General features: G+C 44.9%; 1 protein-coding gene across 1 annotated transcript; it reads left to right on the top strand.

The window, feature by feature from the left end:
- Positions 1-19,352: 19,352 nt before the first annotated feature.
- Positions 19,353-44,767, top strand: Vxn (vexin). Its single transcript, NM_001109260.1, is given in 6 exon segments — positions 19,353-19,776; positions 25,051-25,106; positions 30,025-30,187; positions 36,137-36,198; positions 39,414-39,505; positions 42,319-44,767. Coding segments are annotated over 6 exon segments (624 nt in total). The 5' UTR covers positions 19,353-19,709; the 3' UTR covers positions 42,503-44,767.
- The last annotated feature ends 9,075 nt before the right edge of the window (positions 44,768-53,842 follow it).

Raw genomic sequence — 53,842 nt, 5'->3', positions numbered from 1 at the left:
AACAAGGCCAGTGTCTGTAAATCATGTCAGAGGGAACAAGTGCGTTTTTCTCATTTCAGAAAATCTTTTTTCTATTGATTTTCTTTTAAAAACCATTTCTAGAGTTACAGGTTCATTTACTTGGTTTCCTTAGCAAGGGAGGGAGAATTAAAGGAATGACATCCAAGAGTTTGTATAATGTCATCATATATGACAACATTTTCACACACCTCTGATTTACTTATGAGGTAAATACTAATTCACTCTAAGTTAGGCCATGTCACCGTGATTTATCGTCACATGCCACAATAAACAGGTTTTGCTCTCTTGTCCCTTCTCCAGGAAGGGCCATGTTGAGCTGGGCATTGTTGGTATAGGTCAGGACACAGCTGCGGGGTGTTTTGACGTGTTCAACGAAGTAATTCTTCTCTCGTAAAACTCAGACAAGTACAGTATCAAAACAGAAAGCGTGTGCACAAAAACTGCTTTTCTGGCCCCTTTAACCCTGAGAGAAGATTAATGGTTGTTTAGATTAGAAGCTGTACCCTAATGAGGCATGTTACCCCTGGGGAAAGGGGTCTGAGTAGGATAACTGTTCACCTCCAGGTCAACACTGCACAGGCTGATTCCTCATGCGGGCAACCCCAAGCCAGACAGCTGCCATTAAGTGCCTAGTCCTCTGGGAACCATTGGCACACAAGGCCATTCCCATCAAAATGGCCAGGGGAGGTAGGTCCGCTAAGCACAGCCACAGTGAAAGGATGTGAATTAGTTCTTGAGGACCCCACTGAATTGATGGCAGCTGCTTTGGGAGGGCCTGGTTTCTTCTGCTATTATTCCTCTGCTTTTCAACTCCACTCATTCTCAGATTAAATGCAACGTCCTTTCAAAAAGCACCAAGGGCCTGAGGCATCCCATGTGGTGTCCCTCATGAGGCTACACCCAGAACAACTAACTCCAAGCCTCTGTTCTTTATGGCTTTAAATATTGGATTTTTCACTGGGTGGTTTTAATCACTTTTCCAATCTGTAGATTGTTTTTTATACCTTGGAAACTAATGAAAATACTCAAGAGAAAAGAAAAACGGCCTAGAATCCCATTACCCAAATGTGGCTTTAGTCATGTGATCTCTTTCCCTGGCTTTCCCCATATAGAAGTTATACTCTTCATCCTTTTTCTCAGGAGATATGACGTTTTAAATTTCCCTGTGCTTCTGCATCATCTGCATGATTGCTTCTTTAAATGACACACAATAGTTCACAGGGTAGAATTTTAATAATTCATCCAGAAGATGGGAAATTGGGATGACTTCAAATTTTCACTGTCACCAGAGCAGCAGCAGAGCATGAACGATAGGTGTGTGTGTGTGTGTGTGTGTGTGTGTGTGTGTGTGTGTGCGCGCGCGTGTGTGTGTCTGTGTGTGTGTCTGTATGTGTGTCTGTGTGTCTTTGTGTGTGTATGTGTGTGTGTGTATGTATGTGTGTGTGTCTGTGTGTGTATCTGTATGTGTGTCTGTCCGTGTATGTGTGTGTGTGTGTGTGTGTGTGTAGTTCCCAAGTTTTCAATTACTTTCTTGAGTTCCCCCACATCCAATTTTTACATTTTAAGCATGAACTTTTGAAATGTATACAGTAGCTCACCTTAGCGTTACTTTCTCATCCCTTTCCCTGTCTCTCTCTTCAGAACAGCACAATTAACGCAGCCGGGCTCATTCACACGGATGGACCCAAACAACCTGGGATTTTTCTTTTGTCAGGACAGTCTAACCTTGGAATCCATGGAGTTTCTAGAACACACCTTGGATACCTAACAGCTTAAGTCCTTTGTATAAAATTATATAAACATTACTTATAACTCCACATAATTGAAATCACCTGGAGATGACTTACATTGTCTGAAAAGTTATTTCAGTGTTGTTTATGGAATGTCAAGAATGAGGAAAGTCTGTATATGTCCAGTACAGATGTGGGGGGGAGGGAAGGATGAGGGAGGGACAGTGTGTCTGAGGCCCTCTTGGGCCAATTTAATTTGCCTTTCTGCTGCAGAACACCAATGACTACTCTAAAGCTCAAAAAGAAAAACAAAACCCTCTATATTTTGTTTCACACCAGGCATTTAAGGAGTCCTCTGCAAAGTAAGGCTTCCATGGACTTCTGACCATGTCTTTTCTCCAGCAGGCCTGTCATACTCACACTTTTCTCACCCCGTCGGCTGATTTGCAGGCAGCCATCTTGGAACAAGCCACAGTATAGAAGAGGTCTCCCTTACCACCCCTTCTGCCTTGAGCTGGCATTCAGTGAGCTGGAAGCAGCGCCAAGCCGAGATGGCAGAAGCAGAGTTCTGGAGAGGCAGGAACTAGGGCTACATCTGGTGACGGTCTTCATGCGGGTAGAGGCCTGCTGGGGCACAAGACACTACATAGCAAGAACAGAATTGCATGTGGGTGTCAGGTGTGATCTTCCCCTGAGTGTTTTGATGCTCACTTGAATCTATAGGACAAATAGAGATGGGGAGATGGCTATATAGCCTGACAGAGTGGTCTGCATAGGGCAGATGACCTCAAGCCAATTTATACAATGTACTTGAGTGAAGGGGAAGGGAATCTGTAAATCACAAAATCTTTCGTGCCTTATTTACTTACTTACTACGTATTCATCACGTGGTCTTCTTGCCCTCTTTGAGAGTGTGGTTCCCTAGCCAGTAGACCTGTTTTATCAAAGCTGTGGGCCATAGTTTTCCTGGCTGAGAACGATATCCAAAAGTTCTATTCTGTAAATAATACAGGCTTGTTAGTGCAAGGGTTGCTGCCCTGTGACATCTGAGTAGGGCAGAGAAGCATCCCAAGATGCATCCCAAGGGTCCGAGTTGCTTCTCTCATCAGAACCTTCTGGAAGCTGTATGTGCACATTCTCCCTCGATGGCTTGGACAGCAACTATGGGGCAACTAGTGTGAGCTTTATACCATGTACTAAACATAAGGGAAAATGTTTGTAAGACAAACCATTATTCTATTTAATTATTTAGAAGCAGAAGCTCATGGATCCCAAACTGGCCTCAAACGTGCTGGGCTACCAAGCATGGTGTGCACTGTCACTCCTGGATTTATGTGGTAATGGGGACTGAACCTAGGGCTTCATACATTCTAGACTAAGCTACATCCCAAGGCCTAAACTTTTGTGTTTCTCCCCAGTTATTCTAGCAAGCTTATAGGGAGCCATTGTCACAGATTGGATTCACGTCGTGATGGTGAACATTTTGTCACATGTTGACTGTCCTTTTGGATGAAGGGTCTCTTGAAATATTCACCTTTTGAATTCCTAACAAGCTGTGCACACAGGGCCAGTGACCAAAGGCAGCCTTGGGAATTAGTTATAAAACTTTTAGAGACTAATACCTCTTCCTGGCTTGATAAATGAAGATGGTAATTTAAAAAAGAAAAGAAAAGAAAGGAAAATTAGAGGATCCCAAGGGTAAAATGCCAAATTTTACCCCCAAATCAGCCTTGTCAGACCAGGCTCCCAGATACTAGCTCAGTAATGTTAACTGTAAGCCTAATGCTGGTCATTCTTGCATTCTTACACATTAGGCACAAGTCATACATTGTATGTATTAATATTGTTTGCTGATTAAAACAATAAAGAATAATTAATAAGGAGGTGCTTACAATTATCTCCATCTTATGAATGATAAGATTAGGCCTCTCAGAGAAGTCACATTATTTGACCAAGGTCACACTGCCTGCAAATATAAACAAAGAAGGAGATTGCTATACCACAGGTTACCAAGACAAAAGAGGTGACAGAACCCTGTCACCCATGAAGAAGAATAAACTTTTTCTTCCACAGAATGCCTAGGCCTAGTGCTAGACACTAAACAGACAAACTTTCTCTCCAGCACCTTGGGCCTCTCTGTCCCCTACTCCCACCATCTCATTTGGCCTTCAACAGCAAGGAAGGTTTAGAGCAGACTCTTAGAGACATTACGAAGGATGCTGTCCCTCCCTGTCACATCCTTCTTCCCTCACAGCTCATAACAGTCCACCTCCTTTCATTCTCCCTGGTTTTCCACTCTGTCCTGCTGTGTCTACCAGGATCTCCTGTGGACTTTGTACTTGTATTTTCCCCGGTTCTCAATGCCGAGGCCAGGCCTCTAAGTGTTTTGAGATCTTTGGGTAAGGATGAAGTTTAATTGAAGTCATGAGAGTGTGGTCTTCTTAAAATAATAGGAAGAGGCCAGTGCTCTTCGTCTCTGCACACGAACACACAGTAAGAAGCATGACACCTTCCATTCAAAAATACTTCTCTCACCAGAATAATATGGTCTTCATATAATACATATTCATCTAAATCTTTCAGTAGACGGTGGGGGCTTAGCTCAACGTCGGAGCATCTGAGTAGCCTATGTGAGTCCCTGGGTTCGGTCATCCACACTGCCAACAGCAAAAGAAGGGAGAAGATGGAAAGAAGGAGCAAGGGATGAAAAAACGGAAGAAGGAAGAAAGGAGAAAAATCAAATCTCATTGACTAGCTTTCACCCCGGACAAATCAAGGAACACTGATTTAAAATGCCCTCTGAGCATCCTCTGTGTGTCTGTGTGTCTGTCTGTCTGTGTCTATCACTTACTGTCTGCTCTATTTCTCCCAGTATGTTACCTAGGGGTAAAGGGCGTGGTCTTTATCAAAGATCTCCATCCTCTTCCATCATAGCCAGCAACCACAGCAGTGAATTGGCAATATGTATTTCAAGAAGAGAATAGAATAGAATGAAAAAGACTATTTTCTCAGACTATTTTTGGTTGGGCAAAGTCTCGCATCCTGAGTGAGAAAGGCTTCATGCCCAGATCCCCAGCTGCTGTAGACGGGCACTAGAAGCAACACCTCTGTCCTGTAACACTGTGTTAGAATGAACGGCAGGAAGTGTCGTAGAATTCACATCCTTAGAACCAAGCCTCCATCGCCCACTTCAGATGCTAGGAGGTCAGCCAGAAAGAGTCAGAGAACAGCCAGACAGATGTGCAGACAGATGTGCAGACAGATGTGCAGAGAGATGTGCCCAGAGCCTGCAAGCTAAGCCAGGGTAAGAAGTGTCTAAAGAGTGAAGTTACTGACATAAACAGTCCTGATGAGCGTCCATCTCAGCAGGCCTCCTGTTACAAAACTGACCTTCCTCCTCCTCCTCCTCCTCCTCCTCCTCCTCCTTCTCCTCCCCTCCTTCCCCTTTTCTCCTCCTCTTCCTCCTCCTCCTTCCCCTTTTCTCCTCCTCTTCCTCCTCCTCTTTCCCCTTTTCTCCTCCTCTTCCTCCTCTTTCCCTTTTTCTCCTCCTCTTCCTCCTCCTCTTTCCCCTTTTCTCCTCCTCTTCCTCCTCCTCCTTCCCCTTTTCTCCTCCTCTTCCTCCTCCTCTTTCCCCTTTTCTCCTCCTCTTCCTCCTCTTTCCCTTTTTCTCCTCCTCTTCCTCCTCCTCCTCCTCTTCTTTCTTCTCTTCCTCCTCCTCCTCTTTCTTCAGAGCACAGTTTGAGTGTTTGTTTATTTATTTAAGCATTTCGATGGTGCTTTATTCATACAAATTGCTCTCTAACTCATTTCATTATGAAAGTTCACGAGTGCATTGAAGTATATAGCATATTTATAGGTTTGGATATATTTGCATTGATGGTACTTATACAGAGGAAAAGTCATGGGTAGTTCCTTAGACCCAGTAGCTAACGTAACAGAGATTTTTTTTCCCTCATTGAACCTGACCAATAAAGCATGCTTACTTTCCTTGACAAAAACAGAACATCCTGGCATTCTAACCACAGGTAAAATGGGGGAAATACAGTAGGCCAAGTAATCCATATGTGAATATTAATTGATAGAAGTGCAAAAGAAATTAAATTTAATGCTGAGTAGACTCTATATGATATTTGACATGTTAATTATTCCATTATAAGAAGCTTTCTGGGGGCTGGAGAGATAGCTCAGCCATTAAAAGCACTGACTGTTCTTCCAGAGGTCCTGAGTTCAATTCCCAGCAACCACATGGTGGCTCACAACCATCTGTGATGGTATCCAATGCCTTCTTCCCATGTTTTAAGTCATCAACAGTGTACTCACAAAAATAAATAAATGAATCTTTTAGAAGAAGGAGGAGGAGGAGGAGGAGAAGAAGGCGGCGGCAGAGGCAGCAACAGCCATCTGTTTGGATATTTTCAGTATTTCCTTTGCTCAAACCCCTTGTTCACCACTAGTCATGCAGACACTTGAAAATATCAGCCATGAATGAACAAGTGTCTGAATAGGAATCTCGCATTCCCTTTGGCTCTACACAGTCCCAAGGCCAGGTCAGGTGGCTGTCTTTCTATTCTTTCCAAGGGCAGATAGTGTGCTGACCTTGTAGTGTCATTAAGCAAAGGGCTTTAACATGAAAATTTCTTCTGGTGTCTGGAGATTGACATTTTACCACTCAGTTCCTAAAGCCATTTACAGCGGACACACCAAAGAAAAGAAAACGTTGTCTTTCTTAGAACACAGAGCAGCCAAGATTATGCAGAGAAACCCTGTGAAAAACCAAGCCAATGAACCAAAGCAACAACAAAAATAAACAGAAACGGTTTGAGAGTTTATGAATTTAAAATGACATAATAGAGCTGTCAGCACAGAGTGGGTGCTATGCCATGTTCACAGTTAAAGGGGGCTCTAGAGTATGTAATGGTAAAGAAACGCGAGACTTACTGGGTCTTCTCGTTTAAATCCCTTAATCCTTTGGGTTTAGATTGAGAGACTCAAGTTTTTCTCTGGGGTCTTAATTTTTATGTGGCTTCTTATTGCATCTTTTATCTCTTCTAAAACTCTAAATCCCTTCAACATAGCTTCCCTCCTTCCACGGCTGAACTAGCAGCAGGCTGATCTTTTTATTGGTGGGTAATGGATTTTGTCTGATTGCTGACATGGGAACAATGAGAGGGTAAACAATTCCATTTGTGACCATGAAATCCCCCATCTGTTGAGCGCATTCAAGACTGAAGAGTTCTGGGCAGAGACAGATGAGTGAACCTGCCACATCAATGTTAATGACATCCATCATACAACGGAACATGTGGCTTCATAAATCAAGGGCTGATGGTAATAATGATTGCTCATGTCATGAACAAGCATTCCGATTAAACGCCCAAGCATTTACCTTGACATTGGGACTGGTGACCTGACATGTTTCTGATCTCACTAAGAATCTCAAGGAAACAGAAAAAGACTATTTTTCTGATAACACATTCAAACTTTTGTAGCAGTTGCACATACGGGCGGAGCGGTTGTCTGGCTGCACCTGGCTTCACCCCGCAGGATGCCACAAGCAAAGGTTCCTGACTTAAAAGTGGCTTCAAAATAAAATGTTGGTGAGAGGGAAGGTAGCAATATAAATGAAAACTAAAACTGACCACCGTTAAAACTGAGCAACAGGTCCTAAGGGATCATAATAACATAGTCTCCTCTTTGCATACATTTTGAATTAGTATACGGAAAATAAAATATGTACAAAATGGAGATTACTGAAAAAGTTCTAGCATCTATTGTTTGGTATTTTTATAGTTTTTTTTTTAAAAAGAGAAAAACTTGCTCACATAACAGTTTAAACATTTAATAAGGCAAAGAAGTCGCCACTGACTAACGGGAATTTTGCAATGCATTTCACAGGCAAAAAATCAGTTCCACTGGCTGCTGTCTTCCCTGGACCCACTCACCATAGAGGCCACATATATGGCCTTTTCCAGGAAGACAAATCAATGAGCCACAGTAGCCAGCATGAGGGCCACAATGAGAAAAACACCAAGCACAATGACTAATCTTGGTTTCTGACTTGATAACCCCTGAGAAGAAAGAAACTCTATCATGGCCATGTCTGTGAGGCATGATCTTGATTGCTACTGATGTACAAGGGTCCAGCCCACTCTAAGTGGTATCATTTCTGGCTAGCCCTGGGCTATATAGAAGAAAGGCTACTACAGAAACCAGAGGAGCAGAAAAGGATTGGGGGAAGGAGCTCAGGAAAGGGAACTAGTAGGCTGCAGGTGCTATGAAGGTGGAAACGGGAAAAATTGGGGAGGGGCTTTAACTGAGCATCGAGGAAGGACAGCAAATACAGAGGGGGAGGGAAAAGGAGGGGGTAGATAACACTAAGGATATTTAAAAGACAGCCATAAAGAATATTAGTTTTTGTTTCTATGACATTACATGTAATATATAAGTGTATGTGTACTCCACATATGTGTATGTATAGTCTAAATGAAGTTGTAGCACTAAGGTTAATAATGCCCTCCCAACAGCCACAGTCTGAAGTACCAGACATGAGAAATTTTCTTCCAAGTTCAGGGAAGTCCAAGAGACTCCCACCAAAATGCAGGTTATTGGCATTGCCTTGGTTAACTATGGAATTTGAAGGTAACTCCTTATTGTCAAAGACACCAAATACTTCAGGGAGATAGGACTCAGAGGAATTTAGCTGGAACTGACTTGTAAGCCTTCTCCGTTGGGACGAGCTCTCACATTACTGAGAGGTGCTACACAAGCTTCCAAGGGAGAAAAGTGACTAATGGTCTTACCCAGCTATAACCCCTGTGGTGCCTATCCCTATGGATGCATACGATATCTAACAATGACCAGTACAGTAACATACCCCCAAACATGTGATAGTGGCATTTATATCTTGGGGATGATCAACAGCTTTTAATTAGACTTAAGGCCCACCCACTAGGAGGGATTCATGATGAAACTGCAGACCTACCCATGGCTGGTGAGGTTGTGGACTCTAGAGGAGAACCTACTATTACCATTTTCCTAAATCAGAATGTATTTTAACTGCACTCTAAATACTCGTACACAGAGAAAGGGTAGCGCTCATCTCTCATCAGAGAGAGCTTCTTCTTGCAGCAGATGGAGACCATCTCAGAAATTCACAATTGGTCAAAATTCAGAGAACATCTGAGCATGGGGAAGGATCCCAACCCCTACTGACATATATCTACAACACTTTACCGCTAAGGGTCATTGAAGAAGAAGCAAGAAGATTGTAAAAGCCAGTGGACCAAGGCATCTGCTAAGAGACTACGTTTTCTACATTGAATAGGGAAACTGAGCCCATGAAATCTCAACAACATGGAAACCTAAACAAAACCTGAATAATGACAACATCAGGACAACATCCTAAAATGGAAGTGGGAAATTTCACAAGGCCACACCCCTAAATGAAGAGCTGCAAGCAGTTAATGACCACAAGGGAGGATAAGTTTTCCCAGGAACGAGCCCCACCCCCACCCCACCCCCACCGCAACTGGTTATCCAATACTAAGTGGTTCAGCCCTTGCACCTATTGCTAGAAGCAACACTAAACAAACTGAGCAAGTTGTGTTTATATATTTATATGTGTGGACACATGTAACAATGGTAATTAAAGGAAACAGAAATAGAGACAGTATGTGAAAGTATTATGATACTTGATAATCGTGTATCAGAGATGATCGAAGTATATTATAATGCATGCAGGAAGTATTGTGGTGAAATCCATTATTGTGTACAACTGATAAATGACAATAGGAGCAGAAAACAACTACAAAGGAGACACAGGTGAGCAAGCCAGAGGAACAAGCCAGTAAGCCCAATTCCTCTGTCTGAGGTTGCTGCCTCATGGTTCCTGCTTAAAGCTCTTGCCTCCGCTTTCCTTAATAATGGACTACAACCTGTAAGCCAAATAAAACTAACCCTTTCCTCCCCAAGTTGCTTTTGGTCAGTGTTTTATCAGAGCAACAAACTGAAGTAGAATACTTAGCCTGCCTTGAGGACTGATGCTGGCACCAAGAGTGCCAAGTACAAAATCCAGGAACTACTAGAGATCAGCACTGTCCAATATGGTGGCCAACTGCTACATGAGCTATTGAAATGTGTTGTCCATAGGAAATACATACCAGATTCCAAAGGCAGCATGAAAAATATACAGTGAATCAAAATTAAGTTTTTGTTAAAATGTAAAATAATTCAGCTACCTCATTAATGATTTTTTATAATGGTTACATGGTTAAGTGGTATCTATTCAATTAAATATAATTTTTTAACCACTCTTCCTTCTCTGAACTTGTGGCTTTTTTATTTCTTTTTTCCTTCTTTTCTCAATGCTAGGCAGTTAACTTAGTACCTTGCACATATTAACCTAGCCTTCAAACACTGAACTACACCTCACCTCAAGAACTCGTAGCTTTCTAGTTCATTCTCAGCTAGCTTGTCACACTACTGAGTTCACCGATTATTTGGTTTGAATAACTTTTGACTAGGCTAGGCATCAACCTAATGCCTGTGCATCTAGGCAGGAGTTCTACCACTGAACTACTTCCCGGCCCTCTTTGTACAGGTTAAAAAACGTTACGTGCAATATTTTTAGCTTTGAAGTCGATGTTCCACATATATTTCTATTTTCATCTTTCCCCCTCTTCGATTAAAATGTATACATTTGGGTTTTTTAATATACGGAGAACATTCATTCTTAATTCACCAAACTTCCTGTCCTAGAGGCAACCATTTTTAACCTCACAATTAGAAATTCATCCCTAGATATCATCCAAAGATCTCCAGCTTGACTTCTAAGAATGTACCGTACTGGCAGGCCTGAATGTGTGTTAGCACTAGAAATAACTACGGTAATATATCAGCTCCCATTAAATATATTATGATTCGGTCAAAGCAAAGCCCCTGAAGAGGATCAGTAGAAGCTGGGTGTGGCTGTGCACCTCTGCTATCCTTCCCAGCTGCCTGGGTCATTGGAGGTTGAGAGTCAAAGACCAAGCTGGTAGAATAGTAAGACCTTTCACTTAAAGTTGTAAAAAGATCAGAACAAGGTAGACTTCCTTGGACTGTATCCACGTAAGAGCCTTTATGCAAGTCTAGAAAATCCAACACTAACTGGTTTAAATAGAAAAGAGATGCATACTGGATAACATAAAAATCATTAGAGTTACGCACATGTATCCACATGCAAACACCCCCATGATAAACCGCATACAAATGTTGAAGTTCAGTCTACCTGTTTCTTTAACTATTTATGTGTGCGTACTACAACATTTTAAGTTGAGTGTGTTTAGCATTGGATTTCCCCTGTCTGAGCAGATGCTCTTCCCAGATGTTTGCTGTTTCCCTCATTTGCTTCAGCTGTTTGTCAAGATCATTTTCTTTACTTGCTTTATTTTTGGCTTTGATGTGTGTGTGTGTGTGTGTGTGTGTGTGTGTGTGTGTGTGTGTGTGTGTGTGTGTCTGTGTGTGTATGTCTCTCTGTCTGCATGTATGGACATCTGTCTGTGTGTGTGTGTATGTGTGTGTGTTTGTGTATCTGTCTGTCTGTGTATCTATGTGTGTCTGTATGTATGCATGTATGTCTCTGTCTGTGTGTCTGTATGTGTATGTGTGTGTATGTCTCTCTGTCTGCATGTATGGACATCTGCCTCTGTGTGTGTGTGTGTGTGTGTGTGTGTGTGTGTGTGTGTGTGTGTGTGTGCGCGCGCGCGCGCACGTACACGTCTGTGTTCAGGTGTGTGTGCAGATGGGTATGCCCATGTCCAAGCATGGGCATATGGAAATCAGTGAAGGATAGACAGTATCTTCCTCTATTGCTCCCAGCTGTACTGGCTAACCAGTGAGTTCCCATGATCTACCCGTCTAGAGACACGTGGTGTCGTGCCTGAGTGGTATGGATTCAGACTCAGTTTCTCGTGCTTGCACTCCGACCCACTGAGCCATCTCTCCAACCCAAGAAGATCACTGTTTGGATACAGTTTTCTCCTCGCTTCTGTTTAAAATTTCAATTTTCCATTCACATCCTCTCGTCCCTGTTTTTCTCTCTCTTTTTCCATCCATCACTATCTAATACGCCTCACATGCTGCTTATCTCATCGTTTGTCTCACTCGATAGCACCCACAAACTTACATCCTCTTACCCCCAAGACCTGGTTCATAGCACATGCTCAATGAATATTTGTTGAAAAACATAAATGAAAGGAACATGAATGAAAGGAACATGAATGAAGTTTGAAATATTACGCCAGGTAAAAGAAGCTAGACACAAATAGTGCCATTCTTGGGAGTCTAGTTATCTCCAGAAGTCAACCCTTAGTAACAGAATACAGACTCGTGCTTGCCAGATGCCATGGTAAGAATGAGCGGTAATAGTTTGAGTACAGGATTTCCTTTTCAGGGGCTGTATTAGTTACAGTTTCATTATTCTAACAAAATACTTGATTAAGCAACTTAAGTAAGGAAGAAGCTATTTTGGCTCGTGGTTTACAAGGACACGATCCTTCAAAGTGGGGAAGGCATGCAGCAGGACACGGGGTGCTGGTCACTCTGCCGATGACAGCCAGAAGAACTCTGGAACCCTCTTCCATGGGAAGGTGCTACTCGAATTCAGCACACATCCTCCCTCCTGAGTTACACTCCTCTGGAATCATCTTCACGAATACTCCAGAAGTGTGTCTCCTAGGTGATTCCAAGCCCAGTCAAGTTGACAATGAATACCAACTATCACACATGATATGATGTTTTGGAATTAGGTAGTGGAGACTAGCACAATATTGAGATATACTAATTTCCACCAAATGCATATATCAAAATGGTTGGTTTGTGTTACATGAGTCTTATTTCAATGAATAGGAAAAAATGAAAAACCAAAAACCAAAATTGAAAGTAATCATTCTTACAGAGTGGTGAGGCGTGGTTATCCAAGATCTGTATACCACAGGCCAACCTGAGTGTAAGGTTAAAACTCATTCTCTTCTTCCCAAGCATAGGAATGTTTGACTATTGCTGCAGCTGCCTAGGAGGCTAGAGCAGAAGGATCATCTGAGTCCAGGAACTCAAGAGCAGCCTGCATCTCAAAATAATAGTAACAATAACAGTAATAACTCATTCTCTTTAAAAGTCAAGGAGAATACAGCCCCATAGCAAGTAGAATGCAAGTAACTGGCTTACTGAGTGTAGCAATTTTGAACACAGCCAGATTTTCCACTAGAAGAAATCCATGCTTCAAACTATAAACCTGGTCAGAAGGCTGCGAATGGATAACCTAGGCGCAGAAGAGATGCTAATACTGTCTGTATTACTAATGTTACCAGAATGCCTTCTAAATATTTGTCTTTGCTCTTATAGATTAGCGCTCAGTCGTGATCAAAGACTTTTTGCTGTAGGCAACAGACATCAATAGAGAGATTCACAGATGGTCAAAATGCTAAGAATAAGTGGTTATTGAGTACTCAGCCCTAAATTGGACTTCTATATCAACTGTTCTCCCAGCTCCTCAGGACTCAGGAATCATTGCAGACAGGGGTAGAGAGAATGTGAGGACCTGAGTTGGGGAGGAGAGCTGTGAGATGCTGTCCTCCATCACTGCAGTTCTGCTTCACAAGATCAAGCCAGTCAACTCTCTAGTGAGGGTAGGCAGGAGGCTTATGAGGTTCCACCTCTGTCCAAGGCTGGTGAGGGAAGGGGAGCTCTTAGATATGTGGCTACTGCTCTGTTGCTCGTCACATACCTATGCATATTCAGGCATCAATGATTGGACACAGAAGGTTATAAAGTGTATAAAAGAACAGAACAGGACATGAAAGTGGAAAGGGAAAGGGAGGAGGGGGCGGGGGATTCGGGTTGGATTTAACTAAGATACATTGTATACTTTTATGAAATTGTTCAAAAATAAATTTTAAAATATCCTTTTAAAATAGCCAGTAAATTTAAATTTTAGTAAACAATAAAATAGTTTTTAGTATAAATGTTCTTTGCAATATTTGGAGGGCATACTTATGATTTTTAAAACCCCATCTGTTGTTTTTGTCTAAAGTGAAATCGACCTGAGTATCCTTTGTCTGACCATGCTACTCTCCAGGGCACCTGCTGTATGAACATGTCTTCTTTACTCTCCAAGGAGCATCACTTTGCCTAAATTAAAGACTGAAACTATCCCTCTGTCTCTCAGAGAACTATACAGAGAATGTTGCATCTGCTAGCACTGAATGCATTTCCTAGTCAATGACTACCTACAGAAGCTTCTGAGGTCCCCACAGTATAGTTATAACTCGCCCAAGTCAGGGTCTCTCTCTCTCTCTCTCTCTCTCTCTCTCTCTCTCTCTCTCTCTCTCTCAATGGTGAGTACACTTTTCCAGAATGTTGAGCTCATGTTTAAAGTGTCTGGCCACCAGCATATATCTATGTGATGGAACCTGGTGCACGTGAGACAAGTAGATGGCACGATTCAACACAAGCCAGAAAGTTACACACAGGTCACCTCTCAGCCTGGGAGATGCTATCTATGCTCAACCACAGAATCCACACCTTCCCCATCTAAAGCCACATATCTGTACGGAACTTTGGAATCAGGAAGGAGTCCAGGCATCTGGAGATATACCAAGAGGTACATGCAGCCCCAGACTGCTCAATCGCAGATCCAAATCTTGGAGGAGGGCTCTGTCAACAATGCTGGGCTTCCCTCTGGCTACCAGAGGCTCTCAGACTATGAGAGGAAGAGCATTTCCCTGTAGGGCTCATTCAAGCAGACCAAAGCCTCCACCCAAATGAAGAGTTTCTGCTGAGCAGGCTGAAGGGACCTGAGATATTTGCATGTCTAACAAGTTCCCCAGAGGTGTTGCTGCTTCTGTGAGGGGGTGATCTGAAAACCACTGTGGCATATCCAGGGCTCTCAACCCTACCTAGCGTATGTTAGTAGGCAGAGTGTTTTCAAATGTATCCCTTGGTCATAGATAGTTGGGTTTATTTTTGCATATGTATTTTTATATAGTTGGTTTTAAATAGACAGAAGATCTGAGCTCCTCTCTATTTTAGTGCCCTTGGGTTACAGACTGTTGTAATGCTGGGTGTGGTGGTGCGCACTTTCAGTCAGCATTTGGGAAACAGAAGCAGGTAGGTTTCTTTGAGCTTGGAGCCAACCTGGTCTACATAGTGAATTCTAGGCTAACCAGGCTCTGCCTCAATAAGTTAGATAGATGGATGGATGGATGGATAGATAGATAGATAGATAGATAGATAGATAGATAGATAGATAGATAGATAGATGATAGATAGATAGATAATAGATAGATAGATAGATAGATAGATAGATAGATAGATAGATAGATAGATAGATAGATAGATGATAGATCTTTCCTTAGGTGATTTCTGCCCTAATTCTAAATGTGCCCTGGGACCCGCACTGCCCTACCCAGATCTGGAACCAGGATCTGCCTTATAAGAAGAGCTCCAGGTGGCCCAGACGGCTGCTAGCATCTCAGCTCAGCCTAGGTTTCACCCTAAATGCAGTTTCGTCAGAGAAGGTTTCTCGTAGCACTTTTGGTGGATGTGATAGATCTGTGGAGCTCTTGGGTTCATGAGAGAGAGGCAGAGAATATACCATCCAGGTCCTCTCATTCCCAAACAGGTAGCGAGCATTCGGCAGAACGTGAGGGAAAGAAAAACTTCCCCTGATATGGCTGCCCTTGACTACAGAGATGGAATGGAAAGAAAAAAAAAGACAGTAAGTGAGCCCCCATGTAATGAAGGAAGGAACCCCAGTGGTGATCTCCAAGCCTTTGGAGAAAAGGATGTTACTCGAGTCAGAGCAGGTCTGACTGTGAGTAGATTTACCCTGGGCACCAGTTGATGCTACTAGTCATAGGCGTGGCGTTGGCTTACCGTTTCATATCACATACCTTTTGCTTTTCTAACGTGGCTTAGCCATTCACTCCTCCGAGGGTTGTACAATTCCAAGTCCAGGAAGATCCTAGCTGCCTAATACGATCAAACTTCTGAGCTCTGAGCCCACGGGTCAAACATGGACATCTATAAAAATGCATACACAAATATAAACTGTGTGTAGTAGTTTCCTTTTAATGTAAGTATATACGTGCACATGGATACCTGTGCAAGTCAATAGACAACCTCAGGCACTGTCCTCTGCGTGTCACCTGCTTCCATTAAGACAAGGCCTCCCTCTTGTCCAGAACTAACCAAATAGGCTAGACGGACAGGTCCAGGAATCCTTCCCTGTGTTCCTCCACAGTGCTGACACTGCAAGTCCTCGACACCTCCGGATTTTTATGTGAACACCGGCGAGCAAACTTGGGCCTTGGTGGTTGAACAGCGAGCACTGTAACAGGGCCTGCAGCCTTGTTTCTAATTTTCAAAACTAGAAATAAGCTATGGAAAGGGGGTCGCCTCAGTTCTTAGAATTCGTAGGCCTCCTGCTCGAATCGGGAACTGTCTATGTTGACATTGCTGCATGCAATATAACTAGATTTCTGTTTGTAGGAGCTCATAATATAGACTTCGACATAAGCGTTAAACACCGCTGATCTATACAGAAGCCACTCTTAGGAAATGAGACTGTACAGGAAGCAGGTTTTCAGTAGACCCATCTTCCGTTGTTGATATAGCAATCGCATGTGGCTTTTATTAGTTAAAAATATTTCAAAACGTGAAAATGATTTCTTCAGAACTATGTCTTCTGAATGTGCTTTCCTATACCATCCCACTCAGCTACATGTTTTGGGCTCATTAATTAGCTGTAACACAATAGACCCGAGTTCATTAAGTTTGGCTTTCCTTAGATTAAACCTAATCCGATCTCCATCCCTTAGAATTAGATCTAGTTTAATTCTGCTGCCCCTCCAGGAGTTCTTAATTTTTTAAAGATTAATTTTATTTATGCGTGTATGTATATATATATATATATATATATATATATATATATATATATATACATGCTTATGTGGGTGCAGATGCCCTCACAAATCAAAAGAAAGCATCAGATGCCCTGGAGCTAGAATTATAGGCACCTGGGAAACACCTTTGTGTTGGAAGCTGCACTCTAGCCCTCTGCAAAAGCAGCGAACGCTCCCAATCACTAACCACTGAGCTTTCTCTCCACACACTGCAAACAACCCCAATCGCTAACCACTGAGCTTTCTCTCCCCACTCTGCAAACAACCCCAATCACTAACCACTGAGCTTTCTTTCGACACTCTGCAAACAACCCCAATCACTAACCACTGAGCTTTCTTTCCACACACTGCAAACAACCCCAATCGCTAACCACTGAGCTTTCTTTCCACACACTCCAAACACCCCCCCAATCGCTAACCACTGAGCTTCTGCCCAGACTCACATTCTTATTACTGTTAGAGATGGGGTCCTCAGGTCTTCATCTCTGCATTTTAGTGCCTGTGTTCTAATAGTGCTGCTTATTAAGCTTAATGCTTATTAAAACCTGAGGTTCCTTATTAATAAACTGCCACTAAGTCAGTTTTTACTGATTTTTACAAACATGTGGGTCAGATGCCTGTTTCCTTCTCTAAATTTCATCTCGTACACTCCAGTCAACCATTTAAGTTTGTTAACGTAATTCTGCATCTTTGATTCTATCACAGTAGATGCCCCTCTAAGTTTGGCAGAATCTGAATATGTAACCACTATGAAGGCCGTAAGATATATACTCAATACATACCAATGAGTCTTCTAAACAGTAAACGTTTCCATTGAGAATGACGGACACCTGCTTAATCTTACTTTGAAGGAAAGCTGTCATAAAGACTGGACATCTTACCGACAAGGGAAGAAAGTCAATCACAGGGCCCAGAGGCCCATAGCAAAGTGTGTGGATGCATGCATGCATATAGAGGCCAGAGGACAACTTCGGGAGTCAGTCACTCTTTCACTGCGGGATCTGGAGAATGAGGAAGGTCCCCAGACTTGCACAACAAGCATTTCCCCCTCTGCATCATCCTGCGGGCCCCATCCCAGTTCTTCTTGCTTTGCTAGTCTTTGAGAGAAAGTCTGTTTATGTAGCTCATTCTGGCTTTGAACTCTCTATATTACCTAGACTGTGGTCCTCTTGCCCCAGCCTCTACTGTTGGAATTGGAACTTATAAACCCAGGTCATATCTCTGGTATTGAAGTTCACACCTTTCTTTGTCCCCAGACCAAAACCCCACTTTAGTGGCAGTTTTCAGAAGGAAGCACATAAGATTAGCCATCCACTTCAACTCAATCAAATGTGGCCAGAGAGGCAAATCCAGACAGAGCAAACATGGCTGCCCAGAGGCACCCTCTATCATAGGTGCAATTCTCGGAGAAAGAGATGAAATTCTGAAAACTACCTAGGGAACAAGCATTTGTCCAGTACAGAAATATCAGCAAACACAACTTCATGTCAAAATGTGGTGAATTAGGTTCGCCCAAGGTTAAAGAATGCCAGTTCAAGACTGAAGAACTGAACACAAAAGGCTGAAGAGACGTTTCAGTGGTTAAGAGCGCCAGCTGCTCTTCTAGAAGACCAAGATTGATTCCCAGCACCCATGTAGCAGGTCACAATCACCTGAAAATCCAGTTCAGGGGATTTGTTGTCCTATGCAGGCAAAACACTCATACACATTAAATAATTTTTTTAAAAAAAACTAATAGAACATGGCTGTGCATACCTGTAATCTATACATTGGGAAGGCTATGAATTTGGGGCAAGCCTGGGCTATAGCATCACACACACACACACACACACACAGAGAGAGAGAGAGAGAGAGAGAGAGAGAGAGAGAGAGAGAGGAATTTGAGGAATTAGTTCATTAACTTTCCAGTCAATCCTATTGACTGATTAAATCCTATTTTGACACAAATTAGCCATTTTAATCACCAGAAAAACTAAAGTCTTCATACTTCAGTTTCTTGAGTATTCCATGGTAAAATAATAAATAGTTAGAGGCATTGGTTAGTTTAAGATACTCCCTGGCTTGTAATTAATATTAATAGGGCAGCTGTCACTGTTACTATCATTACCCTCCCTCAGTCTTAAGATGTGAAACTGTGTAACATAGTAAAAAGTAGTGGGAATGGATAAAATGTATATGCTTACATAGGCTTATGAAATGAATAGCAAGCATGACATTTATTTGTATATACATTGGGAAAGATTATATGAGGAAAATATAGCATAACCATAGACTATACAACACAAAAAGATAAGGCAATAAATATATTCCAAATATAGAAGATAATAAAGTATAACTACCCTATAACTGAGTCCTTTGACGGGTTCACTGCCTGTTGAATGACTACGCACACCTGTAGGGTTGTACAAAGAAACACTAAATGTTCACCTCCTGAAATTTAAACCTTGTTGTCAGAGTGGATTGAGAAAAATATGTGGTGGAAAAACTGTCCTTTTATTTAAAAATAGAAACTTTGAAGGGAGCGGAGTTAATATATGACAAATGAAGATTCAACTCCCCTGGAGGGGGAAAAAAAGCCCGTCCTTTCTGGAATGAGACAGGGGCATGACTGATAGCAATACTGACGTTTCCTCTTTCCCTCTTCTGTGAAATCCTCCAGCCAAGCTGTGCGCTAACCGAGTAGGCGAATTCACTTCGTCACTTCACAAAAGACTTCCAAATTCACTGCGGCAGACACTGCAAAATAAAAATGTTAAGTACATCCTAGCTGAGGGGGAGAGACGGAAGGCTCCGTGTTCAATCAAAGGTTTGCAATAATAGGATTCATTTTAAAATAAGACAGATGGGATTAGGAAATGTTGCTGCAGTGAGACTGTCATGAGAGGCACAGGCAGCCTGTCTTTTGTGGACCTGCACAATGATCCCAGAGCCAGACTGGCTTAGGAGACCCTGGGACTAGGGCTCCAGAGAGAGGCCATCGGCTCCGGGACACCCTGCAGGGCAGGAGGCGGAGACCATGCATCAGATCTACAGCTGCAGTGATGAGAATATTGAAGTTTTCACCACCGTGATCCCTTCCAAGGGTGAGTAATGATCATAACAATTGCCCTTGGCGTCCCCTACTGTGGCATCTTATATGGGAGGTGACCTGGTGCTGTCGGACTAAGGTACGCTGGTACGCGGTTCCGGTACCCTCAGGTCCCGAGGTCTGCTGGCTTCTCCGCATCGATAGCATTTGATTTCCCCCCTTTCTAAAGAGGGGCACAAGGATAAACATCAATCATTGGGAAACAATCTATTAAGGCGGGGACGAGGACAGTGTAGCCTTCCTGCTTCACTTAATTTGAAACGGGCAACCCAGCAGGCTCAATGGCAGGGACAATAAGTGATTTTTAAAGAGACAGAGATGGAAACAAAATGTCCAGGGTAGCCTGATAAGCTTTTTCGTTGTCTCCAGTAAAAAAAAAAAAAAAAAAAAAAAAAAAAAAAAAAAAAAAAAAAAGCAGGTTCTGAAGGGCGAATCAGCTGTTCCAAAGCCAACTCCATCCGACTTGGGAGGGGAAAGGCTCCCAGCTGGCAATGAAACTGAACAGGTTTTCTTAACTATAGAGCCCCAGGGTCATCTCACGTGGTACCACCAAAAGGGAATCTTGACTTTATAACCTCTGGTTCCTAGTAGTGTGGAGCCCTGGGAAGGGCTTTGTGAGACTGCATTGAGGGTAGTGCCGGTGACCCAGTATAGAGCACTTTACCTTGACATTATTCTAGCCTTGCAGCCCCTTGTCTTGCTATGGCACAGGCTACTCCTGGCTTCACTGCGATATTTGACTGAAATGGTTTGGATTCTGCTAGTGCAAACATTCAGACAATTCTTCCTCCCTCCAATGTGAGCCACTGACAGGTGTCTTGCTGGGGGTTAGCCTGGTGGGTTGAGACAGCCTGGACTCAGGCAGACAGCTAAACATAAATTGAGCCCTCAACATCTACTCCTGAGGGAGAGGGAGGAAAGGGGGGAATTGGGAGTGTGCCCACGTGTAGGAGTTGAAATGCTCTCTGGAGATTCTGATAACCAACCCTTCTGAAGAAGAATGAATTAGATCTGTGTGCATAGAAACGGCTTTCCCATTTACTTTATCTTTGCCTTTTGTCTTTGTGGGGTTTTTATTTGGGGTTGGGGGTGAACCAGGAGTCCATGCAAGGGAAGCAAGAGCTATACCACTGAGCCACCACACAAGACCCATAGATCATTGTAGAAGGAGGAAGAAAAGGCTGACAATCGGTCTATGCTTGGCACACTTGGAGCTCTAAGATAATTCTGTGGAGTGTTTACGAGTTCATTTTTAGAGCAACGTATAAAAACAAGTCTAGAAGGGCCGGTGTGTTATAAAATCAGTGAGTTCAGTGGTCCTGGAGAAGGGCGGAAGGATTGGAGAAGGTGAGAAGGGGGTCTAACCTCCCTGTGAATCTTCGGAAAGTAAAAATATTAGTATGTCTGTTTTCACTGAGAAGAGCGGCTCATGTCTATAACCCAAGGAAGCTGAAGATTGCCAGGTCCAAGGCCAGCTTGGGAGCAGGAGCAGCACACTGTCCTCAAAAGAGAAGAAAAAGTGTGTCCATTTCTTGTATTAAAAAAAAAAAAAAAAGGGAGGAAAAGTCCTTGACAACGTGGTTATAAGACTTCTATCGTTTCTGTACTGTGTGACCTTGGACCAGATACTTAACCTCTCCAGGCATGAGTTCCCACTTCTGTAAAAGAAAAAACAGGATTTAGCTCCCAGAGTTATCATGGGGAATTCACAGGCTGATTCATTAGCTCCCAGAGTTATCACGGGGAATACACAGGCTGATTTATAGAACAGCTATAACAGTGCTTATATGACCACACACTTAAACACGGCGCATACAAAGTGATTTGAGTCTTCAGCCTGCATGTGTGGCCATGGATATGTTTAGTTAAAGATAAATATTTGATCCTGTTTTCATCCATCATCGTGCCTTAAACTAAGTTTTCATAGATATTTCACTGCTAGGGAGTTACTCTCTAGGAAGGATTGTTTGCAGCATTTGTAGAGGCATCAGTGGGTGGATCACATCTCTTTCCATGCCTTGCTTCACCCTGGGGCCTCTCAAGAGCCTTTGAGCAGAGGGCTCCCTTGGACAGGATGATGCTCTCAATTCTGAATCACTGTGTACAAAAGCAACAAATAACCCTTATTACAGGTCACCCAAAGAACTGCAGAACACGAGCTGGCTTGACTTTGTCTAACAAGGTCTGAGTCCCCTGAGTGGGCCACTTCCCAGAGGCTCTGTATGAGCAATGGGCACCAGTGAATGATCAGTCTCCATAGGACGGGCTCAGCAGTGCAGGCAGTATAGCCTGGAACGCCTAGTGGTTAGAACTGAAAGCCTTAATCCTAGTGTAGCAATACACATCTGTGGTCCCAGCACTTGGTAGCTTAAGGTGGGAGAATCACGAACTCCAGACAAGCCTGGGCTACAAAATAAGACCCTATCTCAAAATGAATGTGGGCCCGTGCCTCAGTAAGTAAAGTGCCTTCCTCACAAACACAGGGAGCCGGGTTTAGATCCTCAAAACCATGTAACAAGCTGGGTGAGTAGCACCTGGCCAAACTCCAGCAGCAGAACAGAGACTGAGAGATCCTTGAAGTTCACTAGCAGCCACACTAGCCAAACTGATGAGCTATCAATCGATGAGTTCAGTGACAGATTTGTCTCAAAATTAATGATGATGATGATAATAATAATAATAAAAGTGAAGATAGAAAGCAATGAAGGAAAACCATTCAATGTCATACACTCACACACACACTAACAAGTACACGTGCCACACAATACACTGTTAAGGACATATACCACACAATGCACACATACACACACACTAACAAGTGCATATATACACCACAACACACACATACATGCACACTAATGGGTACATGTGCCAAAACATATACACCCACACACTAACAAGTACATGTGCCACACAATACACGTTAACAAGTACATACACCACACCACATGCCCACACACACACACACACACACACACACACACACACACACACAGAGAGAGAGAGAGAGAGAGAGAGAGAGAGAGAGAGAGAGAGACAGTGTGGCTGATATTCTTCCAAGAACTGAGTGAATGTTGTGGTCCTGGAAACTCGGAATGCTGTGGGATCTGTGCAGCATGGAAACTCAGAGTGGAGAGGAAGCTGACCAGCCATCACCTTCAGGTTCAACTTGAGCCATTAGCACATCCGTGTCCTTCTTCCCTTTCCAGTGTTCCTGTGCTGGGCTCAGCCTGATAGCCACACTGTTTAACTGACCTTGGAACATTAGCAATAGAAAATATTATGGTAGTTTTAATTTATGGTAAAGATATAAACCATCAGCCAGGTCTAAAGCTGATGTGTGTCCTCTTCAATTCTAGAGACAAAGAGCCCTTTCAGGAAATATATGTTGTAGATACAACTCATAGTGACTTCTGAAGATACAAGCTGTTTCCCTCAGAAGTTGCACCAGAACTTACTCCTGACGAGTACCTCAGAGAAGGGATGGGGAGCCAGGGGCCAGCAGGAGGGAACAAGATGGGCAGCAAGAAGAGTTCCTAGCTGAATCAGAAGCCACAGCCTTCCATAGGTAGCCATTATACCTGGTTCTTCCTCGTGCCTTCATCTGGCAGGAAAGTTCTACAAACACTATTTCCTGGATACCCGCTCTTTGCCAGGTACTGGGCAAGAGCTTTGTGAAGGCTGGTTCATTTACTCCTTGACTTAGTCCTCTAGGGTGGATGCTGCTATCATCCCTGTCTGACACACGAAGAAAGTGAGGCCTGAGAGAGTGAGAAAACTGCCTAGCCTGTCAAGTTAGATTCACACCTGACTCAGGGAAGCTGGAGTCTGACTCCAGACTCCACAGCTACAAGGGCTTTGCAAAGAACAAAGGAGACAGCACTGTGTGTCTGACAGTCACTCTTGTGATATGTGTTAAAAAGCCAAGTCAGGCCAGGCAGGGGTGGTGCACACCTTTAATCCCAGCACTCAGGAGGCAGAGGCAAGCAGATCTTTGTGAGTTCAAGGCCAGCCTGGTCTACAGAGTGAGTTTCCGGGCAGCCATGATTACACAGAAAAACCCCTTCTCAAAAGCCAAAATGAAAGGAAGAAAGAAAGGAAGGAAGGAAGGAAGGAAGGAAGGAAGGAAGGAGGGAGGGAGGGAAGGAGGGAGGGAAGAGAGAGAGAGAGAGAGAGAGAGAGAGAGAGAGAGAGAGAGAGAGAAAGGGAAGGAGGGAGGCAGGGAGGAGGCAGGCAGGCAAGCAGGAAGGCAGGAAGGAAGGTAGAAGAGGACAAAGAAATCAATTCTAATGAGGATGGAGACACAGTAGGATTTTGGTTCCATTAGATCATAGCAATATGGAAGGCAGATGACTGGGGATAGGGTGACATGAAACATACAAGACCAAACATTATGTGTATGTTCTGTTGTGAGGAAACTTGAGTAGTAGACCTTATAGAAACGAAAGGGAGGAATGCTAGTTACCAGAGCTGGGAACTATGACTATTACTATAGTAAGATCCATACCTTGGCCCAGCCAAGCACTGTAAGATAACTATAAGATAATTGATTTATTTAAGGTTTCTTTTTCTCTCTAAGATAGGGTCTCCTCTGTTAGCCCAGGCTAGCTAGAACTCACTATGTAACCAAGGGTGACTTTGAACCCCTGATCTTACTCCTGTCTTACTATATTATATATATATATATATATAAAATTGTAAATGTTACCAATTTACCACACAGGTGTACAGACCAGTGACAAGGACATTCAGAGTGCTGCACACCACTACCACCATCAGTCTGACTTTTTCATTGTCCTAAACTGGATCAATAAATGCCCCACTCTTCCAGCCTCCCAGCCCCTGGGAATGGCCAGTTTTCTGGCCATTTTGTGTCTCTATGTCTCTATGACCTTGACTGCCCTAGACGAGTCATAGAGGTAGAGCACGGAACAGTTCTCCTTTTGTGTCTCATTTAGCCTAGCACAATCTTTTCAAAGTTCATTTACATTCTCCTTACTTTTTAAAGGCTGAGCAGTGGTCCAAAGTGTAGGCATACCATGTTTGTTTATCCATTCATCTGTCGGTGGGCACTTGATTCCTGGCAACCTTTAGCTATTGTGAATGATGATGCTACAGAAATTTTGTTGTAGTCAGCCAAGTGACATCTTAAGTCCCAGGGGAACTCTGCTTCTTCTCCCCCTCCCTTCCCAGTAGCACGGCTGGGACCTTTCGGTTTATACTGCACCCTTACAGGTATTTTCTAAAACCACTTCTTTATCTCTTTCAGTGCCCAGCCCGTCCAGGAGAAGAGTCAAGAGCTCTCAACACCTCTTGGCCAAAAATGTAAGGAAACTCGTTTAGTTAGTGTTGATGCTCTTTGACTGACCCCTCTCTCTCCCCTGACGTCAAGGATGAGCGGGCAGGGGGTGTTTTCAGTGTCTCCTGTGGTGGTTTGTTCGCTTACACAGAATAACTGAAATATCAAGTGTACACCAAAAAGTCCCCAACAGTCCCTCATCTTGCCACGTCCCCAGGCACAGGGAAGACCTCACCCTACATGTGCAGGAGTTCGTGATGTGGATGTACCATCCTGGTCTAGGCATCTGTAACACTATATATATAACATTATATATCTCACCATTATAGCTAGCAGGGACGTACCCATACAGTTCCTTGTCACGTAGGACTCCAAGCAGAATAAACAGATAAAAGAATAAGAAGAGAGCATCCACCCACCGACCTAGCTACCCATGAGTATTTGCATACCTAGTATGTTACACTTGCTGTGATAGAAGTGCAGAGCAGAAAAGCAATTGTGTTGCTGTCTGACTGCTTGCCTGAGAGAGTCCTATGTACCTCAGGCTGTCCACAAGCCACCAAGCAGCCCAAGCTGGCCTGAAAGTTGAAATATCCCTGCCTCGACCTCCAAAATGCTGGGGTCATAGGCATATCTCTTTTCAAAAATGCATTTTTACCTACAGGTTTGTCTGGTAATGATAGAATTCTGAACGATTCAGGGGGAGGCTCCCAGGCTTCTGCTGTCCTTCCCCTGCAGCCTCATCAACATGGACTTTCATTTCTAACGTGTGCTTTGGTATTTTTAATGCGCTGTCTTCATGTTGCTTAGACACCCATAGAGGCTAGTGGTACTTTGCATCTCTCACTCTCCACACACAGTTCTTCCTGTCAGAACCACCAATACATCTGCACCGTGTCTCAGAAGGAAGGCTGTGAGCAGCTGCTATCACTGATCTTAGACAGCACCGTTAAAATTTTTTTTAAGTATTGTGATTTTAAAAAATATCTTTTTGCTGTTTTAAAGAAATGTTTTTTTTAAGTTAAAATAGGTTTATTTGCTGTTTCTGTAAACAACCTCTAGACTTTAAAAAAAGAAGAAGAAGAAGAAAACAGGTACACTGATCGTCCTGGACAGGGTGGAGTGCCCCATCAGTGGAAGAGTGTTAGGCAGCTTGGTGACTCTTCAGTCCCCAAGTCAACATGCACCCATTACAAACATCACAACCACTTTAGTCTCCCAGAATTCTGAGACACTGTGGAACACGGTAGAAGATTCACAGAGATTTTCTCTGCAGGTTTCTTATTCCTCTCCTTTGTTTGCTTCTATGTCAGTTGTGTAGCTATAAATAGGGACGTTTGGGAACACTGTTAGGGAAGAGAAGGCATGCAGGTCGTGAGGCTAAGAGAGACGCACCTCGTTCATAAGGAGAATGAAAACCAAAGTGTTGTTCACAGACAACTCAGAGTTAGGAAACTCTACTGCAAGGGTTTAGGCCTTCACCAACAGCTTCCAGCTCCTCCATTTAGAAAGTTCTAGCCTAGTCATAGAACATGCACGACAGTCTGGGCAGGGTGACTGAACTCCTGCCTTGGTGAAACAGGGGGTTCTGTCACCTTCTCCAGGTTGGTAGCTTGAATGTACCAAAGGAAAACCCATCTTACTTTGCACAGATACTGACATCTACAGTGTTCTTTGGTCCCAAATGTTGATTTGCATTTCCTGTCACTCCTTGGGCTGCCAAGGAGGGAAAACAGACATTTTTTCCTCTATCACTTTTCTCTCTGAGTCACCCTCAGCCCTTGCTTTTTCTTCCAAATCACAAGGCACAGACACTTCTCTGATGTGCTCTCTCTCCCCTCACTCCCTCTCTCCTTCTCTCCCTCTCTAAGGTCTCTTCTTTTCTGATTCCCAGTCTGTTTTATTGACATCCTAATCATCCCAATGCCTGTGGATGTCATAGAATATCTAGAGAGCCCTTGCCGTATTAAAGTGACACTTCAGTAGACTGTGTGATGGCCCAGAACAAGGAGATCCCATCCTTAAATCCTTGTTCTCCCTTTTCTACCCTATTAGCATCTCAGACTCCCATGTCTAGACTCAGACACTAAGTGCAGGCTCACAAACCAATTTGTTCTTCAGCTGTCAGCAGTAAGTTCTACAGACAAGAAAATAAGCCAGGCTCGCAGGAGCCAGCTAGTGTCCTACTTTGAGGTATGTGGCCCTATGTGATAGATAACCTGGAAAGTATCAAGAGGCACCACCATCACCACCACCATCACCACCATCATCACCACTACCACCACCACACACCAACATCCTCCATCCATGCTGCATTGAGCAGCTAATGCTTCTCCTCGTCTCTTCCCTGTGTCCCACCACACACAGTTCATTGAAGGCCTGGAAAGGTGGCACATCTTCTTCCCCAAAGAATATATGCATCTTTATTTCAAAAGAGGGAAGATGCTGGTGTCTTCTCATGGACCCCTTGGGCTTTCCCATCTGCCTTACGTTGTCCTACAACTGAGTATGAGACACCCTACACACACACACACACACACACACACACACACAGTCAACTCACATTCTTATCCTGGAGAAATGCTAAGAACCAGAACCAAAACATCGGGCCTAGCTGCAGTGCCAGGTTAACAGCACGCAGCAGCACAGCTGTTCGTCATGTGTGAGGCTCGGCAAAGAAGACTCGATTTCTCAGAGATCCCTTATGACCCAAAGTATGTATGCCCAGGGGGGCATCACTCAGAACTACTATTAATCTGGTAAATCCCATCTGCTGGGTTCCATTATGAGAGAAACTGCACCTCAAGAAACAAGAAAAAAAGAGGTGGCAGCCTATACAGGGAGCATGCAACGTTGTGTTAATGTGCGTTTAGTCACTGACAGCATATTTTATGGCTTTTGCTCATTTTTTTTCCTTTTCTTCACTTTTGTGAATTTTATTGCTTAGTAAAGAGTTTTATGAGCATAAGAATTATCCCTCATCATATGCAATACTATGTGTTATATTAATCTATATTCTATTTCAGTATTTGTTGTTCAACCTCAGCTTTGACCTGGCTTGTCACTGAACCCAAACCAGTGCCCTGATATTGATTCCAACAATATCATTAAAGATACAGTCTCCTCCACTGACTTCAAACACCACCCAGTTGTTTTTAAAAGCCCGTTTACTTTTCTCCGGCACACACCCCCAACCCGACACTATAGTTCTGTGTGGTCAATTCAAAGGGGGGCTGCCAAAACCTGGACTATAAGGGCTGAGCCCCTCTGCCTCCCTCGCAGATGCCCGGGCACCCGGGAGCTGACACAGAATGGGCCCTTGCAGAGCAGCGGTGCGCAGAAGGAAGTGAGTGGGGGTAAATCGAGCCTTAGGGAGGACCGGGCGTTCCGGAATACTGAAGCTTCTAATGAATGAGCTTCATGGAGCAAAGACAGCCAGAATGAATGACCCTGTGTCCTGGAAATGGATAAAATATGCAGAATCCGCTCCCTGGCTGCCAAGATTCCCCTCATGACTCCCCGTATTAAAACAAAATGGCTGCTGTTATTTGTCTCCTGTTTTTCACTTAAGTCATCTCAATGGTTTAAGTACAGATGCCCCTCAGTACCCTCAGGGATTGGTTCCAAGACGTCCACAGATACCGACATTCACATGCTCGAGTTTGCTGTGCAAAGGGCACACACTAGGCACAGAGTCCTCTCACACACTCTACTTTAAATCATCTCTGGCTCACGAAGTTACCTAAAGATAATGACATGTTATGAAATGCCATCTGCTAGGAGAGAAAGAACAACTTCTGTGTGTTCGGAGCAGATTCCAGTTTTTTTAAGACAGCAGTTTTAAGAATTCCGTACAATACTTTGATCTTATCTTTTCCTTCCCTCCAGCTCCTCGCAAACCCACCCAACTCCAAGTTCCTTCCCTCTCTTTAAAACAAACAGCAGAACATGGAAACGGATTTGAGTTGGCTGACCTATACTCCTGAGCGCGGGCCGCTGGCGTGTGGCTGATATAGTGTCGCTCTACTGGAGAACACTGATTTTTCCTCTCCTTGTGGCTGTCAATTCTGGTATCCCCTAGGCTAGGTGTGGGGCTTCATGCCCACTGCCCTTCCTCGTGCTGGGCCGGCTGGAACTTGTGCAAGCCGCACAGCCTCTATACATTCATATGTTCATCTTCCCTGTTGCATCTGGAGAACAGTTTCCTTGAAGTCACCCACCATCTCTGCTTCTTACAATCTCTCTGCCCTCTTTTCTGATAAGCAAATATAAGCTTTTATTAACTTTTTCATACTACGTGTTTTGATCACACTCACCACCACTCCTCTTCCCAGCTCCTCCCAGACTCACCCCCACCTTTCAGCTTCACATCCTTTTATAAAAAAAACAACCTATTAAGTCAACTTTATGCTGTCTACATGCTTATGGGTGTGAGGCCGTCCACTGAAGCATGGTTGATCTACCAGAGGTGACAGCATTGAAGAAGCTCTCCCTCCAAGAGAAGCCATCCCCATTGGGAATAGCTGTGGGGGAGGGATCATGAGCCCCTCCCCTTCCTGCTGGAATGTTGACTGGCTTGCTCTAGGGCTGGCAGTCACAGCTGGATCCTATCCGGAAAGGTCCTCCCGGACCTCTAGCTCTTACAATCTTTCTGCCCCTCTTCCTTAATGATACCTGAGTCCCGGTGTCTCAGTAACTGATGTATTGTTTGTGGCCGAGCTCCAACAGGCGACTGTAATGCAACCACCTTATCCTTTAGCACCGACTTTCAGCTATCTCCTCTGACAAAGACTCAAGGAAAATTCACTTCCTGCCACTCTGGTCCAGGTTCACCTGGCTGTGGCCATTTATTCATTCATTACAGTTCCACATGAGGCGGGTGCGGTCCCCAGGTGCAGGGGAGACTCAGGAGGATGATGACTGACTGTGCTTCTCACCCTACAGGTGGTGATCGAGTCCGACCTGTATCCGCCACCGAGACCGCTAGAGCTGCTGCCGCAACGCTGTGAGCGCAGGGACACAGGCGACCGCAGGTGGCTGCAGACTGGCCGACTACAAACCGCCAGGCCACCCGGGACCCATCCCACTAAAACCCCCGCCAGACCTGGTACGTGAGTCTCAGTTCCTCAGGTGCGGAGACCCCTGAGAGCCAGTGACGTGCCCGGGCCAGCAAAAGCGCAACAACAGCTTGTACCCTGTGGTTCTCCCTGCCAGACTTATTATTGAGCATCCAGCTTTTTAAAAAAAAGTACCTGCTGGGTATGACCTACAGCAGCAGGAGCACCAACGCCTTCACCTATGCTGCGCTGCCCCTCTAGGTGCAAAGCGAGTGACGATACCTATGTGCCACATGCTGCAAAGGTAGCTGCCCACTGTTAAGAAGATGTTCATCCTTGTGCCCTGAGCAAGAACTATAGAGACTAGGAAGAGCACACCTCTTGTGCGCAGCGGGAGGCGGGGCGTGAGGTGGGGGAGGGGCGGGAAACAGGGTTTCTCTGAGTAGACTTAGCTGTCCTGGAACTCACTCTGTAGACCAGGGTGGCCTCGAACTTATAGAGATATGCCTGCATCTCCTTTCCCATGTACTGGGATTAAAGGCATGGCCGCCACGCCCAACTAGCCAAATTGCACCATATTTTTATTTGAATGACTTAATATATAAAAAGAATTTAGGGGCAAACCTGTTTGAAAACTGGAAACAGTAATGTTACCTTGGATACTAGGTTTTTGTCTTTTTTTTTAATGGCTTACACCCTAGGCAATCAAAATAGGATTCAGCATCTAGCCCACTGACGTTTGATTCTTTTTTTTTTTTTTTTTTTTTTTTTTTTTCCGGAGCTGGGGACCGAACCCAGGGCCTTGTGCTTCCTAGGCAAGCGCTCTACCACTGAGCTAAATCCCCAACCCCCCCCCCCCCCACTGACGTTTGAAATAGTGTTTTCTCCTTAACTGATAGTTTAGGCATTTATTTTCTGTTGTGCCAACGATGTAAAGTTACTCGAATTATAGTCCCAAAACACACTGAGAATGATGGCATACACCTGTAATCTCAGCTTGAGAGGCTGAGACAAGAAAAGTGTCGTGAATTCAAGGTCAGCCAAGGCTTCAAGACGATAGCCTACCTCAAAAACAAACAAAAACCAGGAGTTGCAAGACAGCTCAGCTGATAAAGTATTTGTGACACAAATATCAGGGCCTGAGTCCAATCTCCAGACCCTACAGAAAAAGCTCGGTGTGATGATGTGATTCCAAGCCAGTGCTCCCTGGCCAGCCTAACATGCAGGCTTCAAATCTCAGTGGAAGAAAGACACCTGAGGTTAACTTCTGGCCTTCATATGCCACCCTTCATGCACCCACATACACTAACACAAACACACATGTGTATACACAGAAAGAAAGAAAGAAAGGAAGAAAGAAAGAAAGAAAGAAAGAAAGAAGGAAAGAAAGAAAGAAGGAAAGAAAGAAGAGGGGAGGGGACGGGAGGGGAGGGAAACCCAGAATGTTGTTAAAGCTTTAGGTATTAGTTTTGCATTTTACAGAAACTGACATAATTCTCTATTGACTCTGTTCTTTAACAAGCTTTTCCCATCCCATGATCCTCCTTTGTTCCAAGTTTCACTGTGGTTGTTCTAATCACTGCTTTTCCGAGTCGATGTTCTAGGTTCCTTTGGTATTACTCTGCACTTAGGATCGAAGGTACAGGAAGATAGAACTAAGCTGCGTTTTCAGCTAATGTCGGCTGCACACATGTAAATAGGCTGGAAGCATTAGAAAAGCCACAGTCTGACTTGCAAATTAAGAGGAGATAGATTTTTTTTCTCTGCGTCTATGTATATATAGGTGAGTGGGTGGATGTGTGGTGAGGGGGGAGAAAAATAGGCAGAATATTCCTCTTGGCTCCAAAAATCATAAAGTGAATTTAGAATCCATGCTTCTCCACTTATCATAGACACGAGAATCAGTTAGGAGGCTTTCCCTGATGCAGACTTTAATTCAGAAGGACCCTGGTCCACTGACAGATCCCAGGGTTTCATTCCTGGCATGCACTGCTCTTGCAGCTACAAGGTCAACAGACTGAGTAGCAGGGGTTTAGAGAGAAGTTAATGCAGAGATTTTCAAAATGGGGTCCCAGTAGCAGCACCTGGAACTACATTGGAAAAACACATTTTACTTGACTAGGAATTCCAGGGCTAAGGCATATCAATCTGTGTCACACACACACACACACACACACACACACACACACACACACACACACACACACACACCTTGAAATAATGCTCAACCACGCTACAAGGCAGACTGTGGTTTTTCTAATCTTCCATTTGACCTACTGCAGTCTCCCCCTCCCAGTTTACAGAACAGAAAAACCAATGCTGTAGAAATTGACCGACACAAGGTGACATTTCTTGGCAGCCACAGAGCCAAGGTACAATACCCAATCTCCCGGTGTAATGGTCAATGCCATGTTCCCCAGCTGTCTAGTTTTAGGGGACACTTTAATAGTATTTAAAAGACAGTATCTCATAATGTAGTCCAAGCTGACCTCAAACTCATAATCCTCCTGCCTCAACATCCCAAAAGCTAGGATTACTATGCTTGGCTGCTTTTCCAACTTTGCAAGTAGTTGGTGTCCTCTTGTACTGCAAAGTCAGTCTTTTATTCTGAAGACAAGAGCAATAGGTTATGAAATGGGAAGTCTGCCCAACATGTGACAGTCAGCTCACGCAGGGATGTGCTAGTCAGGTTTGGGTGGGGAAAAAATAGACTCAGCTGGGCATTGATTCAATTCCCTCAGTGCTTCCAACTTGATAGATTCCAGGATGGGTAGGAGGAGTGTTGCTGAGCCCAAGCCAAACCTTGATGCTCTCCAAGGAAAGGCTAGGCATCAGTCCATGGGTATCAATTCTTACTTCCTCCCATCAGTAAGCCGAGTGTCTCTAGGGACCTCAGATCGAGGGGCTTGCTCTTTCTCTCAACTACAGGACAAGGCTCGTGGGTGCTACCGACATCTCAGGTAGGAGAGAGGTGAGGAAACTTGGAGACCACAGGGATGCTATAGGTAGAATCAATTAAGACATTCTCACAGTCTCGGATGCAGTAAAAGGACAGTGCCCACCTCCTGGGCCTGGACTATTTATAGTACTTTTTCCCAGAGATGAACTAGGGTACCTCACAACCAGCTTATCAAAACAAGCTAAAAGGTGTCACCTCTTACCAGGCATGACTGTCCAGCTTTCCACAAAGTCTCCAGCTTCTATATCCTCCCCACCCACTTTATACACTGAGCTGGCAGTGTCACCCCCAGAGAGCTCTTGCCTTACCACTTTTGCAACCTGCCTCAAGCTTTCCAGCCACAGACCCACCATGTCTCACATATGTGGACGATGACGGTGAGGGGTCTCAGCCTCCAGGCCCTCTCCCTCTCCAAAGCTCCCAGACTGTCCTTCCTAAAACAGGGAGCTTCCTCTGTCATCTTTTGTTTTTCACACTGTTGTCTCTTCTTGCCCACCTGTCCTCCAAGCCATAATGGCATACCATGGCCACCTCCTGGGCTACCCTGTCCTTACCATTCTGTCCTTCCCGTCCTAATCCTGCAGCCCAGGGTTATTCTACCTTACATAACCCTGATGGCCCAGACCATTATGTTGCCCTGAGCCTTTGTTAATGTTCTTTCTGCAGATCTCCTCTGTGTACAAAGCTCCATCTCCTCCTTAATTGGGATATGCTGTCCCTTAATCAAGCGTCCTTTGAGAGGTCTAATACTCCCTGAAATCATCCTTATCTGGCACTTTAGATGCTTGTCTGTTGCTGTTATAAAACACCATGATCAAAGCAACTTACAGAAGGAAGGGTTTATTCTGGGTTTACAGTTCCAGTGGACTAGTAACCATAAAGCTTACTAGCTAGTCAGGGTTACTAGGGCTAGTAACCATAAACAAGGATAGCATAGCAGACAGCAAACATGGTGGCTAGAACGTCAGATGTGGCTGAGAAGAACTCACATCTTAAACAGAAAACAGAGAGAAACTCCCAAAGGCCATCCTCAGTGATACACTTCTTCCATCAAGGCCACACCTCCTAAGTCTACCCAAACAGGGGGACCAGCTAGGGACCAAATAGTCAAATGCCTGCAGATACAGGAGATATCCAAACACATCTGTTTTCAGGTTAATGGTCATGTATCACCAATGCCTTGATTTCCCCAACTAGAACATGTAAAATATCATGGCACCTTCTCCCCTTTTATGGTGACAGTAGCGTAAATGAGGTGTAACTGTCTCCAGATCAGGCATGGTTGACTTCAAGACCCATTTAAGATGTCAGACTCTACAATGCTCAACCCCTTTATGTAAAATAGCATAGAAATTGCATGTAACATATACACATTTGTCTTTCTGTCTTCTTTAAACCTTCTATAGATGATTAAATACCTCATGTGATACAAACATTATGAACGTTATAGTTATACCGTATTGTTCAGGCTAGGGCAACAAGGAAAATAGTATGTATTTGTTCAGTACAGTCTCCTGTTTTTGAAACAGAGTTTCATGATCTGTGGTATGCCTTGGACTAACTTGCTTTGAACTCTTCCTCCTCCCACCTTCACTTACCAATGTTGGGATTACATGTGCTAGCATGCTATATGCATGTATTACCATGCCCTCCTATATAAATGCAATTTCATCATTATTATTGTTATTGTTGTGGTGCTATGTGTTGAATCAGGGTCTTTCCTGTCCCGAGCAAGTCACCTACCACTGGACTATACTCCCAGCCCCACAAATGCAGTATTTTGAAATACTCTTTAGCTATGAATGTGAGGTCAACCATTATTGTGCAGTTATGCCCAGCTCAAGGCATGGCACGCTTTGAAGATAAGCTACTGATACTAACTACTCAAGGATACACTTACTGTGGTTTGCTCTTGGCAGGGTTAAGGGGGAATTTTCCTAGACCAATTGAATTTAGTAGCATCTGTCTTTGGGTAAAACCATAGAAAAAGAAATGATTCATGAATTAGACGATGCCCAGAGTAGGTTTTCCATTCTAACCAACACCACTGGTAGGCAGCATCCACAAAAAAGCCCAGAAAACAACCCAGTCAACCAACCAGTCACTTGGTTCTCAGTTAACTAGTAAGTTGTTTCCCAGCCCAGCTCACCAGCAAGCCATTGGGCATGTGGAATCCTTTAAGCTCAGCCACTGTGATGAAATGCTGTTGGGTTGGGTTTAGGCAAACCCAATCCACTCTAAGGCCACCTACAAATTGACAGATCTGCCATACCCCATGTCAATCATCTAATCTCAGTCATCAGGTTTGCACTGCAGGCGCCTTTACCAACCAAGCCATCTCCCAGCTCCTATGAGTTCCTATGTAGGCATGTACGTGATGAAATTAGAAAAGAGAATATGAGACAGTGAGGGAGGGAACAGGAAAAAAGGGCAGGCAAATACTGTGAAACAGAAGCAAACAGGCCCAGGATGGAGGAGAGGGGGACCAGCAGGAGGAGGAGGATGGGTTTGAACATAGTACACTTGAAAATACTGTAATAATGAGACTCTACCTTTTAACTAATTTCTTGAGAGCTGAGGTCTTAGGAAAGGAGGAAGTGCTGAGGCCACATTCTGTGAGCACCGACTACAGGCAGACACAGTGCTAAATGCTCTGTTTTAATTGACTTAGTTTTTTCCAGCAGTTTGAGGCTCCCAGCAAAACTGACCTGAAAGCACGAATACTTCCTGTATCTGCCTCCTGCTTGCACATACATGGCCTCCTCCACTCTGAACATCCCTACCTCAATGGCTTGCTTGTCATAGCTGTTGAACTGCACTGAACTTAGTTCCAACTTCCTGGAAGAGTGTCAGGGATAGAGGTGACCCCACTTGGCAGTTAGCATTGCCTACCCAGCATCATAGTCCTTCAGTGCTTGGTACAACAGCCCAGAAAAATTCACTCTTCAACCGGGTGGCTAGCAGGATAATTGATTCAGAAGCAGAGGGAGACAGAACGCAGAGTACAACTGAGTAATGTCTCGTCTGTTCAATCCCACAGTGGGAATTTCTGAACCCAAAGCATCGAATCTGTGTGGGAATCGCGCATATGGAAAGTCATTGGTAAGTAAAATAAGCCAGATTTATTGTTTCCGTTGTGCTTGAAACTTCTCAATATGTCTTTCTGGTGCCAGAAAGAGAGCATGTTCTTTGCCCTGGGCTGAGGATTTTTAGGAGAACAGCGCTGTGGTTCTTTGCTCTCGGAACTAGCCATTGATGCCACTCTGTGTACTTAGGATAGTTATGGCTGCTCCTCTTTTTCAACAGGAATTCAGCACATACGCAAACAGAAGCAGGGACTCGTTATCATCTCATGCATGGGGGAAGACCCAAAGGGTCTGACCAAACAGCAATACCTGATTAATTTCCAAGTGCAGCTCTGGGTAAAGTGATGTAAAGTTCTCCAGCACTAAGAGGGGCTGTATTACAAGCCCCAAACCCTAGTGTCTTAGCTCGGCTGCTACACATACCATAGACTATGGCACTGTAATATTTGCTTAGAGCAGACTTGGTGTCTGGAGAGGGCTCTCCTCTTGCACTGCATTTGGATTTCTTCTTGCTTACTGCAATCTGTTCATACAAATAGAAGCACTGCAGGAATCTCTTATCTTCTTATAGCATCATAGATGTTCCACGCTCGCTATCTCCATCTACACCTAGTTACTGCCCAGAGGCTCCACTTCTAAACACCACCCCACTACGGGATGGGTAGGGCCTTAACAGATGAGTTTAAGTCAGTCACAAACATTCGGTTCATAACGACCAGTCATTTCAGGACACGGTGCTTCTGGGAGCACCCCTTTAGAGGTCAGGTTCACTGAGATTTGAAGACTGAAGAGTAAGACGCGTCTTAGCCATCGATACCAGTCTTGAGAGAAGAGAGGTAGCTTAGGTGGAGGGAGCAACTGAACCAAGACCCAGGCTTAGCACTCGTATGGCCCATGTGTGGGCTCTAGGGCTCAAGTTGCCCACACAGATGAGTTTCAACTGGGTGCAAATGGCTCACCTTTTGTCTTCCCTCCTCACTCCATTAGGGTGTGTGGGCTATCCCAGCAAGCATATAACTCTGGGCAAGGTGGCCTGCAGCAGAGAGACACTTCACTACCCTCTACCCATCCTGAAGTTGAACAGCTCGTGCCATCTTAGAGAGGGATTGGGGACATGTCCCCAGATTTATCTCCACTTCTCCTTTGTTCTCTTCTAGAGATGAGCATGAGGCTCCCTCTCGCCTGAGAGCGGTGAGTGGAGATTACCTCAGACATACCAGGCTCTTGCAGCCGCTGCTGTTCAGCAGGAAAACTAGAAGAAATTCCGGGCCAGCCCCTCATCCTTGTGGAACAAATTAGATAGATATGGGTATTCACACTCTGGGCAGGAGATCTAATCCAAGGATTTTAATAAGGTCATTGTGTTGGAAAAAGCACAAGAAGGGTGGGGATGGGAGAAACTGTTGTCAAGGAAGTCTCCTCTCCAACCCCACATGCAGAAACTAGGATGACTAGGCAGCTGGCAGCGGGAGGAAGACTGTCTTGAGAGTTCTGAGATGGGGGCGGGGAGGTCAAGGTTAAGGAGGAAGGAGTGGAGATTACCTCAGACATACCAGGCTCTTGCAGCAACTGCTGTTCAACATAAAAACTAGAAGAGATGTCAGAAGCATTCTGGGCCAGCCCTTCATCCTTGTGGAACAAATTAGACAGATACGGGTATTCATGCTCTGGACAGGAAAGCTAATCCAAGGATTTTAGCAAGGTAATAGTACTGGGAAAAGTATGCAAAGGGAATCTAGTAGCCTGGGATTCCTGCTCCCAGGCCTCAGGGGAGGTTTAGACTGTGCCCTTGGCAGATAAGCAGCCGTACCACGGAACCAAAGAAAGCTGGGGTTGTGTGGGGCAGGGGTGAAGAGGCACGAGCAGCATTTCCATGGGTCTGGAAAGAATGGAGCTATGCCCCATCCCTCATCCGATGCTCGTTGTGCAGAGACAGGAGAGAGATCCAGAGAGACCCAGGGCCCGCCCATCTAAATCTGATTCAGTGCTGACATAGATGAGGTATGACTAAGGAAGGGGCAGGAACCAGACTTTCCCTTCGAGAGCTAAGGAGCTATGGACTATGTTAACCCAGCCATTAGCATGCTGGGAAGGAATAGCTAAGGAGAGGCCACAAGGTGGCACAGTAACTCTGCCCTCAACCTTCCCCACCCCAGGACAGGGGTAAGTAATGGTGTCCTTGACCTGGAATTTTTCCAGAGACTTCCGGAAATGTGCTGACTTAACGCTTTGATGAGGTTTGGAACAGAAGAACAAAGCACAGTGTATGCCCATTGATGAAGCAACTGCTGGACTTAGCCCTGATTAGGCCATCAGTTAAGTTTCAGTTCAACCCGTGGCCAAGTCCCAGACTCTTTGTCATGCAATTTGTCTAGGGACCAAGATAGCAACTAGAGAACTAGAGAAAGAAAAATAAAAAGTGAGAAGGCACAATTTATCATGTAGTCTACACAGTGACCTGGGGACAGCGGGACAGACAAAGATGAACGTGGCACACAGCCTCAGGGCAGATCTGGTAAAAGTGGCCTTGAAAGGCTGCTAGAAATGATCCAGAGAAGTCCTAAGACGTGGAGGTCAGCCGTAGAAAAGGCATGGAGCTTCTCGGAAGTGGCCCTGGATCGGCTGACTTGCGCAGTCAGTCATAAAGGAAGCTGCAAGTCAGTATTGCAATGCCTCAAGGAGAAAGAGGCAGAGTTGGCCTGAGTCTTCCATGCTGACAGGTTGGGTTAAGGGTGGTTCCAGAGTCCACGAAGGACATGGAGAGTGTAGCAGGCCTGGGCCTAAACAAAGTCTGAGTGGACCATTATTTGAAAGGTGCAAGAGAGCAAAAGGAAACGCTCATGCTGGTGTGGGCAGCATGGTTGAAGACAGACTCTACAAGATTAACAATGAGACACCAGCAGTAGAAGGGAAAGGGTGACAGCTCTCTTGGAAGATAAATGGCTCTCTCTCATGTGTCTGTAGGTTAGTGGTTCTTAAAGTACAGTCCCAGGGTCAACTGTCTCATAGACCTTGTTCAATCCAGCAACTCCAGGCAATGTCCGGCCTGGTAAATCAGACGCTGTGTGGGGTTGGCACCACCGAAGTCCTCCAGCATGTCTGATGCTGACTAGGGGAGGACTTTGCCCAGGTTGGGGGTTGGTACCTTTAGGCAGCCCTCTTATAAATGGCTCCAATAAATGCCAGAGTGGGAACATGGTGCCATCCTCAATTCTTTTCCCACTTCCTCAGATTCCTCCAGTGGCCAGGATCTCAGTGAAAACTCCAGCTGTGGTGGAGGTGACGGCCAAGGGCTCAGAAAATGGAGCTGCTCTGGGAAGGGGGTAAGTACACTGCTTTCCAGCTGTGCTGCCTGCAGGGTTCTCCACCCATCCATCCATCAGGAGCAGGAGAGGAACAGGTGGTCAACTCTTCACACACTTATTATGCACAACAAAACCCATGGCAGCCGCATATTATCTTGTAATGAGGCCTGCAATCCCATGTCCAGCTATCTACACATCACCTGCTTGCCTGGGATTAAGCTGAAGTACTTGTCATGGTTTCCACCTCATTAACACTGCTCTTGGGGCTTTGTTTAATTAGATGAATGTAATCAGGAGCCGTATCCAGAACCTCTGTGGATGACGTCAGGAATGCCTCATGAACTCTCTTAGAATGGTCCAGCACCTGGCTAGCTTGCGTGAGGTCCTGGCTTTCACCCCCGATGCTTTGAAACAAACAATAAAGTACAGGTTTTTAAATATGTAACGTGGGCCCCTGTTAACTCCATCCAATAAATGGCCACCCTAAGATAACAAGAAGGTTATTCCACCCTAAGATAGCAAGAAAGTACCCACAGGCCTTCAGTGCAGGAGGACAGCCAGAGCCTGCAATTCAACATGGACTGTTGTGTCTCGATACTCACTTTCCACACTACAGGTTGTGACAGGGAGTTAAGGTGATGGTGCAAAATGAAGGCTTTGGACTCAAATCTGCTTTCTAGCCTGGCACTTCCACTGGCTCTGGCTTTGAGAAAACCATCCTCATCTATTTAAAAACAGAGAGGCTGGGGGAGGGCTCAGGGGTTAAGAACAGGTACTGCTCCTACAGAGGACCCAAGCTTGATTGGCAGCACCCAGGCCAGGCCTCTCATAACTACCTGAAACTTCAGCTCCAAAGAATCCGATGCCTCTGGTCTCCAAAGACATCTCCACTCATGTATACAAACAGGCACATTAAAAGTAAAATAATAAAGTCAATCTTAAAAAAAAGAAAAAGAAACCCATAGTTGTACATGGTGCTGCATGCTAGTAAGCCTGTACTTGACAGGTAGAGACAAAGGACCAAGAGTTCAAGATGAACTGAGCTACTCATCAAAACCTTGTCCCAGAAAAATGCATATATACAAGCAAGATAAAAGAAGCTTTCTTGGCCATTCTCAAGCAGGAAATTCCAGGAATGGTCCTGACCTAAGTCCATCTCTATGTCAGTATTTAATATTGAATAAATGCTTGCTTTAAATTCCCCCCCTCCCAAAATAAGCTTCTTGAATGGCCGTAATGGAAATTAGGTGAAGTCATATGTAGAGACAGATGTGAGAGTCTGTGCCTATAATTCCAGCACTCAGGAAGCAGTGACAAGAGTCCAAAGCCGTGCCCGGGCTACACACCAAGGTCATGTTTCAAAATACACACCAAAGAAAGAAAGAAGGAGAGGAAAGAAGGAAGGAAGGAATGAAGGAAGGAAGGAAAGAAGGGAAGAAGGAAAGAAAGGAAAGGAAGATAGGGAGGGAAGAAAGGAAGGAGGGAGGAAAGAGGGAGGGAGGAAAGAGGAAAGGAGGGAGAGGGAGGGAAGGAGGGAGGAGAGAGAGAGCGAGCCTACACCCATGATTCCGAAGCAAGAGAACCAGAATTTCAAGGTCATCATGGCTACCATGGTGAGTTTAATGCTATCCTAGAGTTCCTGACACCTTGTCTGAAAAGAAACGGAGGAAGGCACGTATAGATCAAGTGTGGAGCTTGTCTTAGGGTTTCTATTGCTGTAATGAAATAATATGAGCAACTCCTCCAGAAGCAACGTCCCCACTGTAGGAACGGAACTCAATCAGGGCAGGAAGCGGAGGCAGGAGCTGATGCAGAGAACACAGAGGGGTGCTGCTTACTAGTTTACCAATCATGGCTTGCTCAGCTTGCGTTCTTATAGCACCCAGGACCTTTAGCCCAGTGAGGGCACCACCCCTATAGGCTGGGCCATCCCCATCAATCACTAAGAAAATGCCCTATGGCCAGATCTTATGGAAGCTTATTCTCAACTAAGGTTCCCTCTTTTCTGATGACTGTAGCTTATTTCAAGCTGTCATAAAACTCACCAGCACATAAAGCATATAAGCTAGCTTGGAACTTGAGAATAGCTGCTTTTGCCTCCCAAGGGCTGAAAATACAATGTGGTCCCTGCTCTCTTAATATCTCAAATGGAGATTAGATGTCAAGACTAGTTGTTGAAAAGCAAATATTGACCAAAGGAAGTAAAGCCCTGGGAGTTAAAGTAGGAACCTTAAGGATGGAGTTCCCCTAGAAAGATTGTAAAAACCAAGTTGTATGCCATTTGATGTATTAGGATTTAACAGGGGGAAGTTGTCTGCTTGTTTGCTTGTTTGTTTGTTTTAACTCATTTGGCTTGGATTTGTTAGCATGTTTTTGCCTGGGGGCAGTGACTGTTGTAGACTGCTCAGGTAGACCAGAAAGACAGTACAACATACCTTGTAAAAGTCAAGCTTTCTAGGCCACTGTGCTGTACCACTTCTCCAAACCCAGCCACCCCTCCCCTACCTTACCTGCCCATCTATGCTAGAGATTGGTAAGCACTCTACCACCCCACTCCTCAGTTATTCCTACTGGTTAAGCAAGCAAGACTCAACGCAGAAGGACAGGAGCCCATGGTCTTCTCTTCTCACCCTATCTTAGATGCACACCCAGAGCCATTTCTGTGGGTGTTGTATAGTGACCCTCCAGCTATGCAGGACATGGTCATAGCATGGAGGAGGAGAGGAGAGCTCTGGCTGGACACTCTCCTCAAAATTACAACTTGAGTCTGACTCAGTGCAGTAATTGCCTTCCCTGTTCGATCCCCACCCCACTCTTTGGTTTTCATTTAGATCCAGACACCTCAAGAAGATAACAGAAGAGTACCCAGCCCTTCCCCAGGGAGCGGAAGCCTCGCTGCCATTAACAGGCAGTGCTTCCTGTGGCGTCCCCGGCATCCTGCGAAAAATGTGGACCAGGCACAAGAAGAAGTCTGAATATGTGGGAGCCACCAACAGCGCCTTTGAAGCCGACTAAATGCGACCTTTCGTGGGCGCCTTGCTTTGGCCCAGGTTCACAGGAAGATACTAGAGTTGAGGACTGGGACTGAGCCACCCTCCCCTCTGCTGGTTGCTGGTCCAAACACATCATCATTCCTTACTCTGGCATGGGGCATGGAAAGTTAACATCCTCAGTAGCTAGTAGGAAAGCCATTCCTCAGAACTACTAAAGCCGTTGGTCTTAAAGTCAAATTGGTTGATACAAATGTTATAACCCTATCTTTAGGCAAAACCGTACCAAAAGCAAAGCTTCCTGGGCTTTCTGAAAGCCCTCCAAGGAAAACAGAAGGCAGTTGAGCTGTCTTCTTTGTGAGTTTCTACAAGACGTATGGTTCCTGGTATAAATGTAAAAGTTTGACTCTGAGGTACTTGGAACACAGTGGTTCTTACTTTGCCCATTTCATGTCTGTTTTGCCTTGGTGAAAAATGAAACGCTTCATCTCTACTTTGTTCTAATATCTACTTAATGGCAGCCATCGTCGCTCTGCTTAGCTAACCGTGGGCACGACTGCATGAGCTCTCTTCTTTTAGGTGTGTTCTTTTTTATAGAAAAGCACCTAAAATGTCAATGTTAACTTTAATGTTCAATACTTTGTGACGTGGTACAGTTGACCAGCTTTGTATAACGACTTTAACCCAGAGAGCTTTCTCCCATTGTTGTCTCTTCTCACCACTACAAAACCTCTGCTAAGAAAGCACTGTGGTCCCCAGCTTACAGATGAGGACTCTGGAGCATCTGGATGGCAGTATGTGACAGCAGGTTGTGGGACTGTCACCAGATCTGAGCTTCACTAAAATAACTAATTTAAGAAAGTTTTTAAATGGAGAGAATCTGATGATGTTGGAACAAAGAAGTGATTTGAATGAAATTCATCATTGTGCATTTGATAATTAAGACAGGTGTAGTCGCAGAGAACAGGGATCCCTGTGTCTCAAGAGAATCGCATGTTTGAGACATGCCTGAGCAGCCTAGCAGGACCCTGACTAAAAAACAAAACGAAGTACACATGCACGTGCAAATGCACAGAGAGAGAGAGAGACAGAGACAGAGACAGAGACAGAGAGACAGAGAGACAGAGAGATTAAATGAAACCAGAAGAAACCGCCATTTTTGTAGGTTGAAACAGCTGAAAAATCAATTCCCTATGGCTCAAACCAATGACGTTTACTATCATTTAAAAATGATCACGTAAGGAATAACGGTAATTGAAACTATTCTTTGTTAAATGCCTACCTGCCCTATGCCAGGCACAATGTTGAACACCTCGCATGAATTAAGCTACTTTCTAACAGCTAACTTAGGTGAATTTGCCCACTGTATATGTTGATACTAATTCAAAAAGATTAAGTGATTAGATTGAAGTCACCACACTCTAGGTGTCCAACTTCCATGCCCATATTACATCTTCTCCTTCACACAAAATAGGGAACAGGGAAGGAAGGAAATCAGCAAAGAATCTTCATCTAAATGTCCTGGGAGAGGCTGCCTGGATCACAGTGTGGAGATGAGGTATCAAAGCCCGGATACTGATGAGTGGTATCTGCCTGTGGAGTGGTCGGTAACGTAGACCTTATATATTTCTCATCTGTGGCTTACAGTCTGCCCCTGGAAGTTTTGTTCCCTAATTCAGAGGTTTAAATTAATCCAATCTTCTTAATGAAAGCAGAAACTCTGTGATAAACTGTACCCTAGGATTATGTTGAGAATCACCAGGTCTTAGCACAAGAAGGAGTTTAAACTGTTCGGGTCTCAGGCTTGCTTCTGATGCTCTGTGGACTCTGCTCTCCTGTTCCCGATGCTCTGGGAGAACTGGAAAATGGCAGTAGGTCAAAGATGAACTTCCAGGTTCTTGCTGTTTGCTGCTCTTCCACCGCTGCTTTAGACCCTCAGCACCTGACCCCTCATGTCCAAACAAAGTCTGGACACTTGAGCATCAAGTGCTGTGTCCCAGTGAACCATCCAATGTCACATATGATATTAAGTTGGGATCCACAACAAAGTTAGGAAACAAACAGGTCACAGAGTCTCCAACGATTGAATTTATTTAACTTAAAATCGATGTCTTAAATGTGTGTGTGGCACCTGGAGATTTATTTTACATGTAGACTGGGACTCATTTATTTATCATTGATTTAAATATTTCATGGGGAAATGTTTGCCTTGTGTAGAACATTTCATTTGGCCAACTCAAATAAAAATAAAGGATGCCTTGTTAGTGACATTAAGTGACTTGAAGATTGTGTCTGAGGCTCCCTCGCTCAATGAGAGAAGGTTTGCAAAATGCGAAAGAATTATGCACGTGGGCCTCACTGCTCCTTGAAATAAGAGAGAAATATGAAACCAGCATGTTCTTTCCATCCTGAGACAATGTCTAGGTCTGATATCACAGACCCTGCCACCAGACAGCACCAGGGCCTCAGCTGAAGGGACTGGCTGAATGACCTATCATCCCAGGGCTTCCCCTTCTCCCTGCTGCTGAGGCCTTTCTGTACTACCTACAGATTCCAGGCTCCCAGTGACCATCCTCAGCTTGCTGGCTTCTCCTCTGCCTTGAAAAGATCCTAACTTCCTTCTCTATGCCCACCTCATGCCTCTTGCTGGAGACTGCCCCCATGACTCATGGCACAGCCACTCACAGCAAGATGCCAGGGCTGACTGCAGACTCCTGTCTGGCAATAACCAAGATTGGAGTCTGCTTGAACCAGAGGCCTGGTTTTCAGGACATGTAGGGTAATAAAACGGCCTCTGTCAGGACAGAGGCCAGTCACATACTTCTGTTCTCAGTCTGGAGATGCCCCACCCCACCCAGCACCGAGGTTGCCTGGAACCGGCAGATGGGCAGTGGGTAGGAAAAGCAAGGCAGCCAAGACCAGTTTTAAAAAGAAATCATGTGACAGGTCATCTCTGACACAAAGTTGGCAGGGACAAAGGGATAGATAGACAAGAAAGAACGTGGGCAAAGAGAGTTCTCTGGAGAATTAGAATTTGAACTCCATCTCTAATGTCACCAGAATGTCATTCTCCACCAGGATATCCAGGGAGTTCCGGACAAGTGTATCCCTGTCTCTCTCAAAGGACAAGGAAAAGACTGTTCTAAAGACCAACCCCCACAACTGGTCATTTGATTTTTATTTTGTCACATGGAACCTGGAGCACCATTCTTTGTCTACCAATACCCTCTGTTGGGAAGGAGCAAGAAAGTAGAGAAATGGCAGCAGACGGAACCTGACGTAGCACCATTTTGGACAGGGTGGCTAAGCTTACACAGGCGATAACTCCTGGACCTTGCTCTGTAGAGGCATCCAAGATGAGAGGACCTTACAGCTCTGTTTCTCCCATGTCTCTCAGACTTCTCAGGCCAAACACAAGCGCCCTTTCTGGGATACCACATCCCATACCTCACTCCTCCCATTTTCCTTAGTACTAGGATTTAATCCAGGGTCCTCAGGCACTGGGCAAGCATTGGTGTTCCCTATCCCATTTTTAATGTCTATTTTGAATCACTAAGCTACCTGACTGACCTCAAACTTGCAGTCCTCTTTCACTGGATTTCCAAATAGCTGAGGTTATGAGCAGGGGTCACTGTCTCAAGCTCTGGGCCAGAAAACACATTTGCCATTCCCCTATCATAGGTGGCTGCAGCTTTGCGTGTCAACCTGGGGGGGCGGGGGAGGGCTACATTTTCAAGTAGACCAGGTGTCCCAGGAGTGCTGAGCAAATGCTGACACATATTTGGAGGCCTACCCACAAAGAAACAAAGTAAGTGTTCTTTTCAGTCGCCTGAATTAAATCCAGGGCTCGATTCAGGGAGAGGCTCACCTCAAGTCCTGTGTCCCACATCACACTACATGGAGCTAAGCATTCTACCCAGCCAGAAGATGGAGGCACTGGCAGAGGGTTGGGAAAACGTGAGGAGCTCTCACTAAATAGGACACAGCTGTTTGTAACATACTAGATTCTACAGGTAATGCTCCAAGAACACACGAGTTCTCCAGAAGCCAGCCTTTAGATAAAGAGGCAGCACAAACTATGCAAATTGTTTCTTGGTACCAACCACCCAGGACTAGTTCAGACCAAATCTAAACAGTGAGGGCAAACTTGTTCTGTTTTTCTATGTTGTTGCCTCAGGCTCAGCAACTTTTCATAATCACACACACACACACACACACACACACACACACACACACACACACCACTTTCCAGTTCCCTTCCTTGAATTCCCCACACCCCACCCCTTGACCTCCAGAAGGGCCTGAGACCCTAATTCTCTCTGGCCAGCCAGTACTCTCCTCTCCTCCACCCAAAGTCTTGAATACCCCATGCTCTGCACTTTCAACTGACAGAAATCCTGACAGTGAGAACTTGGGTGACTGTAGACCCTCATGAAAATTTCTGAGTTCACATTTCTTCTGAAAAAGAAAATGTCTAGGGCCTAGAGAGATGGCTCAGAGGTTCAGAGCGCTGACTGCTCTTCCAGAGGTCCTGAGTTCAATTCCCAGCAACCACATGGTGACTCACAACCATCTGTAATAAGATCTATGCCCTCTTCTGGACTGTAGGTATACACGCAGGCAGAACTCTGTATACATAATAAATAAATCATTAAAAAGAAAGAAGGAAAGGAAGGAAGGAAGGAAGGAAGGAAGGAAGGAAGGAAGGAAGGAAGGAAGGAAAAGAAAATGTCCCACCTTCCTCCATGTCTCAGTTCCTGGGCCAATATGTAGCTGATTTGTATTAGTGTGGCTACTCAAGTGAGACTATTGGAGCACTTCCACACTAACTGAAGATGCCAGGGACCACCCTGCCCTGAGCCTCCCTCCATGTTGTCCCTGGTTACTGAGCCCCTCCCTTGGTGTTCTCACCACTTGAGGGATAGTCACGGCAATGCCCTAGAGGTTAGAGGGATATGGGTTTGGTTAGTATAATGACCAGGATTCATCCTCGCCAGTCATTTGCCCAGGTTCTGTCAGTCCTTAAACCTGGACTGTCCTAAAGACAATGCATTAGAACGTGCTATCTTATAGGCTATAGTGTAGACCATGTAAGGATAAGTGGACCTGATCAAGAGGGGTTACCTTCACATCATTATGAGCCATATAATTACCTTTACATTGTTCTAGGTCATATAAACCTTAGGGTGATTGGAAGAATGCATATGAGACGCAATTTGAGACTGGAAGGTAAGATTTTAAGGTAAGATTTTAAATTCTTTGCACTCACAGCGTAACAGTCTTTAGAAGCGCATGTCCTCTATAAAGAAAAGAAACTGTTAGCAGGGCCCCGCCATTCAGCCCAAGAGCTGTGGACCACTGACAGTATAGAAACTGGACGGGGTTGGGGATTTAGCTCAGTGGTAGAGCGCGCGCAAGGCCCTGGGTTCGGTCCCCAGCTCCGGAAAAAAAAAGAAAAGAAACTGGACAAGTGGCAGACTCAGGGTTAGAAGCCAAGGTGCCAGATCCCACCTCACAGTGGGGAGTCCCCTTGCTGCCCAACTTTACAGAGCCTCTAGTTTGCATTTAAATTAAATTACCTATCTGATCTACCTCACAGGCTGATGAAAACTCAACAGAGCCCAAGCCTAAGGGGCTTTGCAAATTGTTAATTGCATTAACATATGGTGTTGTGATAATCCGCCCCATTCAGAAGAAGCAGAGCCGGGTGGGGATCTTGAGTGACTCAGGCAGCAAGGCAGGCAGGCGTCAGGACTGAACACTAAGCAGGGACTGAAAATAGAATCACTTCCTGAGCCAGGGTCCAGGGTTCTCAGAAGAAGGTGGGCAGGGGAAGGGCTCCAATCTGGCTGAATGCAAGGCTCTTCACTTCACACTGCAGCCCCAGGTGGTCACAGCATGCCGGGTCAGTACAGGCCAGTGACCCTTGGCTCAGAAGCAAGACGTGGGTGGTGACTACTCTTTTGAATTCAAGAGTCTACTTGCTGCCAACTGCTGCCTTTGGCCTCTTGCCGGCATTCCCTACCAGCAAAATTAGTCCTCAGCTGAAACCTACAGAGTGCATTAACTTAGGAGACCACAGGCTCTTGCCTGGCTGCTCCAACTCTGAGGAAAAAGGTCCTCCCCTACTCATTTAGCCTCACTAGGCTTCAAGGCAGACCCCAGGACTGAAGTGCTCCTGAGGAATCAGGTCTGCTGGGAAGCTTGTTTGGTTAGGTATAACCAGGCAGAGACTTGGTACTTCATAAATAAGCCCTCTGCACCACATTCCTGTTATTCATTCAGGCCAAGGAAAGCAAGACAATAACTCAAGAAACAGTGACCTCACCAGGAAAGCAGGCGGTGTAGTCTCTCACACAAGTCCCGCAGCCACAAAGCCAGGAGATTCTATTCCATGAAAAGTCCTTGAGTAGGTACAGTGTGGAAGCAGGGAGGAGAGAGCCCTCTTATCTACAGGGATAAAACCTCAGGAATGAAAAGGCACTTTTCACCCCCCAGGGACCTGTCCCCTTGTCACCTTGTAAAGATACTAGAAAGGAAGTCCAAACGACTTGTCATCTTGGTCCTCTAGGGCATGTCCAAGCTCTTGCTAGCAGACTGCCCTGCAGCTGCTGGGAGCTGGACGCTATTGTAAACTACACTTCCCCATCTGTGGTATGCTCTTCCTTAGAACTGGGCTAGAGATGGAGCTTAGAGGAAGGAGGAAGAGGAAGGATGCTTCCTGTTCCAGCTACTGACTCTCTGTTCTCCCAGCCCGAGGAGGAGAGTGAAAGGCTCTATTCCTAGCCTCTGAATCCTCTGGCTGAAGCCGCAGGTGTTCCGTGCTGCCCCTCTGGGTTCAGTGGGCTGTTGCATGTGAAGACAAACACAGCTGAATTAGCAGGGGCTGATGTATGTAGTTTACATGTGGTAGGCTCTGGGTTAATTGCTTAAAGTACCTCACTCAGCTCATGTGCTCCTCCATCCAAGACAAGACAGGCTTTTATCTTCCCAATACAAGATTAGAAGTACAGAAAATCCATCATGTTCCTGACGGGAGCCTCAATTTCTTTTTAGAAAGAAAATGTGTTGCTGGTATCTCCAGAAGGCAAGAGGCCCAGGAAGGAGGCCAAGAAGGGCCCTCAGCCAACCCATTACTCAGCAGGTAAGCTAGTTGTGAAAGACAGTGGCTCAGTTGTCATCCCAGTGTCCAGGGCAACAGCACAAACAGTATGCATAACACAGGTCAATGCCCTGGCCTCCCTGGCATAAGAAAAATGCCCTGTGGCATGTGGTGAGAGGGGGCAGGGCACAAGAAAAGCAGGTAGGCTGGTGTGAAAACGTGCCTCCACCTGGGGACATGGCTAGCCTCTCCGCTGTGCTTTGGCAGTGCCTGTGCAGAAAATAAAACCACTGACCTGTGTGGAGGCCGTCTCCAGGAGGAAGGGCCTCCTCCCACCAAGACATCTGTATTTGTGTCAAAGGTTTCAGAAACATGTCCCCCTCCACAATGTAATGCTACACTTCTCAATGCAGATCCTCCTGCCTTCCCCCAAAGAGGACAAAAAGCAAGCGTCATCTTCAAGAAATAGAATTTAGCAGTGTGAGAAGAGATGATCAGGACACAGGTCCTAAAAGAAACAAATGGAGAAAGAGATGTGGGAGTCTAAGACAACAGAAAGAAGCTCAGAGTGACAACGGGAGGGACAGCTCAGCATTTGGGGGAACTTGCTGCTCTTGCAGAGGACCCAAGTCCGGTTCTCAGCACCCACATGTTGGGGTTCCCACACCCTTTTCTGACTTCACAGGCACTAGGCATGTACTTGGTATACATACATACATGTGGCACAAAAATAAATACTTACTTCTTTGTTTCTAAAAAGCAGATCAAGAGTGGGTAAGCAAAATCATTTCGACGTTGAAATCAAGATCAACTCACTTTTCAGCTTACAAGACTGGACACCAGGTGGGCAGAGACCAAGAATGCTTTTTTGTGCTGCAGTCCACGGACGGTACCAGCATAAGAAAGTTAGAAAGCTATGGGACCTGTGTGGGTATTTATATGTAGTTACAAGAAAAGGAGAGGGGGAAAAATTGAGTGACAGAAGAAGGAAACATTTGATCTGGGTATTGGAAGACGAGTCCATTTTTGCCAAGAAAAGAAAGAGTGAGGACCGAAGGACATCCAAAAGTCAACTAGAAAGGGCTTCAAGGAGAAGTGCTAAGAACCTGCAAGTGTCTCTAACGTGCTTCCCCACGGCTCGTATTGACCCATTGACTGACAGCCAGGCAGTTTGAGCAGTTGATGTCATACAGCCCAAAACACTGGCCACACTCAAGTCACCAATGGCTATTGCCAGCAAGAACAGCAGCAGCAACTGACTACCCATGGCTACAAGTCAATTGTCCCACCTGTCTAATAGCCCTTGGCCTTATCAGCCAATGCCCTCATATTGTGTCCGACCAGGGGCGTGACAGTGTCTCCCAGTTGCACTTTACATGGAACCAGGGGCTGAAGGGAAAACTCCAGCCACCACACTGGTGTCACATCCTGCTCAACAGGACAGGCAGCTGAAAATGGAGCCCACTAAGTACATTCGTTATTACCTCGAGGACAGCAATAAGAATGCCTTCTTTGGGAAAATCTAAGGTAAATGTTAATCCAGACAGGATGCCAGAGAGGGACACAGCACAGTCAGGGATGGCCCAAAGCGATCCATTCACTCTAGTAACTGAAAGCGATTTTAGCATCTCCATTACATTGTAAGGAAAGCTAAGATTTCAGAAAGTAGTGACTACTAATAATTGAGTTTGGCAACAATGAAACGTAACTCACACTCAGTGATTCAAAATCACACATCCTTTTCTTTATAAGCAGAAATTAATAATAACTTATTTCATGACAGAGATGAGTTTGAGAAAGAAAATGTCCAAAGAAGACTGAACTGCTGGGTGATTTGCAACCTACTACTCTCCAATCAGTAAAGCCTCAGCAAGGAGAACCTCCATTGGCAACTACCCATCCAACAGCTCACCTGAGCAACAGTGGGCATTCAAAACTGCTAAGTGATAACCAATGGTCACACACACGTCTTCTGTCCCCAGCAATCCTGGGTTCTCTGTCTCCTTGACCTTCCCTTTCCTAGCTCCCAGCTCCCTTCCTGATCTCATAATGTAATCGTCACTCAAAAGTAGGGATTCAGTACTTCCTTTAGGAGCACCCACTTGAGGGGGCTGGGGACAAGGCTTAGTTAATAGAGTCCTTCCTGGCGTGCACAAAGTCCTAGTTTCAACCCAGAGCACTGCTTAAAGCTAGGCATGATGACATACACCTGTAATCCCAGCATACAGACACATACACGTGCGCACACACACACGCGCACACACACGCACACATACACATACACAGAGATATACACAGACACAGAGAGACAAAGACAGACAGAGAGACAGAGACAGAGAGATGGAGGGGGGGAGAACTTCCCAGTGGTGGAGAAGAAATGGGAGAGCGTCCAGACAAGAGCCAACAAACAATAAGGCCAGTCAGTTTTCAGTCCTCTGCCTCTGCCCAGCCCTGTCCCCTCCACTTGCCTCACCGCTGTTTCATGCCCAGCCATCTCAGCCCACTCTATTCTTGCCATACATCGCCTTGGTTTTCTTTTTTTTTTCTTTTTTCTTTTCTTTTTTTTTTTTTTTTGGTTCTTTTTTTCGGAGCTGGGGATCGAACCCAGGGCCTTGCGCTTCCTAGGCAAGGGCTCTACCACTGAGCTAAATCCCCAACCCCGGTTTTCTTTTCTTTATTTCCCTTCCACCCTGATTATTCCCTCTCGCTTTCCTGGGTCCTGAAGCACACGGCTGTCTTGGTTTGCAGGGTTCTGTGCCTCAGCCTCCTGAGATGACTGTTTTACAGCATACTTTTGCATATCTTTACTCCCTTCAGTGTTTTAACCAAAATCCCTCACCCTTCCCCAACTTTTCTGCTACTGGGTTTCTCTCTCCTGTTTATACAGTCCTCTTCTACTTTCTATCATCCCAATAATAATCGAGTAATAAACAAGTTTTTAAGGAGCTGGGGAGATGGCTCAGTAGTTAAAGAGCACTTTTTGTAAGGGATGATAGGCTATTGTGTGCTTATGAGATTGTACTTGAACAGAACGTCTCTGGAAAAATACTTTAGAAACTAAGAGGGCCTCTGGGGTGGGACCTTGGGGCTCAGGGGAAGAAATGGAATGGCAGTTCATACCCCCTGCCTTTTGAATTCTTGCTTGAACAAAATGCATATTAATTTTTAAATTGCTTTTTAAGATTAGTCTTTAACACTTTTAAATTTATAAAGAATTTAAATGGTCAGATTACAGAGAGCTCCCACCTTCGCCCTCCCCATTCCAGCCTAACTTTAACTGTGTTACAGTTGATTGGCATTTTATTAACCAAGGCCTTCACTTACCTTAGCACTCCCTTCTAGTAATGTCTCTTCGGCTAGTGTGTAAAGACATACAACTCCCATTGATTGGAACCTCAAAATAGTCTCAGTGTCCTAAACATCCTCTCCTTCCTCCTTCTTTCTCCTTCCCCCTCCCTCCTCCCTCCTCCTTTCTTCTCCATCTTCCCTTCTTCCTCCCTCCTCCCTCCCTCCTCCCTCCTCCCTCCCTCCTCCCTCCTCCCTCCCTCTTTCTCCCTCCAGAGACCCTGGCAACAACTAGATGGTTTGCCTAGTGTGTACTTTCCTTTGTTTGCTTAGGGAATACTTCTGTTGTGCTGTTGTTGGATTGTACAGGTTTGTTTGCCTTTGTTTTTGTTTTTCTTCCCACTAAACTACATCTTTACTTATTTTACAAAAGACTTTATTTATTTAAAAAAAAAAAAACAAGTTTTTAAGGAGCTAGGGAGATGGCTCAGTAGTTAAAGAGCACTTGCTGCCTTTACAGGGAACCCAGCACCCAAATGAGAGCTCATCTGTAAGTCCAGTTTCAGAAGATCCAATACCGTCTTCTGTTCTCCAGGGCACCAGGTATTCATGTGGTACACATACATGCGTGCAGGCAAAACACTCATACACATAAAATAAGTGCATCTAAAACCTTAAGTCTAACTTAACTTAGCCTCTCAGAGACTCCTTTCAACCCATAGCCATAAATGGATTTAACATTAGGTAATGCTAATAAAAATATGTTAAGAAAACTATTGAAATATGGTTAAGTACGTTTATGGATAGGCAGTGGTGTGTCAAGTGTCTAAAATTAGTTCCTCTGATATAATAATGAAACTTGGGCAGGGGCCAGGGAGACAGCTCAGTGGCTAAAGCACTTGCCTTGTAAGCGTGGCAACCTGAGTCATTTTAACCTCTATCCTTGATCCTTACCTCAGCCCCACCTGACCTCTGGGG

The sequence above is a fragment of the Rattus norvegicus genome, chromosome 5 (genome assembly GCF_021556685.1).
Source record: "Rattus norvegicus strain SHRSP/BbbUtx chromosome 5, alternate assembly SHRSP_T2T, whole genome shotgun sequence".
NCBI classification, from domain to species: domain Eukaryota; kingdom Metazoa; phylum Chordata; class Mammalia; order Rodentia; family Muridae; genus Rattus; species Rattus norvegicus.
This window is presented reverse-complemented; position numbering and strand designations above follow the sequence as displayed.